The sequence below is a fragment of the Amblyomma americanum genome, chromosome 6 (assembly GCF_052857255.1).
Source record: "Amblyomma americanum isolate KBUSLIRL-KWMA chromosome 6, ASM5285725v1, whole genome shotgun sequence".
Taxonomy (NCBI): domain Eukaryota; kingdom Metazoa; phylum Arthropoda; class Arachnida; order Ixodida; family Ixodidae; genus Amblyomma; species Amblyomma americanum.
The window spans coordinates 59766656-59817757 of NC_135502.1; the positions used below are offsets into that span (position 1 = coordinate 59766656).

Here is a 51102-nt window from a genome sequence, read left to right on the forward strand (position 1 = left end):
CAGCGAGAGAAGAAGAAAAGGATTCCGATACCCTACGTCCCCGGAATAAGTGAAAGTTTATCCCGCATATTCCAGTCGTACGAAGTCGACGTCGCACATGTACCCACGCAGAAGCTGCGACACGCGTTGGTTACAGTGAAAGACAAGATAAAGAAGGAGAAGTTCCCGGGCATCGTGTATAGGGTTCCCTGCGCTGATTGCGAGCATGTCTATATCGGTGAAACAGGTGATTTTCGGAAAAGATTGCAGCAGCACCACAATGATGTCAAGAACAAGCGCGTGGCAACAAACGCACTGGCTGATCATGCTATCTCCGAGGGCCATGACATCGACTGGGACGGCTCGAAGATAATCGGAAAAGAAAAGAGCAAGACGACAAGGCTTTACCTAGAATCTTTTTATATTCAGACGACGGCAAACACGCTTAATCGCAATGAAGGCAATCTACCCCCGATATACTCCCGCTGCTTGCGTCATACCATGAAACCTATATAACTTACCTTCACTCCTGTCTTTCTTTCATTGTGAACAAGGCCCCCCGTAAGCCGGGGCCAAAACGTCATCTTTTTAACGATTGGTCGGCGCTTGAAGATTTTCCGCCATGAACATACCCGACCAGACGGGTTTCCGTCGAACCCTGGATTTCATGGCACTCAAGAACCAGCAACGATTCCGCCGGCGCGGCGTCGACAAAGAAGACGGACGCTCGGCGCCGGGCCGAGCCGCCATCGGGACGCCCGGCGTTGGGGACGAGACCGCCGCCATTACTGGCGCCCAAGGCTACGCGAAGAAAGGCAAGCCCCTTTGACTCTACCCATAGGAAGCCTAGGCCTCCCCATAGAAGAAGACCCCCGATCCCGAGGCTACCGGCAGAGTATTACAAAATTGTAATCAGACCGCAGTCTCCCCTTGACCTTCCACCCATGGCGGAGAGCTACTGCTCGAAGCGTTTCGTCAAGCCGCCAAGATTACCGACGACAACACCCTTACCGAAGATATTCTTCAGAAACACCCAGTAAACCACACCTTCACGATAAGCACGCCCAACGAGAAAAGCCTGGACTCCATGTACGCGAAAACTCACGCGAACGCGAAGGCGACGGCGGCGGCGACGGCTGGCGTTCGCTCTGTCGCTTGTGGGCAACCTCCATGCAAGCGAAGGCGGCAGGCGACGCGAACCCGCGACGGTGCGCAGCGGATTCCGTGCTTTGCGCACTCAAGCTTAGAAACACGCCCGTAACCTGTTCTCTCTCTTAAAATTTTGTGAGTGTGCCTCATAGTCAGGGCCAAAGGAATATTTCCTCTACGGCAGCGGTGTGTAGCGGCAGTGGAGATAGCCAAAGGCGTGCTTGCGGAGACGAAGTCACATCACGGGTTCACGGGGGAGGTGTGCTTTCGTTCGGTGCCTGTGCACTCCGGCTTAGTAAAAACACTCCCATGAACTGTCACCGCAACCTGACTGTAAGTGAGCAAACTATAATATACCACTGAGAATGCGCGCCGCGAGTGTTTCTGCACCGTTGGAGCGCAGCGGCACGGTGGATCGAGCGCCGGGTACCCGCGGCTCGACACGCATCTCTCCCTGCAGTACGCCCGCCCTCGCGTAGGCCCGCCTCCAAATGCTGTTAGCCCTCCGCACCCAACAAGTAGATTGTTTTAATTATTTATATCGGGCGGGTCTGCCTCTCAGCTACAAAACCAAATATTTTCTCGACGGTGGCGATGACCAAGACGACGGGCTGGTTTCGTGAGATGTACCCGTGAGAAACCATGGACAAACCGGAAACGGCTTTGGGGGGCTCTGATTGGCCAGTCGCGTGGGGGACTTCCGGGGCGACGAGCGAAATTTTCTGTGGGTGCAGATCCGAGCGACACGGCAAGCGACACATGCATTTTGCTTCGCGCGACGGCGTCGCTCGTCGCTTGCCGCCGTCGCCTTCGCGTTCGCGTGAGTTTTCGCGTACATGGAGTCCAGGCTAAACGTGGGAACGCTTACCTCAACCTGCAAGCGTTCGTCATGGGGGAAAAGCAGTACCCCATCAAAGCTTACGCGCCTTCCCCGGATCTCTCGGTAAAAGGCCTCATCCACAACGAGTATTGTGGCGAAACGGACGCGCAGCTTGTTCATAACTACAACACCTACAACCCCGACTGGACTATCCTATCGGCAAGACGGTATGGGAGAACAAATCATATAATCATTACGGTAGCCGGAACGGAGCTCCCCCGACTACTCCGATACCCCGGCACAAGACATAAAGTGGTCCTCTTTCTCAACCGAGTAGAGGCCTGCTTCAACTGCCGCAAGACAGGGCACCGACAAGACGTCTGCCCACAAACAAAACGAACCCGCTGCGTCAGGTGCGGAGAAGAGCACCCCCCACCACTTGAGGGACAACCACCAACCTGCGTCCCCGTTTGCATCGTCTGCACGGGGGCGCACAGAACCAGGAGCACCAGCTGCAAGTTCAAATTCGTTAAGCAGCAAGCCACCCAGAAACCCGACCTGGCCAGGAACGCCGACCAAAACGCCGGGCAGAGCGACACCTTCGGACGCCAATCGAGGGACAGAACCCGACAAAAAGAGACGCTGACCCTAGGCGACGAGAGGGAGGAGTCCTTCCCGCCGCTGCCACGAAGTAGAAGCAAGTCTGCTACACGACGCAGCCAGTCGCAAGACCTTCGACAGGACCTACCATCGTCCAGCCGGAAGCGGGACCCCAAGAACCCCTGGACAAAGCCAGAAGAAAAGGCTCTCAAGTGGCAGGAAGATCCGGAGAAGCAGGCACTTCGCAATCAGGTGAGGGAGCAAGCCATTTTAATAGAACGCATGCAGTCCCAGATCAATGAGCTAGGCAGTAAACTCGCGAGCCTCACGCAAACCCAACGCCACATTGAAAGCGCGACAACCGCTAATAACAGGTCTCAATCCCTCCCTCCTTCCGAAGGTGCGGGTATGGACATAGAACAACCGAAGGCTCAAAAAAGACAGGCCCCAAAAGACCAGCAAGAGGCCCAGAATCCCAAGAAGCGAATTGAAACAGACGCGGCGTCCCAACCGACGTCAACTTTCGCTGTTAAAGCCAAGCTAGCTCTCCAGCAGAATGAGAGGGTCAACAAACTGGAAGCCCGAGCAGATAGGCTAGACGCGACATGCACAGATATCGCCAAGAGCCTACAACAGACCAGAGAAGAAATGATGGACGCCATCAAGGCATTACAAGCCCAAGTGAGCGCAATAGCGAGCGCCGTTACGCAGCTGACAGTGCCCCAACATGGCAGCTCGTAATCAAGATATCATCTGGCAATGGAACTGTAGAGGTTTTCGAGGCAAAAAATCCAATCTGCAGCTTTATATTCAAAACTTACAAGTCAAACCGGACATTATTACGATCCAAGAACCGATGGGATACCAGGATACAAAACCATATCACAAAAAAACATACCACACAAAGCAGCAATGACAGCCACGCTAGTGGGTAACCAACTCACGGCCATTCAACATGAATTCGACGATTCTCAAGCAGACTACACGCTCACCGAAATTATTCCCGCCAGAAAGAGGCAGGGGAGCCTATACGTTCTTAACCTATACAGCTCCCCAAAAGATCAATCCAGAGAAATCCCGGCATTACTAGAGTCCACCACGAAATTAGCCAAGAATGGGCAGCTAGTGATTACGGGCGACTTCAACGCGCCGCATGTAGAGTGGGGATACCAGAAGTCAAGCAAGAAAGGCAACATCCTCTGGAACAAAATCCAAGGATTAGGACTCTCGCTACTAAACGATCCTAGCGCAGCGACCAGAACTGGCAACAGCGTTAGCCGAGACACCACCCCGGACCTCACGCTAGCCAGGAATGTGCAGAACCCCGCCTGGCGAAACACAGGCACGGATCTAAACAGCGACCACTACATCCTGGCCATTACCCTTCGCACCGAGATTCGGAAGAAGGGCTGGAAGGTAACGAAATTTACAGACTGGGAAAAATTTCGGAAAGAACGGGATCAAACGGCCCCGACTGAAATCGAAGACATCCAAGATTGGGTTAAATCAATATGTAAGGATGTAGAGTCGCACACAAGCGAAATAACAACAGACGCCGCACAATCTAACCTCGATTCAAGATTGGCACACATGTGGGAGGCAAAAAATAGTCTTATGAAGAGGTGGAAGAGACAGCGACTCAACAAAAGGCTACGAAGTCGAATCGCCCAACTCGAAAGAGAAATTGAACAATATGCGATAGAACTTACCCGGCAACAATGGTATCAAACCTGTGACAGCCTGAACGGACAACTGGGTAGTAAGAGGGCGTGGCACCTGCTCCGCCACCTTCTCGACACCACACAGTCCAAATCGGCTGCGCAAGGACAGCTCGCTAAAGTCATCCATCAACACCCCGGGGACGAACACTACTTCTTGGACCTCCTCAGGGACAAATACCTAAATACCGCATACGACGGAGAAACGAGCCCACAGTATTCGGGACAACCAAATCCGCAGCTGGACGAGCCGTTCAGTGATGCAGAAGTCTGGGCAGCGCTGGGCCAGCTTAGAACAACCTCAGCGGCAGGACCAGATCTGATTACGAATAAGGTCCTCCGTAACCTGGACCTGAAATCTGTCACTGCAGTCACAGATTACTTCAACGTATGCTGGGAGACAGGAATCATTCCCAGCAGCCGGAAACATGCCCGAGTGACATTTATTCCAAAACCCAACAAGAAACTCAACGTGGACAACCTAAGACCCATTTCCCTCACATCCTGTCTCGGGAAACTCATGGAGCACGTGGTTCTGAACAGACTACGGGACTACACCGAAGACCACAACCTCATGCCACACTCCATGGTGGGCTTCAGAAGAGGACTCTCCACCCAAGACGTCATGCTCCAGCTATCACGTGACATACTCGACCCCTCCGTCAAGAACACAAGAGCAATATTGAGCCTCGATCTCAAAAAGGCATTCGACAACGTGTCACACAATACCATTCTGAAACACCTAGCCGACCTCAACCCAGGTGAATGGGCGTACAATTATGTTAAAGCCTTCCTAGAAAATAGAACGGTGGAGATCACCGTTGGACCCCTGAAATCCACCCCAATCAGGCTCGGAAACAGAGGGACACCACAAGGAGCAGTCTTGTCGCCCTTCCTCTTTATTCTGGCTTTAATCAAGCTTCCAGACAGGCTCAACGCAATTCAAAACATCCATCACACTCTGTACGCAGACGACATAACTATCTGGACGAACCGCGGCTCCGATGGACAAATTGAAGAAGCTCTCCAAGCAGCGGCTGAAACGGTTGAGTTGGAGGCAAGGAGAGCCGGCCTCGAGTGTTCCCAACCAAAATCAGAACTCCTAATCGCACGGCGGAGCAAGAAACCTGAAGACAGGATCCCCATCAACATTACGATCCAAGGCAAAAACATAGATGAAGTGGAGAACATACGGGTCTTAGGTCTCCACATCTCCAACACCTCCCGCAACACTGTAGCACTGGGGAGACTCGAAAGCTCAGTACACCGGGTGGCGCGCATGATCAGGCGCATCGCCAGCAAGAGACGAGGCATGAAGGAGCACGACCTATACAAACTCCTTCAAGCATTCGTCATCAGCAAAATTACATATGCCTTCCCATATCTCCATCTCAAAAGAAGAAGAACAAAAGATCGATACCCTAATACGGCATGCATACAAAACGGCGTTGGGCCTTCCTAAATTCACAGCCAACGAGAAACTCCTCGCCCTGGGAGTACACAATACCTTTTCTGAACTTAAGGAAGCCCACCTAACAACACAGACGGCTCGACTCTCCAGCACTGCAGCGGGCAGAATCATCCTGGACAGACTTGGCATCGAAGGGGAGCCTATGGCGGACCATCCAGGCCCCGCTCCTAGCTATATCCGAAAAAAGATAAAAAATATTACCTCTACCCAAGAACATGAACCCGCGAGCCCCAACAGGGTCAGCGGGAAAGCAAGAGCCAGAGCTCTGCATCGATGCTTGCAGAGTCTTCCAGACGTCATCTACGTCGATGCAGACAACTACCAAGACAGCCCCCACAGATTCGCCAACTGTGGGGTATCTCATCCTCAGGACCCGGACCCGGCCACTCCACTCATGGCCGCTACAGTATTTACCAAGAACGCGGAAACCGCGAAAGAAGCTGCAATTGCAGCTGCTATCGCCTTTACGGACGCTACAACCATCGTTAGCGATTCCAAATATGCCATTGCGAACTTTGCCAAAGGCCGCATCTCACTCACGGCCAGAAATATCCTGGAAAATATTAAAGACACATCCCCCCTCCGAGACATTGACCTGGTATGGGTCCCGGCGCACGCCGGAAACCCCGGAAACGAGGCCGCCAACGCACAAGCTCGAGTTAAAGCCGGCCGAGCAGTAGACGGTCCGAACCCGGAGACAACCGGTGAAGCGCTGACCTCCTATCACGACCACACCACCCATTTTAGACTCGCACGTAGGCAGTTCCCGCCGCTGCACCCCTCCCTGTCAAGGGAGCAGCAGGTGGCGTGGAGAAGACTACAAACCGACTCTTTCCCCAACCCAAATGTGTACTCGCACATATTTATTACAACCTCCAGCCCTAACTGCCGCTTCTGAGGTGCAAAAGCTACTTTAGACCACATAATCTGGGGCTGTAAAGCACATCCCCCACCCCCAGATCTCATGGCTGCTCCCTCACCTGACGCGTGGCTTTCAGTAAAGGTCAGCGACGACCGAGGCACTCAAGTCAAGGCTGTCGAATGGGCCTGTGCGGTACGAGACCTACATGGTCTGGACCTCACTTACTGACCACGAATCTACACTTTCTTTCAATAAAGTTTTTACTCACTCACTAACTCCATTCTGCCTGCTATCCTTTATTTCCGCTGCCCCAGCTCAGGTGCTTCAGTATCGATGGCAGATGCCGGGACTAGCAAAAATCTTTTGCTTCGTTTTTACTATTATTTTAATAAACAACCACTACCACCACCACCACCCCACTGCTAGACATCTAGGTGTAGCGTACTTAAGCCCGCGTACATCGATTGTCACTTCTCTTGGCCTCGCCTCTACCAGTCTGAACCGCTTGTTCGTGCCTGCGACCAGTGCCAGCGCCGGAAACGCCCTGCCACTCTATCAGCGGGCATGCTCCAGCCTATTGATATTCCCCCCCCCCCCCCCCCTTTCAACCTTTCTATCGTGTTGGCTTGGATCTTTTGGGCTCGTTTCCTGAGCGGAAACAAGTGGGTTGCAGTTGCTGCTGCGGACTATGCGTGCCACTCGCTACGCAATCAAGCGGGCCCTCCCCACCAGTAGTTCTACTGGTGTAGCAGACTTTCTCCTGTACGCCCTCATTCTCCGTCATGGTGCACCCCGCCAGCTTCTCACCGACCGCGGCCGGTGCTGTCTAAAGGTGTCGACGACATTCTCCGTTCATGCTCGACTTAACATTAGCAGACTACCGCCTATCACCCCTCAAACGGCCTCACAGAGCGCCTCAGCGGCCGCACTCTCACGGATATGCTCGCAATGCACGTTTCAGCGGACCATCGGGACTGGGATATCGCCCTTTCATACGAGACTTTCGTCTCCAACTCTTCCCGCCATGACACTGCCGGTTACGCACCGGTTTATCTTTTGTACGGCCGCCAGCCTCAATTACCTCTTTGGCTTCTCAACATTCTGCATACGCACACGTACGACGCAATTGCCCGGGCCGAGCACACCCGCCAACTGGTGCGATTCCAACTAATAGCACCCCAGGCCTCACAGCAGGACTACTAAGACCGCCGCCATCGCATGCATGGCCACTTTATTCTCCCCTGGCGCCCTCGTCTTGCTTTGGTCGCAATCTCGCCGCGTCGGGCTTTCCGAAAAATTTCTGTCCCGGTATGTCCAAGTCTCTCGACTCAAGCCCTACCTCTCGCCATCCCCTGCCACGCCCTAATGTACACCGAGACGGTGTTTTTGCGACCGGGGGCCATGCAATGGATATTGTGAATGAAGACGAGGTGAACGAAATGTCTCGGTGGTGCGCGTGTTCTGGACTTGGGCCTGTGCTGGCCCTGCGCTCTCGGCCTGTGTGTGGCCGATGACGAATTTGGTCTTCCTATAAGGGTTCCAATGCTATCGCAAGAAAATTGCACCCAGAAAGATGGAACACATAGGGAACACCACTCTATTCCTGCTGATGTACTTTTTGGTGTGTTTTATGCGATTATGGGTAGTAATTTCTATCACGATCTAAAGAAAAGACTTCTGAATTTGGAGAGTGGCATGTACCACGTCAGGTGTGTGAAGCTATTGCAGTTTGTGTAGAAGTGGTAGTACTCCATGAGAGTTGCTTGCGGAGTTCAGCTGGTATTGTTCTGTGGGTTTTCTATATGCCCCAGAGTATGCAAGTCGTATTTCAAAGGAATGCAGGGAGGCCAGATGCATGTGAACTTTTTAATGAAGAAACAAGTGGAACGGTGATCACATGTTCAGAGAGCATAGCATAAGTACTGATTCATCAGATCTTTCTAGAAATGCAATACAGTAGTGACTTAAGAGCAGAAAAGAAAAAAAACGAAGTGCACAAAGACTGTCACCGTAACTGGGAGGTTTTATGTTGCTGCTGGCTGCATTGATGAGGTGGTGGAGTAATGGCAAATGCAGGCAGAAAAGCACTGTAATCTCAATGACCTGCATTGTGCAGACAAAGGAAGACATACATGTAGAGGGAAATGCACTGCAATGGAAAAGCTGAAATAGCTTGCACGACTAATCAGCTATGACCACTTAATTCATACTGTGCGCATACACAGGAAGGCCAAAGAGGTGGGGGGGGGGGGACTTCTGTGCATTGTGCAACAATGCACTATTTGACCACAGTAGACTTCTTCTGCTCAATGAAAGCAATGGATAACAGGTATCCGTACATTGCAGCAATATGCACAGAATAAAAATTTCATAGGAACACTTCCAGAAATTACCGTGGTCGGGACACACTGATTGGGATGAAGAAAAAATTACCCAGCATAGTGTTGTACAGAACCTATTCAACATAAGGTTGCTTCCGTATCACAGGACATCACCTACTTAGTTTTTAACATCGGTTCAATAACACTTTCATACAAAAATTACGGGGACACGCAAGCTCTGCCTGAAGGTATGACACAATAGTGTTAATGATCTTTTGAGCCTGTCTACACACTGATTTGCATACATCAGTAGGCATAACAGACCATATGACACACCAGAAGACACACAAGGTCTCCCTTTAACGAAGTCGAACGAATGGGCCTTAATGGCCAAGGAGTAGCATGCCTGATTCGCAACGCAAGGGTCATGAGTTCGATTCAGAACTAATTATCCGAATTTGCTTTTCACCTGAATGAATGTACTTTACATCCTTACATGTCATAGTACCATTGCAGTCGTACCACGACCTCATAATCACAATTTAGCTGAAGTTTCAATCATTCCATTCCACAGCTGAGCGGTGATGTCATGACCCTCTTGGCCAGGATGCTCTAGGCATGTTAACAACTACAGCAGTTCTTCCACTGAGTGGACACCTAGCACTGTCGCACAACACATACAAAGCCGACTGCTCTGAACAATACATCATAGACAGCTTGCCGCCATCTGTGCTGTTAGAATTCACCGGGACATGCTCATGTACAATCAAAAGAACACATAGTAGCGCATTGGTCCATTAGTTTACATTATAGAAGCAGTAGTGCTTTGGAGTACCATAATGAATTTACACTTCCTATTGAAGACCATGCCCTTGAGGTGCACTACACTGGGTAAAAGGAATGTGCTGCAATTTGAAAGACTAATGAAAGAATGTGAAATAAATAATTTGGTGGTGCCAGAGTAAGGAACATACAAAAGTGGCGGTTGAAATTTCTTCAGAATTTTGTCTAGGCTGTCCGTCGTCATGTCTCCTTGTGCACAATTTCAGGGCCAGTTGCAACTTTCTCGGTGAGGAACTTGTGGTCCTTGAAATGCCGCCACTCTGCACGCTCCAGGGCTTCATCTGCATCCTGTATATCCGCTTTAATTGCTGCCACAAGGTCATCTGGGCAAAGGGAAACAAAGATCAGCACTGGAAGGAAACACTAAGAAAGCTCAATTAAGACCACTGGAAAGTAAAACTCCACACATGGCATGCTAGTACTGTGCAATGAAAGGAACTGTTCTAAGAGGTTCCTCCCTCACAGAGTCAGTATTCATAAACCCACACCATAACCCCACACAAGTGCATATACTTTGCTCTTTCGTCACCGACAAAAACTGTCCTATAGTTACGAAGTTTCATTCATTTAAAACAAGAGAGAGTGTTTTAGCAAGATATTCAACGGCAATTTCTGCGGCCGGCAACATTCGTTCTTTCCTTTCTGTATTCTTCCTTCAATAAACCACTGCTGCTGCTGCTACTATACTACAACTACTGCTGCTGCTGCTACTACTACTACTACTACTACTACTACTACTACTACTACAGCTACTTGTGAACACGCCGTTATTCCGGCCTTCACGGCAGGCTAGTGGCGTAAGGGTTCGGGTGGATTAGAATGGGAAAGCAGCACTATAGCATAGTAGGGTTCCATGTGCACGAAAAACAGCGATGCAACGATGCAACGTGAACCGCCGTCCGTTCACCAGCGGAAACGTGCTTTCATTCGGTGCCTGGGCACTCCGGCTCACTAAACGCTACCGCAATCTGTCACCTCGATCTGCATGGAAGTGCGCATAGGCGCCGGAGTATGTCTGTACTAGGGATAGAGAGCCCGCACCCGGCGCCGTTCACTGCGGCCGTGCGTAGCCCGCTGGAACTGTTTGTTATTAATGCGAAAGCAGTACTGGCTGATGAGTCCGAAAATCCGGCGCTGACCGACATCCACGAGGATCGGACCGAAACCGCTCGCGTGACTTAATGACGTCATCGGTAGTGCCTAGACCATCAGGAAAGTAAACTCTTCATAAAACTCTTTCCGAAGTGGGATTCAAACTCAGGCCGGCGCGAACAGATCAGCTTCGCTGGCCACTGCATTACAGCACTATGCCACCAACACAGCAAAACACGTGCTAAAGTGCCAGTCTCTGGCGCAGTGTTCAGACATCGTCGTCTTCATCAACTTCCATCCGCGCGGCGCAAACAGGTGAGCTTCGCTGGCCACTACACATGAGTAGTGCGCTATCGCCACAGCCGAACACGCCACGCGTATGCTTTCGCATTCACCGCACGGAAGTATATAGTCTTCAGTGCCATCTGTAATTTCTAGCCCTACGTCTCCTACAAGCAAATCGTTGTCTGGCGCAACCCTGTGGCTGCGCCGCCGTGCTGTCACATGGTTGGTCACGTAACCAAGTTCCACTCAGCCAGCTGTAGCTATAGCGTCACTCCAGGTTTAACCAGAACTAAACCGCCGCCAATTTTTTTGTTTAAATGCTAACTGCCTTTTTTGTTTGTTTTTTCCTGTGCGTGTTCGCGAGCTCCGGCAGGCTCAGCTACGCGTGAACACGGAGCTCAGTCGACAACCGATTTTGCAGACTCTACAGACTGCGCACGGCAACATTCGAAATATTGGGCAGTACAATGGCGGGAAGCAGCAGTTTTGTGCATCCTGGGACTTCACACGCCTCAGACTCTCAGCGCGTCGTGTACACAGGCGATGGACCGCGGCCGCCTTCATCCATGGGCTCGGTGTTCGATGAATGAACTGCCGAACGCAAGGGTCGCGGCAAAGTCTAACGGCGCAAGCCAGCCCGCTGTATATACGGCATGACCGAAACAGAAAGGTGAAGATGCCGATAAAGATAAGAAAACCGATAAACGGCCAAAGCAAGCGCTCCGTCGGGTTAGCCTTCGTAATTAGTCCTCACGACTAAAGCAGAAAACGGATCAACCCGACGGATCAGCCGCGTTTCGATGGAGGCGGTCAAAACACAAAAGGTGCCCGTGTGCTATGCGATGTCAGTGCACGTTAAAGATCCCCAGGTGGTCGAAATTATTCCTGAGCCATCCCCTACTACACCACCTTCTTCCTTTATTTCAATCCCTCCTTTACTAAGGCTTTCATTTGGGCTAGTTGGTTGTAGCTGTGAAACATATTGACTAGCGCATACACAGACAGGGATATGTTTCACCCCTTCTTTACCCCTTCCCTCACGCTGCGGTTCGGGTGTCCACCGAGACTGTTACTGCGCCACTTACTTTCCTCAGAACCAATTTTCGAATTCCCCCCCCCCCCCCCCCCCCCCCTCCCTTTGAAGTCCGAGTGAGCGCGTTTCCACTATAGGCACTATACTGAGACTTCGCTATTCGGGGCGGTGCTGAGGCGAGTGTGAATAGGGTCGAAAATCGAGCAATCTGTTGCGATATACGTCCGATATTTCGGGCCCCTATTTTTCTTTCTTGCGTGCCTTGCACTTACCGCCTATAGCTACATGCTTCGCCTCAGACAACGTCCTGTGAGCATCTTCCGGTCCTCGCTTTGCATTTCCACTCCAGGCACACCGCGCCTCTTTTTGCTTTTTTCTACGTTTGACTTCGGGTTCCCATTTCGGTGCAATCTCTTTAAATACCTGTTCATTTGATTGGTTTAAGCCTGTGATAGCTATGCTGGGACAGACGTTCCCTCACCTTTATTTAATTATTGATTAGTTTTTCTTTTGGCCTTTGCCTCTGAAAGAGACTCCAAAATGAGGAAATGAGGCCCTCATATATAGACTGTAGGGGCACGTCATGCACTGTGCCGCGAAGTCCGAAAAATCAGCTGTTCAAATTTTAGGTTAGCGAATAGTGCAGTTTTTGTGTATGCCTCACATGATTTCGTATAGCCACTTGTGACGTCGCAACCACAGATGATTTACTGGGCGACCGCGAATTTCACGAGGTGATAAATGTTTACCAATGTCACAAACGCGACCTTCACGCCCCGCTCTAACTTAGGAGAAGGTATCGTGCTGTCTGAGATCTGAAGAACGAAAGTACAACCGATTAAGCTGCGGAAATCTGAAGATCCAGCCTTTACAGCAGAGCCACTCCACAGTAAAAGCTTCACGGTGTGGACGGAAAGAAAGAAGACCCAACGTACCATTCGCTTTTTCTTAGCATAACACACAGCGAGCACAGGGTTCTCTAGGATTGGATTTTGAATTTTTATGGTTCAAGGGAATCTATGGCCAAAGAGCACCATGGCACAAGGTACTTTCGACTTCCCAAGGTGGGGTCAAAGACCCCTTCCCCAAGCATTTCACCCTAAATAAGCTGATCACCAGACCAGGGGAAAGCTTGTACCCATTGTATCACCGATGCGTACCCGGCGGCACTGGGGATCAAACCCCGCATCTCCCGCATGTGAGGCGGATGCTCAACCACTTGGCCACCGCTACGGTCACAGGGTTCTCTAGCTGGCCGATCGAGTGCCGCTATGTTCGAAGCTGAGTTAATGACTGCTCCGACTGTAGCGTGCCGCAGCCCTCTACAGACAGCGTATCTCGTAACCTAAGCGCAGCTTTGGGACTCTTGCAAAGCTATGTATGGCAGCGGCAGTGTGAATCCATGCAGTCTTACCAAGAGAGCTGAAGTTCTTCTCAGGCCTCAGGTAGCCCAGGACCACCACTTTCAGCATTGCCCCGTAGAAGTCTTCGCTGAACTTGTGCATGATGTGAGTTTCCTGCAGCACAGCAATGAATATAATATTCAGGATACAGTGATTCAAGGACTGCTCATTTTTCAGCTCCGCCTTTTCACCATGCAATTTATTTAAACGGCTTGGCAGCTGGAACACCATCTTGCCCTTGTCAACTTTTCCAACGGGTGAGGAGGATGTTGAAACGCCTCCTCTCTGGGCTGTTGCAAACCGGTTCCGTGGCTTCCAGTGCACTAGCGACAAGAGCACAGGACAACCCAGCGATCAGAGTGGCGACGCCCACGGAGCCATCGATGGAAAGGTTCATACTGAGCGCTTCATATACGCTCTTCAATGAAATCACCCAATCTCTCCTTGATCTCAGTGTGAGAATTTCGGTTTTATGCCGTTTGCAACACTGTGAAAGGTAGAGCTCTCTCGCCCAATCAGGGCCAAAGAAGACAACAAACAGTCCCCCAAATAATTGAGCAGTACGTGTTATGACTATTTTTTAAACAATTATTGTAGTGATTGCAGAGGTAGTTCAGGATGGTGTTTTGAAAGTATACACCGGGCGTTTCATCACTGGTTAAATCAGCAGAGAAAATCGGCACGAACACAGCACTGCCAAGGCCTGCTGCGAAGTGGTGCGCCGCCTTTCGCAAACATAGCGTCAGTCGAGTCTCCTGCGCGCAGCAGCTGGACACTGGTGCTCATTCCTTATTAGTGATGGAGCCATCAGTCACGGGGTGAAGGACAAGAAAGGACACGTTTCGCACTTCACGCCGTTCTGATTGGCTCAGATCGCCGCAACCTACACAGCGCTGCAAACGAATGGAGTATATCAGTTCCTGCCTTATGCCACGGTCTCTACTCCATCTCATAAGTTCCTTGCACCACCATGGAGGATAGAGACCTCACTCCTGCCTTATGCCACGGTCTCTACTCCATCTCATAAGTTCCTTGCACCACCATGGAGGATAGAGACCTCACCTTCTCAGGCAACCAGGAGAGCGCTTAAACGTATTACCCCACGCCTAGTCGCACGCTCGCAGCATACACAGATCTGTCTAGAAAAAAGTATAAATCAACGCTGTCTGTGTACCTTAAAGGGGCCCTGAAGAGAGTACGTAACATCTCTCAATCACTACATTCTGTCGTCATGGGCACCTGAGCCAATAGTGCTGATGACACAGCAGCAGAAAACCCACAATTGCGCGCAGCGACTTTTTTCATGTTCGCGCCCTACTCCGTCTCATGCTCCTGCGTATTTCTATTCATAGATGGGCTAAGATGGCTATTGGTTAATTATTGCAGATGTCACATGGCTAGAATGGCCGTGGCCAGTCAGTCGCGTCGCTCCGGCGAATTTTAGGGAACGCGTAAACTTTATGAAATGATGCCCGACAATTTTTAGAGAGTTATAGCATATCGTTACCGTGTTTACGTTACCGTCTTACCGTTCACCGGGCCCGGCAAACGACGTCTGCGCATGCGCCGCCACTTACCGGTCCGAAAGCACTTTACGGAATCTCTTTTAGCGTTGCGGAGAGTTAGTGTTCGCTAGTAAACAAACATGGCGGCGCCAAACACGGCCGCTTCAGTCCAAATACATTGCCGCCGCATTCTTCGGCGCCATTTCTCGCTATACATGAAGGCATTCGCTTTTCATTTGCAAACTCTCACTCATACGTTGAGGTTTGAGTAACAACTAGGCCATGTTTTTTAGATTTTCCGATTTTTGAGCAGTTAAGCCTGACTGTATGTCGTGTACATAGCCAAATAGCAACGACTACACTGCAGCCCTTCAGTTTTGTGCCCGATTTACAATTTTTCTATATTTTCATGATTTTTTCCTTGAAAAAAAAGACTGATAATTCTCTTGGTATATTCAACAGTAATTGCAGAAAACAAAAAGTTTCTCCAACCCGGAGTTGGCGCGCTTTTACTGCCACTAGATGGCGCCACAGTGTTCACATCCAAACACATAAAGAAGCTACGATGCGGCACGGCAAACAGGTGTCGTAGTTGTGCTTTTTTTACAGCGCTCACAACGCAATGTGCGCTCTGTATGCAAGCTTACTGAGGTCTACGTAGTGAAATTGTCTACTGGCCAGGGTAGGCAAAGGTGTCTAGCTTCACGGGCACATTTGAAAAGCTGCTGAGTCAGCTGTTAGCTGAAGTGTAGTCGGTACGTCTTTATATGCAGAGAAAAAGATTATTAAAGTGTAGCATTTCACTTCATAGAAATGATTGCAATGCATCCGTATTTTTTTATCATTAAAAGCTGGGCATCTGCAATCATCATCACTCGTTTTCGCCTTACGGTAACTTCTTACGGGAGAGACGGTACGCCTAAAACGTCTTCTGGCGTGCGCCACGCTAACCGGAAAATATGGCGTCCGGTAACACGGTAAACGGTAACGTAAACACGGTAACGATATGCTATAACTCTCTAATGAGCGGCGGGGTTCCTAGTGCAGTATTGCTTGATCGTACAATCCACTCGTCCCAACGTCGCTTAGCTCCCTTGATTGATTAGTTTGCTAAGATGTGGTTAGAGCTTCTCCTTTGCATAGGGAAGGGGAAGCCAAGGTTGTCTAGTCGGAAATCAGCCGCTGAAATCAAAGAAAAAAAACGGAGGGGTCACTTAAGCTCCGCCTTAAAGAGAAGCCGATAGAATTTTCGAAAAATCTATCCGCTAATCACGAATATCTCGTTTTAAATGGGCGGAAATAAACGCAAACGGCTGTTTTTTTTTAAAGCAAAAATCTCTGTGCATCGAGCGACCGTCGCTGTTGTCCATGATTGCTCGGGACCGTCCTGACGTCATTCGCGGGATCTCCAGCCGGAGGCGACGGTATTGCTGTGTAGCGCGTTACTTAAAGTGGCTTGACAAGTCGATTTAGAAAATAACGGATGATTCAAGCAGTGCCAAACAGCTTGGACTCTTACCCTACACATGCTCGAGCCATCAGCGGCTACAGAAAACGGCGTAACCAACGACACTGTGGACAGCGTCAACATCGAAAGCGAGGTCGCCACATTTGCGCGTGTCGGAAATCGTAACTGGTACGTATGATGTGCGCAGGTGCATGCGCAAGTGACAGGAGAAAAAATTGGCGGTGGTTTAGCTTTGGTTAAACCTGGAGTGACGCGATCGCTACAGCTGGCAGAGTGGAACTTGGTCAAGTGACGAACCACGTGATCAGCCACGGCGCCGCGCCGCCGGCAGATGCTCCGCACCGCGTGGCGGCGCAGCCACGCTGAAGGCTCGAAATGCTACCGTAATGTAGCTATCGCTACAAAAGAAAAAAGGAAATCGCGTCGAAGCTGTATTGTCCACTCGCAGATGCACCGGAGCACCAACTTCTAACTTTAGTAAACATGGTGCAATTAAATTGGCCGGCATGCTTATACGAAATGCGCGAGGCAAAGTCATTTATTTGTTTGCTAATTTATTGTTAGGTATACCTTTGACACCGGAATGCCTTTTACAACATGCAACAGAATGCTAAAGTGGGTGATCTGGAGTGAGTTAACGCCTGGACGGCGCAGCAACAGCTTACTGCAGCGCCGTCTCACGGTGCTCAAGCCACGCATTCTAGCGCCGTAACGTCGAAAAAGGTCCCGTCCGTGCCGCATCACGAAGCTTTTTGCGACAAGTTCGCAACGCTCGCAGCATTGAATTCCGTGAACTTACTGCTAGGGAGTGCCCGCGATCGCGGCGGACGACGGTGCTCTGGCAGAGCGCTCCCTGGTCATCGCTAGGCCTATAGTTAGGCCTAGGCATGTTATATTGCGCTAAAACCACAACACAAAAGAGAAGAACACACAGCACAGGACAAGCGCGTTATATGTTCTCTTTTGTGTTGCGGTTTTAGCGCAATATAACATCGCTTCTGTAGACGATCGCCAACTAGCCCGACAACAGCTCTAGTTAGGCCTAGTTTTTCGCATCGAAGTCGCAGCGGACGGCGCTTTGGAATTGTTTAGCGCTATAACAAATGGTCTGCTTACGGTATCGCCTCATAGACATCCCCATTGTTTCATATTAAAAGAAAGGTATGATCGATTTCAGCGACGCCCTATAGCGCAGGAGCTAGCGTGAAGTGACCGGGCCACACGCGCCAGCGGCAGCTGCTATGCATGCGGCTGCACGGGAACAGAATTGTATCGCAGCTCTCACTCCTGTCAGCGATCCTCAAAAAGGATTGACACTTAACATTCATTTATCCCAGGGCTTATTGTTAACGAGAACAAAGAGTTTTAGCACGCTTTCCTAACGCTGGCGACAGGGATCCGCCGTAGAAAGGTGGCTTGGCGCAGAGGGCTTGCGGGAGGCGCGGCGGTGTATACGGTGGAGGAGTTTTAGCCCCACCGTACGGCGAACACGGCAACTACACGGCAACTGCTACCGTACGGAAAATGTGGCTAGGCAAGCCTGGCAAAGGCAGCAACGGACACGCGCTACCGTATATTTGCCGTGCGGCTGCCCGGCTACGCTAAAACTGTCCAATGCTGCCACCGGACGGCACTCTGCGTCGTAAATAACTAAGATATTTGCAAACACAGCTCCGTTCTGCCGATCACCACGTCACTTCGTCTGTTGCACCCAAGGGCCTTTGCTTGCCGTAACCGAGAATGGTGGCGAGCTGTGCGACAATGGCGAAAAGCGATCATAAGCATAACCGCGGTTAGACTTCGTGTTCCAAGGGTATATGAAGCAGTACTGAAAATGGCTCTAGCTCAGCATGAATATGCACCCAACTGAGAAAGGCAAACCGTTTACAAACAGATGACAAAATAAAAAGAAACGATCAAAAAAGAGTACTGGTGCAGTAACATATTCTGTGCAGGAAGTTTAGGTACGCTGTATACCGCCAGTTTGTCTCGCAGAACGTACAACCGAACTGGAGAAATCAATTAACCGGCATCGGCAGAAGACTGCGTTGATCCGTCGTTTTCCAGGGCGCGGGACGGAGCGGCGCAAGCAAACAAAGCATGCAGCACGGCCGGCCGGACTCTCCGCAGATAGCGTCACTTCCGGCAGTTCCCCCCGCCGTCCCGCCATTTGAAGCGACGAGAGTGTGCCCGAGGCGGGTTTCTAACAAGCGATTTCGGCTCTTTTCACGGACAGAATCGAGAAAAAATTGAAACACATGATTTACAAGGTCCCTCCCAAACCACCGCATTTCATGCAATTTGCAAACCGCTTCAGCTCCCTGGGTTCAGCTCCGTAATATAGGGCTCCCTATTAGAAAATGCGTATAGGTTTGAATGCCATGGGTCAGCAAATAGAATTATGGCATATTTTCTTTGCTTTTACAGGTTCAACCTCCCAAAGCGACTCAAGCTGCAAGGGGCGCAGTAATGGAGGGTTCCAGAGTAATTTCGACCACCTGTGTTCTTTAACGTGCACTGACGTCGCACACTATCCCGAAGTCACGGGTTCGATCCCGCCCCTGGCGCTCGCATTTCGATGGAGGCAAAATGTTGGAGGCCCGTGAGCAAGAACCCCAGGTAGTCGAAATTCCCCGGAACCCTCCACTATATGGCGTCCCTCATAGCCTAGAGTCGTTTTGGGACGTTAAACCCGTAAAGCCAAAACTCGGGTTGGTGCTTATATATGCGCAATTTGCGCTTCTCTACGTTCATAGATCCCTAGGAGTCCTAATATCACTCCGGGCGCAGTGGTGCAGCGGTTAGGCGATGCCACGGGCGGGGCTTGTGCAACCCAGGTAGCTCTTCCCGAGCAACCTCTCCCGACCAATCATTAATTTAACTGCCACCTGCCACGGTGGGCAGTTTGCCCACAATCCGGTAGGCAGGTTATGATGATACAAGGACACGTATAGGTTGCTTCTCTGGGAACTGTTCGTAGACTTTTCGCTCACTGTCAACGACGACGCAGGCTTTTCTGCGACAAGGGCTTGCGTTCATATTTCTTCGCGCCAAGTTCCCAATTAAACGCTGCCAAAGTGTATCCTGGGTGTAGAGAAAAGTAAACAAGACAGCACGGCCACGGCCGGTCTAGAGGCGACTGCGGCAGCACGAGCCGGCCGAAAAGGCGCTAAAGCTGCCATGGTACATGGGTTAACTGCTCTTCGGGAACGAGTGACGTCATTGCTGCCTTTTTGCTTCCTCCACGGGGCTGGTTAACGCACACAGCGGCTAACTGGCCAATCAAGAACACGTAACCCACCGCTTTACTAACGCTTTACTAACGCTTTGGACCTGGCGTTAGGGCAAAACGATCTTCGGATTTCGACGTGTAAACTCCGCACGCTTTTCATGCGGACGTCGTGGTTGCCTTGCTTTGATCAGCCTTACGAGCGAGCGCGCTGCTGCGGCGAGTTCAAGGACGAAAGCTAACTTCACGCAGTTCAAGCTTCCGCCTATAGCTATCGTAAGACGCTTCACGCTTCTCCTATGGCTGCAGAGGAGGCGGTCCCCACGGCTCGTCTGATGCACACGCACAGAATTGGTATGTGTGGGACAGGGAAAGAGATTAGGTATACAGCGACCGTATACCCCATCCCCCAGTGGCCCAATCCTCTTTACAACGCCTCGAGCAAGCTAACTCCCACGCGCGAGACACGGTCAGCCCATGCGTTCATTTACACGTTCTTCACGTGGTAAGCACCGAAGCTTTGCAGCTGTGCTTCGTCGAAGACAGCGCTCGAGGTTGAGCAGAGCGTCCTTTCCCCGACCACATCGTGTACGCAGTTCACCGTCGTTATGGTGAAAACATGAACCAGCCGAAATGCTTGAAAATACAGAATGCATCCCCCGTCCTCCACAGTAGCGGCCGCACGTGGCTGGCCTCGGCGGCTGATTTACGCGCGATCAAACACGCAGCCTGCTGAAACACCATTTTCCGCCGCTGCTCTTTACCTCTTACGCACAGCTTATCGCACATGCACGTACTTACACTGCTCGGGTCACGAACTGCGCGCTGAACCTGCAGCAGGCGGCCGAGTGCAGCTCAAGCGCTAGCCATATGCTATAGCATCTGGCATGCAGAAAAAGAACAACGCCCATCACGTTTCGAAGCAGGAAGTTGCCTCCGCACCGCTTTCCGTGTGCCAACCGATATGTGCGCAGTCACGGCCGCGATATGAAGCACGCTGTGCGCTTGCACGCACGCCCCACCGCTCCGGCAGTCGAGTGGATAACGTGCCGAGCTCGCATCACGCGGAGACTCGGGTTCGAACCCCGGAGCGTGCTTTACAAATTACGCCCCGATCGTGAGCGAAGCTGGGACCGGGGCTCCGACCCTGGTCGCTCCGTGTCACTGAGGGCCTCGGCCATCGGAGTGTGGAGGACAAGGCGAGGTGCTTGTGCCTTTTATGCGAAGCATACTAGCCGCACAAGCGCGCGGCCGCGTAGCTACCACTTGACCTACATCGGCGCACCACGTGATATGACGTCACAACAGCTGTGAAAGCTGGGGCTCAACTCGTGCGCTCGCTTGCGGACGCGCAGCCTCCGCCGGCGGCCTAACTCTCGCTCCTACCGCTAGGAGATACTGACGTCACGCAATTGTATAAAAGTAATAATAATAATTGGTTTTTGGGGAAAGGAAATGGCGCAGTATCTGTCTCATATATCGTTGGACACCTGAACCGCGTCGTAAGGGAAGGGATAAAGGAGGGAGTGAAAGAAGGAAGAAGAGGTGCCGTAGTGGAGGGCTCCGGAATAATTTCGACCACCTGGGGATCTTTAACGTGCACTGACATCGCACAGCAAGCGGGCACCTTAGCGTTTTTCCTCCATAAAAACGCAGCCGCCGCGGTCGGCTTCGAACCCGGGAACTCCGGATCAGTAATTGTATAAAAGGCGACGCACTCGTTGAGTCAGTTGAGTTGAGTAGCGCGATGTCGGCCAGGGAGAGGGCGGCTCGCCAGACCGCAAAGCGCAAGTTACAAAGAGCCACGGAAACGGGAGAAGAACGAGAAGTACGGCTTGCCAAGCGACGCGTATGCTTCGCATCCTAGGCTTAAGCATAAGCGAAGCCAGGCCATTTTTTAGGCACATCATCTCCCCTCGCTGTCCCCCGGGTATAATAATAATAATTGGTTTTTGAGGAAAGAAAATGGCGCAGTATCTGTCTCATATCGGCGGAACCGGGTATACGAAATTATATAACTGGTTTTGGGGGAGAAAGGAAATGGCACAGTACCTGTCTCATATATCGTTGGAGACCTGAACCGCGCCATAAGGGAAGGGATAAAGGAGGGAGTGAAAGAAGAAAGGTGCCGTAGTGGAGGGTTCCGGAATAATTGCGACCACCTGGGGATCTTTAACGTGCACTGACATCGCACAGCACACGGGCGCCTTGCCATAAAAACGCAGCCGGCGCGGTCGGATTCGAGCCCAGGAACTCCGGATCAGTAGTCGGGCGCCCTAACCACTGAGCCACCGCGGCGGGTAGGGTATCCGAAGGGCGGACGCCCGTCTATGTTCTTTTTTTCCGTCTCGCTCACCGTCGCGAAGGCGGAAGAGGTAACAGTTCGATACAACTCAAGAGCGAAGAGGCACATGTACCTGAATGGAGGACCTCCAGCCAATTAACGGCGTCGACCAATTCTACTGACGTCGCGGTTAATGCACTGCAAAGCTAGCGTAACAGGGGATTAACCGCGACGTAATGAAAATCGGTCGACGCCATCGGCTGGAGATGTACGCGCCGCTTCGCACTTCAGTTGTATCCGACTGCAGCGCACAACGGATGCGTGTTCGACGCGTCCCATCATCCTTCGTGCTTTTCGCGGCGGATATAATGCGACTGCATTCTCAGTAGCATGCGATACGCGTTCATATTTTGAAGTTTCGGCAGCGACACCAAATAAGGAAGCAGGTTTGGTTAGCTTAGAAACCGTATCAAACAGGCTCTAAAGTTGCGTTATGCCTGGGATATGTTAAAGGACGCCGCTTCACGAATAACCTAGAGCACGAATTCTTTTTTTAATGCGTTTTGTAGAAGCTATGCGTGTTTCCCCTCTCCTGTAGTCAATTCTTGCAGCACTCGATCCTACCTAAGGAGCGACGCAGCTGACTGGCTCGCTTTTGAGGTCTTTACGCGCTATGAACACTCGGTGGCCTGCACTCCACAAATGCAAGCATTTTATAGCAATCCTCAAACACCTCTTTTCAGGGACCATTTAAAGGCGTAGAGCGGGATAGAAAGGACAGACAAGAAGACGGAACACGGGGCCGACTGACAACTTACGTTTTATATCGCGCACAGATAAACATACAACCGAATACAGGAAACAAAAAATAATAAAACTGAAGGTACAGATGAAGAAAGGACGGTTCAAGGCGGGGGAAACTGCCGTACAGCGTCGGTCTAAACAACACCGACCGCGACGCGTCGCCCAGCTGCGCGATCTAATAAAAGAGAAAGCAAATCGCTGGCAATTAACAGGTGGCGCGGGGAAACGAAAACTATAGCGCACAGCTGGCAGTAATGGCCAACAAAATCGATGACAACAAACCAACCGAAAAAATTCGCAGAATATATCGCCGTAAGCACGAAATTCACCGCAGGAAAGGCGTAGCGTATATTCTAGGACGGCTCATAGATATCGATAGCCGCACTTGATTCTTGCGGAGCGTCCCGCATCAGCCGCAGCTTTCCTTCGCAAGCAACAGAGCACTCGGCTTTATTTGCCGCTTTTTACGCGCGGGGACCCGCGCGACCGGAGCCGTTTACTGGCCGTGCTGATGGATGGCGCCACGAAACCTTTTTCCGCCGCCGGCGCGCGCATTACGTAATGACGGCAACTTGCGCTCGCGCGCCGCTGTCGCCTCGCTCACCAAGTGCCAACAGGATGAGCGTGTGCATCTCGATCTGCACGGCAGACGCCGTTGTTGATGCATGCCCTGCTCCGGCGGCAGCGGCGTCCGGGCAACGCCACCTAGATACAAGCAAGACGTGTGCAACGCGGCAGGCTACGTCACGGGCGATCCCTCAGCAGTGACGTAGCCTGACGGGTCATTGAACGGGTCGCGCGTGCTGATATGAGTTCATATCAGCACGCGTTCATATCAGCACGCGCAGCCACATCCAATGACCCGTCAGGCTACGTCACTGCTGAGCTCGGCCGTGACGTAGCCTGCCGCGTCGCACACGCCTTGCTTGTATGGTGTTGACCAGGAGCGGCTGAACTGCAAATTTCGCAAATGTTCGTTTAGGTTCGGATCCGTGTTCTCCGTTCTGGTCACATGCGACGCGCAGACAACGGGAGCTAAAAGCACTCCATGCTTAAAAATACAGCGCAGTGAGCGAGGCGGCTTTTAGTGCGAAAGCACTAGACCAACACACACCAAGAATCTTGTCGCTTGGATCGTTCTTGTGCTGTTGCCTAGCAGCAGCGCGCCATGTTAAGTTAATGGCTAAGTACACACACCTACAAATTTGGTCCGGGCCACCCCCAAAAATTTGGCCTACCCACCACCGAAATTTGACCTTGACAGATTTAGACCAAAATCGAAGTCTAGCCATAATCGACCGCGCCCGACACGATGGTGACCTCTAAATTTGACCGGGCCACTCGCGAAATTTTGCCCTGGCATATTTGGACCAAAATCGATGTCCTATCATAATTTAGCGTGCCCGCGATGGCGACCTCCAAATTTGGCCCAAGCCATTGCCAAAGTTTGACCTTGGCAATTTTGAAATGCTGTTGCAATTTATAGGTTTAACGAAGTTTAGACCCTAACAAATTTTATTCGCTGTCTTGTTGAATTTCCTGGCCGCAATTTCATATTTCATGAGAGCAAAATGTCAGCAAGCGCTTGTGCTTATGAAAACAAACTTATGAAGACAGGCAACGGCGGTGCGAGGATCGAGGAAAAAAAACTCTGGAGGGAGCGCGACGCCATGACGCCATGCGGCCAGCCTTCGCAAGCCAAGTGCTCGTGAAGCCGCTCCCTCCCCCATTTTTCGCTTTCCCAATCAGTCCCGAAAGTTTTGGTGTTGGTATGTTTTAGTTTGTGCTTCTAACACGGTCCATGGCACGGGCGTCTATAGGATCTACCTCAAAAGAGAGCCAATAATCTACAATATATTTTTAAAAATTGCAGCTTCTGCGCTTCGCGGAAACCAGCAGTGCCGGGCTTTCGTCCAAATCTGCATGCAACGCATCATTTAACGCTTTTTACGTCAGCTGTGGAGGACTACCTGTACTGGTTCGGCGTGCAAGCTCTTTCAGAAGTCATACAGCTACCACGGCCGCGGGCAGTGAGCTAAGTCGGCCAAGAAGCTTCCCCCCCCCCCCCCCCCCTCAAACCAAACCATTATCCTGAAGTTTGTAGTAAAGCATTTTTTAGACTGATCTCCTGTATATACTTTAATTCATTGCCACATACCATTACCTACACACCATATGCTTTGTCATCACAATCCTCTTTCAGGTTTTGCAATCCCCTTCAGCGGGACTCATACGGTTCATAAAAATTTCTCGTCAAGCCACCAAAAATGTCTAGAAGCGTGATGGTTTGGGTGAGTTGGCTTCAGCTGAAATGGCTGGAAACTTCATCGCACGCTCAGAATGAAACGTGAAGACAGGAACACACATGCAGGCACTACCTTAATTGACCTTTATACTGACTGTGTGATACATATATATACTTACAATATCGCACACCCTGATTGTAACCGCATATGCGTTTCACACAATCAAAAGAAAGCTCAGCCAGAGTGTGTGTCCCTGTCTTCACGTCCCGTCCTGTGTCCTTCATGTATGATATTAAACTCAAAATCCAATCCAAAGACTACATCCCTCTTTCTCATCTTTTGCACAATACGTGGTAACTTTCTTCACATGCATGTCCATAACTGTCATTCAACTTTCTGGTCTTTTCCGTGCATGTGTACCGAAGTGATAGTTGAGGTAAGTCTGCATGTTGATTTTATGTAGACACACATTCCAAGGAGTTTTTTGGGTGCTCCCATGTTGTTAATACAGTAGCATTCACATTGTGCTTTTTAACATTCACGAAAACTGTCAACTACCATTTGAAGCAATCTGATTGAAACAAGTGCCGACTCATTATGTTAAAAAATTCAATACTGATCCCCATTAAAAAAAACACTAAGATACTAGTTAATTTTTAAGGGTGATCTTTCAATGCCAGTGATCGACAGATCGATGGTGTTATCATGAGGTCTTCTGATAGTTTGGTGATCCGGTGACACGTTGTGGAACTGACTGGACAACTTCTTCGGGGCACAATGCACTTTATTGCACGGGTGCTCACCAACGACCTGCCCTCCAATCTCCTATTCGCGCCAAAAACTCGCCCTTAAATCCCCTTGCCCAGCATTTTGGGGACACTTTTAGTAACCAATAGAAAATGCAATTGTCAGAGCCAATCAGGAGAACTTCCTTCAAACTGAAGGAGCCAATAGTAAGCCAATACTCACGGGGTTCTTGCCTCGTGAGCACCGCGCAAATTCCGTGAAGACGTGCATTTCTGCTTGGTTACAGCACAGAGACATAAACGCACAAAAAAGCCAGCGGGGGCACAGGGAAGGCGAACACCCAGTCCAAACTACGCGCACTGCCCTGTGGTCGCGCTCCACCCCTGTGCTGCTTGCTCTGAGGCGTCTGGTCTGTCACACGGTCCGCCATTAAAAGCCTAAAATTTACATGCGACCCTCTCTCCAAACACCCAGGACTCCACGCATCGGCCGCGTCTTGCGGCCCAAGTGCGACCTTGCAAGGACGGGCCTCCTCACTGCCAGTTAACTGTCGTTGCCGCCATCCGCTGCATTTGCTTAAAAAAAAACCCATTTCGGCGGCGCTGGGATGGCGGCTTCTCACGGAACCCCGACAAAAAGCTAACACACACAACACCAAGGGGACCAAGCTACCGGCTTCGGGGTGCGTGCGCGATGGGTCCCTGAGCAACAACCCGGCAACTCAACTATACTACAGTACCAATGAGCATTTATAGAAAAAAAGCTGCAGTGCTTACCATGGACTTCTTTTCATTTTTGTAGTACGGGTTCCAGCCAACACTCATCACCATTTTGTTGACAGGTCCATCATTGACAGAGGCCCAGCCGTAGTACACCCCACACTCCAGTTCAGCTGGGGCCTTTGTGACCAGATCTTGTGAGAAGTTTGCTGGGAAAGCATGAAAAAAAGAAACCTCCACTTAATCATTTCTTCTTTTAGTGCAAAACTCATATGTGTGGAAAAACAATGCTGCAAGAAAATATTCGTGCCAGCATGATTACAAGTACCTTATTTAAAAATTAACTGCAGTGTAAAGCCAAGCCTCGCACTCTGGTATTTACGAAGTGCCACAATGATAACAAAAGATGCATACATACAGGACTACACCAACTTCCAAATGCAGCTTTATTTCTTCAAGTAAGTATACAGTTGTTTGAAAGAAATAACACCAATTCCGTTAATGAATTTCCAATGAACCTCACTGGCCATTTCGTGCTGAGTATGTTTATATATAACGGTGTCCAGCACTTCTATAAGAATTCGATGCACATAACCAGCTCTGTTGCGCACTGCACAAAACATGGAAAACTTATTCACCCTCTAACAGGGCCTGCACAAAGCGTTTGGACAATTAGCTTCGGCACGGGGCTTGACAATGATGCTCTTGTTTATTGCCGATAATTGGGCACACAGCCCACTGCGTGGTTCGCCAGCCTTGCTGTGCCTCGGCAGAGTTGCCAATGTTATCAGAGTTCCTCCATTTTCCAACCTCCTTGGTGGAAACGACCCAGTGAGAGCATGCTTTACATCTCTGGTAGTATGTAAAATTTAGTTTTTATGCTTGCATCATGGTCAGGTGGTTCAATACGTTTGGCAGCCAGCTTTTCTGTGTTTGAGGGTATCAATGACACGGAAGGCTGACATATTTTGCAGGTCTACGTGTGTTCAGTTGCATGGCAGGTGCTCGGTGCACATGTTGAAGGCTCCCGCAATGCATATCACGAGCACACTAAATGTAGCTATGTTGTCCTCCATAAACACGGCGGCAGGAAAGCTCACTGGTATGCCCGCTACTGTTGCAAATCGTTATAATGAAGCAACAGCTATAATGAAGAAATCGCAAGGCCCTTTAGACTTCGTTATAATGAGGTTCATTTGTAATGGCAATCAAGATATTTGCAACTCCCCAAATTTCATTTAATTTCCACTTCACTGCATACCGCTTTGCACAGAAGCAGAACTTAATCACAAAACAGTTTTCTTTTCTGAATATTTTGTTGCTTCTTTCATGATTGATTATGGCAGACAACTGACTTTATGAACAGCTTTGCTCGGAACTCAGTGTGTCCGTATTAACGAGGTATCAACTAGGAATCAAATGACTAAATGTCAGTCGATTTTTAGTGTCCTATCAAAAGAGCATGCCTTGCTTCTATAAAGCGCACAATCACCACATCACTCAAACAGGTTTAATTCTTTTCCTCTCTTTATGAGCCAGGCTTCCGGATGTTCTCAGATATAGCCTTGCATCTGTTCAGTTTTTTATTATAGTTTGAAATCATGGATGGCAGCAGCCAGGCAAATGTCTTCTAGCTCTTTATGACTTATAGCTCATGTCCCTTCTGTGTTGATTTTATAGACATGTGCGTAAGTGATGCGTTCATTGTATATTATAATAATTAGCAGCCTGTCTAAGAATATGCTAAAATCGCACTTTATTATTACTTATTTGTTGATTTTTTGGCTTACAGTGCAAAACTGTAAGCCAAGGAGGTGCAGGAAAAATGCGTTACAAAACACCTTACTAAGGCCTGCCCTCCTAAAAAAATAAAAATTCCAAGCATCTGACAGCGGCAGCTTATAACAAAAAAGAAACACAGAATAGAATAGCAAACAACAATGAATGCATATAATAATAATAAAATCAAAACATTTTCATAGTGCAATCACAACAATATACAAAACTGTAGGCCGCGTTATAAAACTACCACGTTATGCACGACTTGTTTAAAGATAGTTATTCTGAACTTCCAACACCATGGTGAGTAGCTCAGGGTAGGTATTTAGAACTTGGGGTATTGTGGGAGTCAGCTTTTGCTGGCCATAATTACATCAGGCATACATTTTTTGCTTAATTCTTGCCCTGTACAGGGAGCGCATGTATATATATATGCATGATTCTGAGAATGAAGTGACAGCTGGGAGTTAGCGCAAGTTGTCTCCATCAGTGTACTGTGCAGCCCTCTGCTAATCACACAGGCACACCAAATAGCCCAGCAACAAGTTCTCCCAAGTCTTACTCTGTTTCCTCTTAGCACAGGCAATGCTCACGCTAGAAATGGAGAACTAAAGTCTCAAGCCTCAATAATGGACTATCAGACTTCAATGCTAGGTTCACATTGGCGGCTGTTTGCCTGTCTGTTGGTGGGCATCTTAATCTCCTACGTGGCATTTCACCACTCTTGTGTTAACTGTATGAGCAACTGTTGTGAAGAATGTCTACAGCTAAAAAAAAATCTTCATTTTCTAAGATATTACGTACATCTGTAGTGTGAAATAGCCTATCACAGATCTGTAAAGATGCAGTGTATGTCACTGTTGTGTAGAGCGCTCAAGTAGTGAGTTGCAGACAATGAACACCAAACTATATTTGAACTGACAAGGCCTGAACGTAACATGCTTGTATCCGTCTAGCTTGAAGACGTTAGGATACATACTTAAATGTTTCCCCTACCATCTAGCATCTGCTGCTGGGTCTCTCTCTTTCTGGTGTGTAGCATGCCACTTAAGTGCTCTACACAAGATTGATGTGTACTGCATTTAAAAGTAGACACAGGCTTCGTTTCAGTGAACGATGCAACCTTACAAGTGTAGCAACATTTTTACACTTAGTAAGTGCACGTGCAGCAGCACTGCACAGTTCGCAAACAATTTTCTTTTTTATGAAAAAGTGTCAGGGTTTAGTACTTGGCTATGCCATAAAGTGAGGAAAAGAATAGATGATAAATCTGCTCGCAGACAGGGTGTCACCGGAATGACATAAATGCTGCTCACAAGGCACAGCTGTTCCTCAAGACAGGCTGGCTCAAAACAGCTGTGCATCACAATGCTAGGCTCCGAGGGCGTCAGAAACCTCCCTCTTGTGCAGCAGCTCAGCGATTTATGACACAGCGCATGGTAGAAGATATATCACTGTGACGCAGGCAGAAATGAGAATACCATCTATACTACATTGTGCAAAAAGAAAATGACGCAGTTTTAATGACAGAGCATGTTTCGAGGTTGTTACAAGGAAAGGAGCAAGTTGATGCAGACCTAAAATCACTACTGCTTACTTAATGCTCATATTATTAAAAGGTCTGTACTAACTCCTATAGGCATGACAACATGTTAATTTGTCACTGTGGTACTCACATCGAGTGGAAACTTGGAATGGTAATTATTGCTACTATGCTCCACAATTCCCTTGCTAATGAAAGACATATGAATTTAACGTGGCAGTTTAAGATGATGACGTGGCAAAAGAAACTGTCCCATAATATTTCTTTCCAATCCAGCAGGAAAATTGCACTGTACCAGAGATTACATGCAAAATATATGACCACAAGACTGCTCCAAGTAATTATGTGGCTCACTCAACAAATGCAATGGGCCACCTATTTGCTCATGTTCTTTGGAAGCACATATTTTGGCATACAAATGCAATGTTCAGGCTCTATTTTTGCTTTTCGAAATCCTTATGACTAACTGCTGTCAAATCCTGTAGGCAATCAACAGTAATCTGCCAGCAAGCTTCTTCACAGAGGTTTTATTAAACACCTAAAACCTGGTGCTTTTGAGGAGGCGCAACCAACACTACAATGCAAAACATGATTTACAATCTATAGCATAAGCTCACATGCCTCTAAACCTACACATACCTTTTGCAGCAGAAGAGAAACAGGCATAATACACATCTACCCCTGTGTCCATGCTGAATGCACAAAGGGGCTCTGAAAAGTCATCAGCTCAACCAAACTGCCAGAATCTGAGCTTATTTTTCTGGTGTAATAAAAATTTATGACATCTCATGTTGTAAATGGCAGATTCCAGAACTATATATTTAAATTTTCATTGTTTGAGACCATTAAAGGTGCCATCATAAAATTGCCAAGTGAGAAACTGTGAGAAGTCATGGAGTTTTTATTCTTGCAAAAGAAAGTTCAAAGAAAAGTTTTTGAATGTATGTTGTAAATACTGTACAATATGTGCCTGTTGCACTGAACTGTGAGGAAGTGGCATGCAGACTTTCAGCGCGAAGATTCAGAGATGAAGGGCGCAGGAAGGTTGTGGAGGCCTTCAACAGTTTCGAACACAGAAACAGTCAGTAATGTCTATTACCCAATTTTGGAAGATCAGCAAATGCAAGCTAAAAGAATTACTGACTGACAACAGATATTCAGAGAACATGCATGGTTAATTAACAGCTGGGTGTGCAGAAACTTTCAGCCTAATGGGCACCAAAACATCTGAGCATCGATGAGAAATGATGTGCTGTGACATGTTCAGGTTGATTTTGTGGAATTTTCAATGAGATGGTGCCAATTTTCTACAATGAGTGACTGTTGATGAAACGTGGCTGCATCTCAGGATGCTGAGACAAACACACAGCCTATAGTAGTACGCAGGGTCTGCAAGACCAATAAAATTCCAAGACCCAATATCCCAGTGTTTTGGGATCAAGAAGGTGTTGCAACAAATTACATATTTCCAAAGGCCCCTCACTGACCATGAATACTACTCTCACATAGTCTTGCTCCTTTGACTACATTGTTTCCAAATCAAAAGTAAGGTTCAACAGTGACAAACTTAAGAGTGCTTTGGACGTGGATGATGTAGTGGAAGAGTTTTTCAATGCCCAGAGTTGAATTGATTCTGAATGGGAGAGAAACATGCCACACAAGGTTTGCTATTTTTGTGCAACTTTGGGATGAATGTGTTACATATACAAAATTTTCACAGCACCTGCAGCTAAATTTCTCTTTGGTCAGGTCAAGAACGTTTCAGCAGAGCCTTGTAAGCATTTCTTAGCTGTGCTGCACAGACCACAAGAGTGCCCAGTCCTAACATATTTCTAATCACATTAATCATCATATCCTCGAGTGCCCATTGCCTGGCCTGTCTGGATGCCTATTACAAAACCTATCCAGCACAGCAACAATTAAGGCCATGCATGAATAGCCATGACAAGTCCGCCCCTACTATCCGGGATTTTTTTTTTTTGGGGGGGGGGGGGGGTGCATTTTACAATGTATTTAAATGTTGTCTGTATCCTTATAGAAGTCAGTTTGATGTCTGTGCAAAATGACAACTGTGTACCACATTATTTTTGTTGTGGGTGTTATGTTCACACAGCATATGGAAATGCCGAATTGCTATACGCCGCACTGATGTGAATAATATGTTTGCAGGTGCTTTAGTGAACCCATGTGTCGATAGTACAGACATGTAGAAAACTCAGTCATGACTCATGAGTATGTACTTGTGTGTATACATGCATTTTGGAAAGTTGTGAACCTTAAGTGCTTTTAGTGACCACAAGTTACCCAGAAACTTGCTTTGTGTTATTATTCTAAGTCTGTGTCCTTCTCACTATGTTAAAGAAAGGCAATAAAGCAAAAAGGTACCCCACTGCATCACACCAGCTGCCTCTGATTGCGTCATGTGCTGATTCGATCTCACAGATGTTACGATTTTCTTCTGGCGATGGCCCCTTTTTTATATACTGTGTCTGCATAAGTTTATGATGCTAAACTGCTACACAGGCATTATGATGATGTTTGTCACCATTTAAGTTCTCCAGAACATTGTGGCAAATAGAGCCGGCAACGATTCGTAAATGCGCCACCTGGACTGCATTTAAACTGCCTGGCAGGTGATCGCAGGAAATTTTCGGTTACGACATACTACGACAGCGACACCGTTCGATTTGATTTTAATAGCGCAGCGGTAGCGTATATTTGGCCAGACAGCGCCATGGCAACGTGGGCCATTTACCCTCGAGAGCAAAAAAGAAAGGTAGGGGGGGGGGGGGGGGGGGGGGCTGCAGAGAACCCTACGCAAGACGAGCATTCGAGACTTGTCGCACCGCGCGCCCTTGTTTTACGTGTCCTTCCCTGCGAACGTCTTTCACACTCAAAAGTTATGTCCGAAAATTTTCCTCCTACACGCACCGCCTCGCACAGTGCAGTAGTAGCGCAACGGTACTATAGCTCACTTTAGTACTACTTACCCACAGCAACTGGATGTACTGCCAAGAATATTCATTCAAGAACATACGGTGCTCGATATGATTTCGTTTCCGCCGCAAAAGACCCTGTGTGTACACATGGTCTGCATTTTTGAGCTATAGTTATTGCAGCTGAATAACCACAGAGAATTTTCCAGGAAAATAAAATGCGGGGACTGATGTCTTTCTCAAGCAATAGTGCTCAGAAACGAAACGTTGTATATGAGCAACCAACCGTAGCGACCTTGCAGGCAAATCATGTTTTAAGCCAGAGAGATATCACACTTCTTTGTCGTACCGTGGCGGAAAGCTTACAAGGAAAACAGATGTAACATTGACATTTAAGAATCCGTTCACGGAAGCCGCGTGAACGCCGTGACGTACACGACGCTATGACGCTATCAGATTGCCGGCTTCTCGTATAGGCCGGCTTTACAGAGCAAAAATAAAATTCGTTGAAAATAAATAGAGCAATCGCCCTCAAAGCTGGTAACCGCTGTCCATGTGTTTGCCTTGACATCCATTCAAATGAGGACGGAGAAAGCATGGAGGCACTCACCGGTGGGTATCCCCAATTGCTTGCTGCCGCGGCCGTAACCTTTCACCACGGTGCCGCGTATGAATAGCGGTAGGCATTTCACGCCATTGGAAGACAACTTGGATGGAAATACGGGCATTGTGAACCTTTAGAGAACAGTCAGACACGTCCAGAAAAAGAGCGAAGCTCGTAACAGACAGCGTCAACCACGAGACGACGAGACTACTCGACACCGATGCAAAGCGCCGTGTAAATGCGCAGACGACTTCTTCGTTTTTGTTTCGTAGTTCTTGCATTATTTGAGGATCAAGTCGACTCTAGTCAGTCATAGCCGCAAAAACGAAACCGAAAAAAGCTATTTCTAAAAAGTTGCGAATTATGAAGAGAAAAAGATAGGAATTATTTTTCTCTTCTCTGCTAAGCAAAAACACGGTGTAATATTTGTGAAAAAGAGCTTTAATCCACATCTCTCTTCAATGTACATGTGCCGCTCTCCTCTGCAGCATCCGGGTTCAACGTAGCGCAGACCATGTACGGGCAGCACATTGTAACCCCTATGCGGCACTGGAAATTAAGCATCACTTATTAAAACAAGGTAAAAGCGTAAAACAAGGCGACAGTTCAGTGTACGTACAGGATCTCCTTCCAGACTGCAGGGCTTGGACCCAAACGAGTAATCATAAAACATCGGGTACAGACTTGGGTCGTATTCAAAATCGCTTGCCTTTGGGTCCGCAGCTTCATTCAGCACGTTCAAGAGCATCAGGACCACCGTGATCAGGACGACAACTGCAGTGATGCAAGAAACATTTTCTGCAGCGCGAACACCGGCATTATCAGCATCGCTGTTTTTAGGCTACAGATCCAAACCAATCCAATCCATAATATGTCAGTTTTGTTTCGTGTCGTTATCGCTGTAGCAGCTTTATCAGCTTTAGTTCCCGCCTTCAAAGTTCGTGTGTCAGTCGCGACGCCTGGGCAGCCTGGGTAGCTTGGCAGCTGAATTGCATGGAATGAAGCAACTCAGGATGACAAAAGTACTATGTTTTATACGGCAGTCATTTCACTGTCGCATCCGTGACATCAGGCTGTCACCGCAGAGGCGGCTGCTGCACAGTGACGCTCGAAGCAGTCATTCCCGCAACATGTACAAATTGTCGGCAATTTGCGGCGGTGTCAGCCTTGGCATTGGTTGTTACGTAGCATGGACCTGTGAGCCAAGACCTTTGCACATGCACAAAGTTTTGGCACTCTCTCCCAACACGGTGGAATCGCTTTATACGAACTGTGGTACAAAGGTGTCCAAACGGCAGGCGCAGCTGGAAAACGCCATTAACTATGGTCGTGAGCTCCTGATGCGAAAAAAGGTTAGTGGGAAGCCTTTACGTGTGTTTACCAAGTGCGACCATCTAACAGACCCTTCAGTGGCGCCGTTTCCCGTCATTCTGTATGCATTTTTTTTTTTAGGACGAATGCGGTGTTCCTGGAATCGCCGTGGCAGTGACCGTTGATGGAGAGACCGTCTGGGCTGAAGGTATGGAAAAAAGAAAGTGCTTGGTGGTAAATGACATGTTGCGTTTTTGAACTACTGTACCTTCTTTGTTGTGAGCCTTATTGCTAAGAGGTGCTACTGTGTTAGTGTTGAGAAGAAAGTTTACTTTTTAAATGTGGCCGTGTTGGTGTCGCCTAAAGCAGTATGGTACCGCCCACACTTAGGCGAAAGGCATATTCTCTTGTATTCAGTACTCGTTTGAAATGCGGACCGTTTGTAATGTGGCTAATGAACACTGCATTTCAAATCTGCTCCCATAGGCATAGGCTATGCAGACATCGAAAACAGAGTACCATGTGGGAGCCATACAGTGATGCGTATTGGCAGCATCAGCAAGCCAATTGCTATGATGACTGTTGCAAAGCTGTGGGAAGAGGGAAAGATTGATTTAGACAAGCCCATCCAAGAATATGTGCCAAGCTTTCCCAAGAAAACTGTCAACAACAAGCCGGTGTGTTCTTTTTTTTTTTTTTCACGCCATGATATAATTCAATTTTGGTCTAGGCATGGCTATAGTGGTATAGTGCAGCTGCATACAATTACAGTCAGTGCTTAATTGTGGTTTTTGTTTTGCGTCTAGTGTAGCTGAGTACTCTTAACACGTTCACTGCTTCATGGGTCACTAGTGGGTCGAGTCGTGTATTCCTTCCGTGTGGCATGAATACTGAGTGGCACTATGAAGCTGTGGAACAGCCAAGATTTTTCAAAGAGCCCGCGAAAGACACACAGGCTAGGTTAATATTGCCGTCTGTCACGCTGCACCCAAGAAATTTTAAGGGTGGCCCACCAGATGGGCCTCGACGCACAGGGATTTGGGACCTGAAAATCGTTGCTGTAGTGAACGTGTTAATTGTACTTACCTTTGTATTGTGATAAATTTAACGAAGTTTGTCTCTAAGCTTTGCACGAACTAGATGTGGACATTATGCATCAGGATTAGTAGATCATTTGAAGATGTAGACTGTAATGAGCATTCAAACCACACTGCCGTCAAGGGATGATTTTAACTTATGTCTTTCAAATGGTTCTTTTGATCCTTTTATACATTGAGCAGCCAACTAAACTAGCTTGGGAACTGATACTGTGTTCTTAGTGACTACTCCATCATTCTTAATAAATGAAAGTCCACTTGTCCTCTCTTGGAGGAATTCATTTATGATTCCTTCATTCTGGAATAGTAAAATTGGTTGAGACCTATCATTTTTTAATTTTTCTAGGGTTACCTCAAATACATTAAATGTTAGCTCGGGCAGATACATCCCTTGTGAAAAGTGAAAACTTTATTTTTTCTGTTCAAAAAACAGCTCTTCAGGTATTCTTCTTTCGCAGCAGTTGAGCCTTTGATGGTTGCATGGATGCTTTTTTTTTGTGTGAAATTCTGTGCACTGATTTTCATCCATGAAAATGTGTACAGGTCTTTTTCCACAACAGGTGCCAACCTGGCTTTCCCCACTGCTGCGTGGTGCTCTTCACTCACATTAAGTGGAATTGATATTGACGTTGGATATGTTAGGTTAAGCACCTTACATTTGCACTGTTCTGTATTTTGTGGTGCCATGTATAACATTCAAGGAGAGGGGGGGCGGGAAGGTTGAAGTAGCTGTATGTATGATTTCAAAGGTGCAGGTGTTGTAGTGCATGTTATCCAGTGCAGCAGAAACGCACTGAATTTTTTTTTTTCGTGTTACATTTTGGTGCCTGCATTTGTTTTGAGTAACACACACACAATGGTTACAGGTTGAAATTACCTTGAGGGACCTGGTTTCTCATGTTGCTGGGATACGACACTATGCCACTGCCAAGACAGACCCAGCTGCAACACGTTCAATAAACGAGAACAGTGTAAGCAGTTTGCATTGAAAACCTGAATTGCACTTATAAATTTTCCAAGATTATCAGAAGAAACCTGGTTATGATAAAGCAGACAAGTATTTATTGAAGTCATGATTTAAACTAGGACCTGATGGTGTTTTTCAGTGAAATGAACTTGCATTACTCGAACTATTTCAGACAGACACAGCATCCCCTGAGTTCTACAGCAACAAAAAGTTTAACACTACTGAACAAGCTTTAGAGATGTTCAAGAATGACCCCCTTTTATTTGAACCAGGTAAGAACACTTGCAAACAATTCACTGAGGCATAGACTTGTGTTGTGATGTTCTTGAAATGCGAAATAGGATTATCTTCTAAATTTGCAACCTAGCTTTAAATCCCACTACTGCTCACACACATTAAGTGGAATTGGTATTGACATCGGATATGTTAAGTTGAGTACCCGACTTTTGTGATGCCTGGGTGCCCATGCATAACACTTAAGGGCGGTGCAGGGGGTATTTTTTGCGTTGTTACCTTCTGCAGTTTGCACAGCACTTGTCTACTACACATTTAGACTTTACTCTTTTGATTAAAAATTAGTTATTGTTGATCATATATTGGAAGGCATTTGAAAAGTTTTTCTTCCAGTATCAGTACTTTGGTCATGGGTTCATTACCCGTGAAAGCAACAGGTAAACTGGACCAAACGGCTTAATCTTTCTGTACAGTTGACTGTTAGTGGCCCTGTGTAAACCTTTCTTGAAGTAATTTCTTTAGAAACGAAATCCATATAACTTTCCTTGGAAGGCAAATAGCCAGTTTTATGTCGTAACATGGATTCAGACCTCACATAGGACCTGTTTGCAGACACCGTACATGGTGTCTTTCATCCTTGTTGAAGCAAATTTCGATGAAGGAATTTTGTTTTTCAGTCTGTTGCGTTGCAACTGTGAGAATGGGCTAATTAAGAGAGCATTGTATTGCATTGGTTTAAAACAATATTGAAGCTGTTACCTATCTGTTCTTCTGATAGGAGTAACCTTTCGTTGAAGGTTATACGTGCTTTCGAAACAAATGCCCGAGTGAAAAAGTGCTCTATAAACTTTAACCGAAAAAGTTTGATTGCAAGGAGATTTAGAAAAGCGTTTTTTTTTTTTTCTGTCGAATTCTTTAATCCAACATTTTCACTTTTTTTTTCATGGTGTTCATTGTGTGTTGTACACAAATGGATCTCTATGGCTTTGTTGCTCACGTGGGACTTGGTGTTAACATGTCTTGTGCAAAATTAAACAGTAAACTAGCACATCCAGAGTTGAGCTGGTTGTCGCTGAATCCATTGATCACAGTCCTGCACTCAGCTACTGTGAAATCATCTGCATTATGGCTTAGCAACCATGCTTGCTTGCTAACAGGTACAAAGTACCACTACACCACGTTTGGCTGGACACTGATAAGTGCGGCTGTTGAAAGTGCAAGCAAGGAGCCCTTTGCCAGCCATCTGAGGAGGCTTCTGAAGATGCTTGGCATGAAGAATACGTTCCTCGATGAAAACGAACCCATCATCTACAATCGGTCAAGGTGAGCTGCATTGATAAGTTATCTAGAGAGAGCGTTGAAGCAAACACTTTTGAGTGCTGGCGAGATGTAGCATCTCCATCTATCAGAAGTGTGTTGTGTAAACAAACCTGCCTCCTTGTGCTTGCTGCAGGATCTTTCTAGGATGACCATATGTTTGTTGAAGCAGTTTTGGCTACTCTACAAATGGCTTGATAGGTTGCCATTATTGACAGTGCTTGGTTCATTGAATGCAGTATGCAAAATGAGCACCCTGTGGATTCTCCATGCATGCTGACAGAGCCAGCTGGTTAGTGCATTAACTTCTGCATTGGAATGAAGTGCCTTTGCTTGGTAGCCACAATGCAAAAGTGATGCAATAGGAATTCAGAATCGTTTTGGTGTATTTACTTCTTTTTTAAAGTTTGATTTGGCAAAACTGGATGAATGAAAAAATCAGTCAGTTTTAGTTCTTTGGAGGTTCTTTGCCACAATGGTCTGTGGTACAGCTAAACAAGATTGTTTTCTTGGTAAAGGCACATTTTCACTGTGAATGCAGAGTAAATTGAAAAATCAGCCGGGCTTCTTTCTGTACTTTATTATCCCGAGACCCGGCAATGAAAAATTTGTCCAATATATTGGACAATGATATCACAGGTGTGGCAGCCATGGAATGAGATTTAGTGCTTCAAAAAGCTCCTTCTCAGCTACTTTAAGAACTTGTGATTTTATCTAAGGAATATAGTAAAAGTCGTATTATTTCCCTCCTCTTCAGAAGCTCTCAAAAGTGCGAGCATATTTTACTCTGGCGGTCAAAAAAGAAAAGCAAGCTGATTCATATGCCTTTTAACAGGCAATAAAGCACTTTTAATTAAAACCTTTTAAAGCAATTTGCATACAGTTGTGCACATTGCAAAGTCACATCTTTTTGTGAGGGAGTGCTACCTCTAGCACTGCATACAAGTCTAGAAATGTTCATATTCTAAGTTCAATGTATTTTACGTTGTGTAGTCAGCTCAGCAAATGTTTCACAAAATTGTGAACTTCGTCACACGTGCTTTAGCATTGCCATGATGTCTGACTTGCTAGTTTATTTCAGGTTTATGGCCTCAATTTGGGCTTCTGAAAATTTTTTATTTGATCGCAAAATTTTCTCTCGTACTTTTTATTCTACAAAAAAATGTATGGTGTAACAAAATCCATATTGTTATTATTCCAAACCTGGAACTATCCCACCCGTCCACTCTGGAGAAAAAGGGCACAAACTTATGAAATGTGACTATTATGCTACAGCTACCTTTTAACAAATGAGTGAAGTGAGGGAAGAGATCTCTTCAGGACAATCCTGCCTCACCAGGAAGTTAGATAATGCTGAATGAATAGAAATCTCCGCTAGTATCCACACTACATATTGGTAGGGGAAGCCGCAATGCTGCAGCCTGGTGCTAATACGTACATATTCAAAGTGTAGGCTACTTGCCATAACTTTGAATCTTCCAAAGATGATTCAACCATTTGTGGAGGAGGAAATTGGCCTGCCTGATGAAACAAGTAACAGTTTCTGGCGAGTAAACATAACAAGAATAATTAGCTATTTCTTTATAACGATTCCATGAGCGGTTAGTCATTGGCTCAAGTTCTGCCATGCCCTCATTATAACCTCTGTTAGCCATTTGGTGCAGAGGGTGGCGAGAATAAAACAGAATCGAATAAGTAGGATTTTATATTACGCTCGCATGTCACAAATCAGTGACCACTAAGGCAATTTGTACAAAACTGTGTACATATCCATGAAAAATAAGAAGTGGAGGTTTCTTATTGCAAAACAAGTTAAATAGCTTTCTCTATACCTGCATAGACTATTTAACTGGAGAACACTTTTTCTCATGGGAATTGTGAGCAGCACCTGAAACTAACAGTGCAGCTGACACACATAAGTACACATTTTAGCGAAAAAAAGTTTATATTTTTGCCTCTGTGCTTTGGAAATTTTATAATTCTCTTATATTGGAACCCAAGTTCTCATACCTTGAATATTCGAAAAAATATCAGTGACACAGTTCACACTCTGTCTCAGGAGGACATGAAGTGAATATTGATGGTGTGATTTTTACAGGTTGTTCACAAAATTGATGTGAAAATGTATGCCATAAATTTTAGCCCAATTGGCAGGACTGAGTAGATTATATGCTAAAGCTGGTGTTACTCATTAAAGATAATGGTAGGTTGCAAGATAGAAAAAAAATTCCTAGAACTTGGATGATTTCACTCCAAACTGTCTAGGCTGTGCACAAAAAAATGCTGTGTGTTTTCAGTGCAACCAAGAGCACATGATTCATGCATAAAGGATTATGCATGTGAATACAAGCCAAACATTGTGGACCTTTCGAACTGGTATGTAAGAAAATAGTATTTTCAGGCAAATGCATTCAAGAAACGGCAAAGCAAGCTGCCTTTGAAACAAAAACAACTCGTAGCTTTTTGAAATGACATCATGTAAACCCCAGACTTGGAACTAGCTTTTAAAACTTGCATGATCATGTGCATGATCCAAAAAACCCTATGCTGTAATCGTGTAAATTGGGGCTGTTTTGCTGTTAAATCGAATGTCATGCTTGCACGTTGTAGGTGCTAGTGATATCCAGATATGGTAAAATTGCACATTGGAGGTGGCTGAAAAAGCTGCCCATACGAGGCTAATCCATTGAGAAAAAATGTTGGTCTGTACGTGAACTGTAGCACCCTTTGCATTGCAAACATATTTGGCAGGACAGTGTGTGCACTTACGTGTTCCACCGCCTTCTCTCAACTGTCCCAGAGCAAGAACTATTGCAGAACAGTGCTAGTCTTATACATTTGCGAGCTCTGGCCAGACTACAGGCTTAAGAAAGCTAATGAAGAGAGGCTTTTTGGAAACGGAGATGGCTATGCTTACTGTGGGCTGTGTTTGAATGATCTTCATTGACAACTGATTGCAAAGGAGTGGAAGGGCTTACACTCTGGCAAGCAGCTTCTTTCCACTGCTTGGTGTGTTTGTAAAGCACAGAGCAGTAATGCTTAAACCAAGAAAGACGTGCCCCAGTATGAATGCACGACTCTCATTTGCATCAGCACAAGCTGTGGAGATCCTTTCAGTGACCACCACCTGCTCACTTGGTAGTAAAGGTGAGAGAGAGTGTCCAGGTATGAAAGAGCACACAGTGTGGCCTGCATGTGGTCAGTCATTACAGATGGTATGCTTCATGCACTCCAAGTATTAATGTTAAATAAATGATTTAATAAATCTGTTAAATTAAGTACAACACTTCCTAGTTGGAAAGCATTAAATCAAGCCAGCCTCCTCATCTTTCTCTGCATGTTGTATTTTATGGCACATAACCAGCTAGATTGCCGTGCTCCAAACAGTGGGTTAAAAAATCGCTTTGCAGTGTTTAAAAGGGTCAAAGGTTGTAAAAACATTTCCTTTCTTTAGAAATGGAGAGGCACAACAAATCAACGATTCATCCCCCCCCCCCTCATGGGCAAACGTGGGTGGGAAGAAATGTATTATCTAAAATACAGTGAAATGTCTTCTGTAGTTCCTCAAGTTTTCTACATGTAAAATTTTGCTTACTGTGACATTCTGTATTTTTCACATAGTGGTTCGTATTTTTTCGAGAGTATGAAGTTGTGGGCAAGATGTGCGCGGTGAATGCAAAGCTCGTATGCAAGACCACTTCAATAGAACATTCTTATTGTTGCCCAGGCAAAAAGAACCATTGGGTCCAGTTGCGCTTTCCAATTGGACATTCCATTCGGAAACCCCAATGGCTTTTTTGTCTGGGCACATGCATCTCCAATCTGCAGTGAATCTGCACCCGTATTCAGAGCTGCTGAACAGGATTTCTCCATGACAAAAAGTAGATCGTTGTGAAAGATTTTCTTGTTACCTAAACAAGAAGCTAATCACAAGACGAAATTATAAGTTGTAAGATATTTGATGTCTCTGGCTTGTTTGACACAGTTACTTTAAAGAGCTGGTTTTGTTCACGGTTATTATTGGACAGCAGAGTAATGCAGGACACTGTGGACCATGGCCAGTGTTACCAAACACTTTTTTCTTAGTTGTATCCTACTATAGTGTGTATGTGACTTCCATTTGCACAGGATTTGCATTGCCAGGTGCAGCTTGCTATGGACATCAATATCCCACTTAGTGTGCAGTTTTTTTTAGTCTACTAGCTTTATCAGGCTTTGTAGAGCTTGCTTACTTTCTGCACCATATCATCAGGCCCCCTTTTACCTTTTATATGCATGTTGCAATTTGGAGTGCAATGTGTGATCAGAGTGCTTTTAAAGATGCAAGGAGCTCTGGCATATCTGTTGTAGTGCTTCACAAGTCCCTGATGAAATTTTTGATTTCATTCAGATCCTTTAGCTAGTAGCAGGGACAGCAAAAAAAGTCCTAGTGTTCTCTTCCTCAGTGCTATTCAAAGAATGCTTGTTTGATCTTGTCCTGCCCGCTAACCCTTTCCCAGCTGGTCTGATATTTTTTTCTTACTTTCTCTGGGCATCATTCGTGGCACCATCTGTTGTGGCTGTGGCATTCTGTAGCCACATTTTCATGAAGGCAAAAAGCAAAAACACTTGTGTACAGAAGTCGCAATGCGTAAATTAATCCAGAGTTCTTCACTGTGGCATGCCTTGAAGTTCGCAGGATTACTTTTGCATGGTTTTGCGTGCTACCTTCTCATAAGCAATGCCACATGGTGCTGCAGGTTCTACGCCCGTGACAAGTCTGGCAGCCTGGTGAACACTCCAAATGTGGACTGCTCTTACAAGTGGGCCGGGGGCGGCCTTCTATCCACCGTGGGCGATCTTGTCCTCTTTGGCAATGCCATGCTGTACTGCGCACAGGCTGACGGGGCAAAGTACAAAGCTGGCTACCTGCGGCCAGAAACTGTTCACAAACTGTGGACCCCACATGCCAAAGTGCACAACTATTGGCGGAAAACATCTTTCACTAGCTATGGCATGGGCTGGCGCCTGACAGAGACTGGAGAGAACCCTGGTGGCTGCGTTGAGTGGCCGGCGGTTGCAATGTACCATACAGGAGGCTCTGTTGGTGGGACTTCAGCACTTGTGCTTCTGCCCTCTGCATGGGACCCCAAGGAGATGAACAAGCTGGCACAGTCGAGCTCTCCAAGCCCGCCTCGAGGTGTAGTCGTAGCCGTGATCGGGAACGTCTCCGATGCTGATTATGGAAATGTGGCCCTCGGAATAGCGAGGCAGTTTGCAGAGCTCTGCTCATAGCAGATAGGAATGAACAACAAACTGTGCCAAAAATTTCCACTAGTTTGTGAGAACTTGTAGTGGATACCTTTATGTCTAGACTGATTTTTAAAGCTAGGCTTCACGCATTGTTAAAAACTTCAGTGTTAGCGTCAGAAAAATACTGCTACTTCCTGCTCTAATGCAGACAGTGTTTCTCAACATGAATATGCACCACAAGGCGCCTTATGGCCAGATAATGAAAGGCTACTGGAGTAGCTCGTGCAATATATGTCCGGTGTACCACGTGAACATACCACTGTGGGCCCTCATGGTCACGTGTTGTTAGGCTATGCGCATTGTTTAAAAAAACTTCAATGTTTCAGAAGCAGAAATATTGCCATTTCCTGCTGTAATGCAGGTGGTAGGCTACTGGAGTATCTCGTGCAATGTATGCCCGGTGTACCACTTCGAGATGCCACTGTAGGCCCTCGTGGCCGCTTGTTGTTAGGCTATGCACATTGTTAAAAACTTCTATTTTGGTTTCAAAAGCAGAAATAATGGTTACTCCAATGCAAACAGTGCTTCTCACACTAATATGCACAAGACACTTAATATGGTCAGATCCTGAAAGGCTACTGGAACATCTCATGCACTGTATGCCCAGTATGCCACTTAGAGACATGCCACTGGATCCTCACATGGTCACTTTCAGAATTGCTAGTGCAAGTGCCAGATACAGAGCCACTTGTTGCATCAGTTTCCAGATGCAATTTTTGGGTTGCACGTTAACATACAGCAGCAAAGATGGTCAAAAGGAGGTGGTCACTTAAAAAAAAAAAGACCACAGTCATGACAGCTGAAGCAATATGAATTGAGTTTGAACCATGCATGTCTCTAACTGCTTACCAGGAAGCTAGGTTGTTAATGGAAACAGTCTGTGGAACAGGATCTTTCTGGAACAGTTTCTCCACACAGACTACTTCCATATCTTCTAACTGCATGATCCTTGCTATGCAATTATAGACTTACCAAATTTAAATGCCCTAGTTTTGTTCTGCAGGTGACTGACAAAGCAAAATAAAGTTTCTTTTTTCTGAATTGCTGAGTTGTGAGTTTTCAAGAATGACAAAGCATGCAGAAAACTACGCCTTAATATGCTGCTTTGGAACACTAGTGTGGCTATGAGAACATAGTATAAGCTTGGAGAGTACTGCACCTGCTGGGTTACTGATATAATTGATTTTTCAGTATGGTAGCAATAGTAACCTCATAGGAGAAAAATGTCAAAATTTGCCCAGTGGCTGAAGGGAGGTGATGTCGCTTCTTGTAAGAGGCAGCAACAGCTTCTAATGCTATTGCAATGCAAAACACTAGCTAATTAGGTGTACCAGTGAATTTTTTTCATTTGCTTCCTGGTGATGTTGCCTATATGTTATAGGGCAGTCATACATGACCATTAGAATTGGCTATTTTCGTGCCAAATGGACAAAAACAGCCACTGCGAATTGTGTCAAAAATGTGACGTCTTATGCGCCCAAGCTACGTATTTACACGATTGTGAGTACACCTATTTTTCAAAATTTGGAAATTATCCAAAGTGGGGGGGGGGGGGGGTCGACTTAAAATCGATACCAAAGCACCCAACCATAAATAAAGGCGTGACAAACGAGATATCAGGCATGCTGCAGTGTGGTTGGATTTTTGCTGCGCGGCTCCGTTGCATCGTTCTTCGTGCTGGCCTTCAGCAGCTGCTAAGTCAGGGCAGAACCAGCGCCCCCGCCCCGCGCGAGGCGGCGGATGGTGGCTGTCGATAAGCAGCAAACCGCACTTCCGGCACATGACCGCAGATTGCGTCTGCTGATAAGGTGCGGCAGCCCGATAACGCATTCACGCTCTACTCTAACAAGCCTCGTTTTTTTTGTTTACTTCCAACAGCGCTCCCTTGAGCGCCGATAGTTGAAGGGCCGCTGTTCTAATGGCGGCGGCACCCCCACTCGGAAAAGCAGCGGCGCCGGGGAGTATCAGTAGCCGACGGAAGAGCCGACGCCGCTCACGCGTCTCTCTTTGGCTCTGACGCATTTGACTACTGCCGGCCGCGTTTCACAAGTTTTTAATGTAGTGCTTCGTCATTCGTTATTTGTGCTCCGGGTCCGGTAAGCGACCGGCGCTCATTCACGCTACATTCGAGATGGCTGTCATTCTTTACGCCGAAGAAACGAACTGCGCGCCGGGCTGCAAGTTCGACGTTCACAACGGGCGATCAAGTGTGGCAGCTGCAGCGAGGAAAAATTTTCAGCTGTCTCATGCGATGTGGCTGTTTGCAAAGTGCGGGATTTCGCTCCACGACGATGTTAGGACGAGCTGTGGGACCGCAGCAGCGATTACGATGGCAGCGCTAGTGAGGACAACGGCCAAGTGTGGACGAGTAGTCCAGTGACTAATACATTTTCGTTTTGGAATGTGCCCACGGGCGCTCCCGCGCACGGCAGCCGATAAGCGGAGGCCACAGGATAGTGCTATCGCGTTTCTATTAAAGGCGAAGCCTAAACGACCTCAAAGTTTTTTTTTTCAGAAATGTGAAGTGGGGGGGGGGTCAACTTACAATCTTGTAAATGCAATGTATACCCAGCTACAAAAGTGATGGATCTGTGATAGAAAAAAAAGGCCAAAGTTTATAAGCCTCCTGCCACAAAGCTGGACACTCGAGAGTGGCTGGCAAGCAATGTATTTTAGCTGAAGCAGTTTCATTAACAGTACGTTGAGTAGAATGAAAGCAGGCGCTGTATGTTTAATAGCCACATGTGCCAGTTAAAAGCTGTGAAATGCTCATGGGAATAAGACCATAATTCTGTGTCCGACAACCAAAAGGACCCAGAACAGTTCACGCAATTTGCGCTATAACAAGATATTGAAATTCGTCAAGCAATCTTGGAACAAAAATGAGCATTCCTCTGCACCATCAAAATGGTGATAAATCCCCAACACCGAATTCATGCTCATAGATCAAAAGGGCATGGCAGGGATGGGATGTAGAGAAACCGAACAAAAATGGGTGTGCGCCTTTAATTCAGTCTCCGCTGATCACGTCCAAATAAATTTTCCTCCAGTCTCAACAGCCTCCAGGTACCGCCTTACCTCGCTGGTCCATTTTGTAGCATGACTGCTTCATAAAAACGCGTTGCGGCCTGCTGAGCTGCTTCATTAGACAAGGATGTGAGCAGCCAGATTTGTAGCTGAAACTGCAGTTTTCACTGGAGATTCTCAAAGTAGTGGTCAGTCTGCTAGAAGCTATCAAACTATCCACTTCACTGTTATAACTGATGGATGAGTAGATAACAAGTACACTGATATTGCATATGCTAGTATCTGGGCTTGAACCCGGCTTTGCTAACTGCCAAGTTCCCGATCGACACAGGAAACTGGGTTCTAGCCATGGCTGCACTGTAGGCAACAAAATTTGGGCCCACTGTACATTTCAGCCATCAGGGTTAGAAGCAAAAGGTAAGGGGACAGCTATTTTTTTATCACCTCCTCTTGCTGCCTCTGGATATTCAAATGAAAAAGACTAATTAAATGCCAATAAATAGCTGGAAAGAAACTAACGTGGTCTCAGGATGAGAACATAAGCAATATCTTGACACCCAGAAGAATCTCTGATGTGGTTCTTTCATTGCTTCGTAATACTATATCCCAGGTACCATTTATTACCATTTCAAAAAGCATCACGTGTGCATGATACTGTACTGCACAATAATGGCATTGGGTGCCATGAATGTGAGCAGCAGTATGAACATTTGCCGCGACAACTGTTTTCTTGCAGTGAAAAGCCAACTCGGGTTAGCATGCCACTATGGTGCATTAACTAAACTCCGATCATTACTGCAAAGACAGATCTCTACAACAGGGAACACAAGCTCAAGTTTGGGGACGCGATGCTTGCACCTCAGCGGTGAACCATGGAAAGTCGGGGCGCCACCAGTGCAAGTAGCCGCTCCACTAGCTCACAGCCGGACTGGAGAGGCCGGACACTGCTCGTGTCCCGCCGTGGCTAGCTTTGTGCGCACGTCCGACGGGAGAGTTGTGCGAGGCGCAATCTTCGCTACGACATAAGTGGCCCCGCTGATGCAAAATGGAGGTACATAGTATTGTGCCATGATGCTTATGTTGCACCTGTGGTTGGGCCCCACTCACACAGAACACAACATTCGTGCCACACGTCTTTATGAGTGTAAAGCTAATGTTCTCACAGAAAATAAGAACAAGCATGGCTTAAGAACTGAAATAAATTAGAGGATCAGTACGCCTGGTTTCACAGTGTTCATCTGCCTCGCAACTCAGCGAGCAGGTTATGTCCCAGCACGCGGAGCATGTCCCATATTTTACAAGGCTTTCCAGTCGACTAGCATGTGTGGCCATGCAGAAACACTTTTTTATTCTTTGCTACCTATACTTTCTTCCCCAAATGTACCCAATTTGCTTTAGTAAGACAGTACGTAATATGAAAATCAAAGCGTATGTACAGGGTGGTTCACTCTTAGCTTGAATGTGCGAGTATGTGGCCGCGCTCTTCAGAGCGCCACGCCGGTGCCTCTGTCCTGGCCACGCATGAAGGGGCAGATGATTTGAACCGCCGCCTCCAGATCCTTCTGTGCGTACACAACTTTGATGCGTGGCCGTGTCGAATGCGTGAGTGCTCCGAAGACAGCTACAATTAGCGAGTGCGTTGCTTCATTTCATAAGGCTGATAGTACTTTTGCATATTTCAAGCATATAATTAAACTGTGGGGTTCACTAGGTACACATCGTACACGACGCTATCACTGATTTGAGAAACACATTTGCAGTAAATGGGTCTCCTCATCATCGATCGTCTGCTCACATAGTAGATGCGACTAATCAGATTCTCCCCTTTAATTAGGTTTGTTTTGCGGAAGTACGGGCAATCTGAACGATCTTCTTGAAGCCACAATGCAGGCAATACATCGCGACAGCATTTGCAAGAAAGCGCGTGCGCAGCGGTCAACCACGGCCGGTCTCGACGCGCGCCCTTTCTCTAGGGGGAGAGCGAGCGCGCATTGAGGCCGGTGTGGGTCAACGTTCAGTTTGTACTTTTCTTCCATAAGTGACACTGCACATCAGGTTCCGCAGTGCCACTGGCGTCAATTTTTGAGAGAGCCTATGGAGTCAGTTTTTTAACGGAAAATCTGACAAACCACCACAAAAGAGCATTCAAAGATGCTATCAAACATTGTCATGTTAACATGTCATGTTTTCAGACACGTGAGGGGGGATGAGGGTCTTGAAAACTTTTTTTTTATTTCTTAACATATCTTCCTGAAAATTGGCATGCAGATATATCTTTGAATGCTAATCCCAAATATATATTCAGATTTTATATATCTCATCTAGAAATGAAGATATGGCAAAATAATTTATGCCACTTAGGTCTTTTCTTACGGGCCATTATGGTGATTTCTTAATTAAAAAAACTAGTTTTAAAGTAATGCTGTCATTCTTAAGGGCCCATTGCACATCCTAAAGCTAAAGAAATTTTTAAAAAGTCATCACATAGGTCATGAATGAATAACAAAATAGGAAAAAAAAAACAATTTGGGAGTAATTAGCTTACATCTGACCTAATTGCTAGTCTATTGGGTTTAATGAAAATTGGAAAGCTTTAGGATGTAGCTGAGGTGTTGCTGAAAAAAATGATACCTACTTCAATAAAATCAGTCGATGCAAACATTATGAAAAGTTCCGTAAGGCAAGGGCATTTGATCGAAAAAGCAAAGCTGAGAAAATTGCATTCAAAGTTTTGCTTACTCTGCCATTTTGTTTACTGATCATATGGAAAAATTTAATGCTTTAGCATGCTGCCCAGTCATTGCTGAACACAATAACACCAAATTTACAGAAATCTGTTCATGTAAAGATTGTGAAAACCTCTGTATTGCATTGACACTTGACAAAAAAAAAGCTCAGAAATTCACTTGCTATTTTCTTTGAATCTGCCACACATTCACAAAAGTCCTGGGCAGTAGTCCTGGGTGCTGTCAGGCTTGTGCTTCTTGGCCATCCTCTTGTTCACCTTTTTCAGCATTGGTGTGACCCTTATCAGACCTGCACAGCCTCTGTTTATCTTTTCAAGGCTCCTACCAATGAGGCAGCTCCAGGCCTGTAACCAAGCTGTGCTGCAACAGCTCTGCTGGTTGTTGCCATTCCTTGGTTGAAGCGAGAAACTGCTTCTTGCGAGGTTAAAAACTGGACAGTGAGGAGTGTCCTAATGCGAATGTTCAAGCTTCAGCTTAGAGCGCACAACGTCTTGGCGCTCTGCCAAGTTCGCCGACCCCCCCCCCCCCCCCCCCCCCGAGCTCTCCTCAAAATATATATAAAAAAAAACAAATGATGTTATCAGCGGCGGTTGGCGCGCTGCCAAGGTCCGCGCTGCGCGTGCTTGTCGAAGCGTTGAGCACGCGAGCTCGGTTCAGCCGCGTCCGTCTGCACGAAGCGGCGTGCGCAACGCCGAAGTCGATGTTAGGCTTAGGTCAGCGGCTCGGCCGCTTCCGACGACACGGAATTCGAAGCGGCTTGCAGCGTATCAAAAGTCGATATTTTCCACGGGCTTAGTCCAGGCACATCCACCGGCACTGCAGAGTCTTGCGGTAACACCGAAGTTGACGGCGATCGGCATTGTCCAGCCGCGTCCACCGGCGATGCTGGCGTCAACAGGGTTTGTCCAGCCGCGTCCACCGGCGAAGTTGTTGTTGGCGAGCTCAGTCCAGCCGCATCCACCGAGGGTACAGCAGCTTGCGGCATCACCGAAGCTGCAGTTCTCGACGATGCAGCGCTCTACTTATTCCATGCGCGTCTCTTTTTGCCGACTGCTTTTCGCGTGCTTAATTTCAAGCGCGCGTCTCGGGCCATCGTGACACACGGAACAAAGACACCAGGCAGGCAAATACACGCAAAAGCACGAAATTCGAGGCTAAAAGAAGCGATTCAATAGCCAAAATGTCTACAATAACGATAAGGAAAACGGCAGAACGAAAAATACTAGGAAACAAAGAGGAGCGCGAAAAATGACGGGCGTGCAGGCGAAAGCAGACGACGGGAAGGAGCCGAACAACGCGGCCGCGGGGGGGCAAAGCATGCGTCACGGCCAATCAGAGGGCTGCGCCTCGAGGAGCGCCCGTTTTACCCAATCGGCGGCCGTCTCGCGACGCTTTCCCCCCTTGCGAACGGGTGCTGATAGCTCCGCTGTGCGAGGGTCCACAGCTTGCCGTAAGGCGCCAAATTGGAGAGCGGGAAACCAGCTTTCAAACGAGACCAAGATGGCGCCGATCGGTTCGCGTCGCGCGGAGCTACGGCAGCTTGAAAATGGGGCAAACCTTCGCGCTTGGCGTTCAATTTCGGCTCACCGACGTTTCTAAATTGCCGTTTTTTTCATACTTTGAGTTGGAATTCAGCTAAAATATTTTGTAGAGGCATAGTTGGGACATTA

The 51102-nt window shown here is 47.3% G+C and overlaps 2 protein-coding genes and 1 long non-coding RNA gene across 3 annotated transcripts; 1 reads left to right on the forward strand and 2 right to left on the reverse strand.

Annotated features, from left to right (window-relative positions):
• Positions 1-8451: 8451 nt before the first annotated feature.
• Positions 8452-33698, reverse strand: Rfk (Riboflavin kinase). The gene is made up of 4 exons (XM_077627106.1): positions 33447-33698; positions 26636-26787; positions 13588-13690; positions 8452-10086 (listed from the first exon to the last, which is right to left on the reverse strand). Exons 1-4 carry the CDS (start codon positions 33562-33564, stop codon positions 9944-9946), a joined length of 516 nt encoding a protein of 171 aa, XP_077483232.1. The 5' UTR covers positions 33565-33698; the 3' UTR covers positions 8452-9943.
• Positions 33699-33860: 162 nt separating this feature from the next.
• On the reverse strand, positions 33861-43098 carry LOC144093572 (uncharacterized). Its single transcript, XR_013306299.1, has 4 exons — positions 41136-43098; positions 36726-36790; positions 34060-34214; positions 33861-33989 (listed from the first exon to the last, which is right to left on the reverse strand). It is a non-coding gene; the product is annotated as an uncharacterized LOC144093572 (long non-coding RNA).
• On the forward strand, positions 34213-44699 carry LOC144093571 (serine beta-lactamase-like protein LACTB, mitochondrial). Its single transcript, XM_077627107.1, has 7 exons — positions 34213-34792; positions 34893-34959; positions 35238-35428; positions 36715-36819; positions 36988-37087; positions 38207-38372; positions 43106-44699. The coding sequence occupies exons 1-7, from the start codon at positions 34439-34441 to the stop codon at positions 43638-43640; spliced, it is 1518 nt and encodes a 505-aa protein (XP_077483233.1). The 5' UTR covers positions 34213-34438; the 3' UTR covers positions 43641-44699.
• The last annotated feature ends 6403 nt before the right edge of the window (positions 44700-51102 follow it).

What these genes read in the sequence shown, in the direction of transcription:
- Rfk (XM_077627106.1), bottom strand. Translation starts at nt 33,564, where the DNA reads ATGCCCGTATTTCCATCCAAGTTGTCTTCCAATGGCGTGAAATGCCTA. An exon ending in GCAATTGGGGATACCCACCG is followed by an intron (nt 26,788 to 33,446) that starts GTGAGTGCCTCC and finishes ATGCTTTCCCAG; the next exon opens with CAAACTTCTCACAAGATCTG. An exon ending in AAAATGAAAAGAAGTCCATG is followed by an intron (nt 13,691 to 26,635) that starts GTAAGCACTGCA and finishes GCTGTGCTGCAG; the next exon opens with GAAACTCACATCATGCACAA.
- LOC144093571 (XM_077627107.1), top strand. Translation starts at nt 34,439, where the DNA reads ATGAAGCAACTCAGGATGACAAAAGTACTATGTTTTATACGGCAGTCA. An exon ending in AGAGACCGTCTGGGCTGAAG is followed by an intron (nt 34,960 to 35,237) that starts GTATGGAAAAAA and finishes CTGCTCCCATAG; the next exon opens with GCATAGGCTATGCAGACATC. An exon ending in AAACTGTCAACAACAAGCCG is followed by an intron (nt 35,429 to 36,714) that starts GTGTGTTCTTTT and finishes CAATGGTTACAG; the next exon opens with GTTGAAATTACCTTGAGGGA.